This window comes from Salmo trutta, unplaced genomic scaffold (assembly GCF_901001165.1).
Source record: "Salmo trutta unplaced genomic scaffold, fSalTru1.1, whole genome shotgun sequence".
Taxonomy (NCBI): Eukaryota; Metazoa; Chordata; class Actinopteri; order Salmoniformes; family Salmonidae; genus Salmo; species Salmo trutta.
Genome location: NW_021822906.1, coordinates 1,345 through 69,519, shown reverse-complemented (window position 1 = coordinate 69,519; position 68,175 = coordinate 1,345). Strand labels below are relative to the sequence as shown.

Sequence of the window (68,175 nt, the reverse complement as noted above, 5' to 3'; positions counted from 1 at the left end):
TTGTTTTTAACATAGCACTTTCCAGATATTTGACTTGTTTCTGGTCCTACAGAGCCCAGGGATGGTCTCTGGTCCTGTGTTTGGCAACACTGGCCTCTATCCTCTTGTGACCTCAGCACCCCGGACCCTGGCTGAAGCCCTACGGGCCCTGCCCTCTGCTGTGGCCCCTCCCTCCCCAGAGAATGTCCCGAGGCCTCTGACTCCTCTCAGCCCTGTCTTTATTGCTCTACCCACTACAGAGAAGTTCCCATACCGCCGTAGCTCTCGGCTGGCCCCCATAACCAACCTGAGTGAGACCGGCCCCACAGGTGAGAGGAAAAACAAGAAGGGTATATTGGCCATAAGTCCTTCTATAGTATAGCATAGCTCTAGATATAGTAGCTCAAGAGAATATACCCCATAAGCTTACATTACTTTTTCTCCTTGTCCAAAATATTCAGGAAGGGAAGGTCAATAAGAAAAACAAGGGCAAGGCCAAAAAAGTAGTGAAGCAAGAGAAGGCCAGTAAGATGCAACAGATGGGAAATGTTGGAGGAAGTAAGGAGGAGGACAAGAAAGAGGAAAAGAAGAGGTGAGGAAATAGAGGAGGGAGAAGTGGAACATAACCAGGGAATACTAGACTAGAGAATTAGAGAAATAGAATGAGGTAGCAGAGAAAGAGCAGATATCTGATGTGTAAGTGCAAACTTACGCAATAAGGCACGAGGAGGTGTGGTATATGGCCAATATATCATGGCTAAGGGCTGTTCTTATGCACAACGCAACACGGAGTACCTGGATACAGCCCTTAGCCGTGGTATATTGGCCATATACCACAAACCCCCGAGGTGCCTTATTGCTATTATTAGCTGGTTACCAACGTAATTAGAGCAGTAAAAATACATGTTTTTGTCACACCCGTGGTATATGGTCTGTTATAAACTGGGTGGTTCGAGCCCTGAATGCTGATTGGCTGACAGCCGTGGTGTATCAGACCGTATACCACAGGTATGACAAAGCATTTATTTTTACTGCTCTAATTACGTTGGTAACCAGTTCATAATAGCAAAAAGAAACCTTGGGGGTTTGTGGTATATGGCCATTATACCACGGCTAAGGGCTGTATCCAGGCACTCCGTGTCGTGTTGTACCTAAGAACAGCCCTTAGGTGTGGTATATTGACCATATAACACACCCCCTCGTGCCTTATTGCTTAAATATACCACGGCTGTCAGCCAATCAGCATTCAGGGATCGAACCACCCAGTTTATAATACTATTTATTCTCCTGTGGTTTTTGATTGACAGGTTTCTTCAGTGGCTGCTGCCCAAACTGAGATGTTCAAAGAAATAATGGCCAACTATTACTTCTACCACACACACACACACACACACACACACACACACACACACACACACACACACAGATTTTGAGTATTGGTTATTCCTACAACACACACTAACATAATTTCAGAGAGAGGAACTATGATTAGCAAAATACATATATTGGTCTCATTCTTATATTTTGAGACATGCAGCATTATAAAAAAAAAAAACGATATTGGTCTCCATCCAGCCTATGATAATGAGTTGGATTTACATGCTTAGGCTTGGAAATATATCCAGGAGAAGCAGGGTCAACACCTCTACTCATGTCATAAGTGCCATGACATCTTTAGTAACCACAGAGAGATAAGACCTCTGTCTCCACAGTCTCATCCAAAGAACAGCACCAACCTTAGGGCAGTGTCACTGGTATCCTTGGACCAAAGTGAAGAGGTGAGGGCCCCTTACTGGTCTCCTTGCAATATCTGGTCTCCCACACAGAGATGGAAATCTACACCTGTTTAGACCCTGGAGGATATGGCTTCAGATGAAAGACAGCAGAGAGATGCAGAACGTAGAAGCTTCAAACACTGTGATATGCAAATTCAGGACCATTGTACACTGAAGTGGAGCATGCATCTGGTCTGAAGCATGTCAAAAGAGTGCAAATGAACTGGGACTGGAGGACTGCATCACATTTAAACTAAATTAGCATGTATCTGATTTAGCTACACTCATCTGTACTTGAATTGTGCTGTTTGAAACGTGTATTTCCAATAAAGCTTTTTAAATTGCAATTATTTGTGTCAGACAGATTTTTCTCTTAATTAAATACATCAGGGGTTCTTAAACTTTTTACAGCAAGGGAATATTATTGTACTGATATTACCTTACCTGTTATCAGTGGGGGGGTTTATTCTGCTGCTCTGGACTGGATCCCACGGTAGGTGGCGGTAGTGAACCAATAAATAGTTGGATTGCTCGCCAGAAACCCAACCAGGCAGGCAGACTGTTGTTACCATGCAACGAGCAGACGCTTGTGAAAAGTACTAGCTACAAAATTGTCTCAATTGCTTGCTGCGCGTTTGTGTGTATGTTGCTAATCTAGCTAGTTAGCTAGCCATCAATAAAGTTCCTAACGTTACAACATGGCAGATGGCTGGAGCACCGACACCGGAGAGGCTGCCTATCGTTCCCGAGATGCTGTCAAAAACCTTACAATTAAGTAAGTTGCAGTTGGCCTTTGTGTGGCTTTTATTCCTTGCATTGCCATAAAAGCAAGACAATGTCGTTAGCTAACGTTAGCTCTCAAAGCAGATGATGATAAACACCCAGTATATTGCTTGACCTGATCCCTGAGTTTGCCATGAAAACATGTTATTTAGCTAGCTAGAATCCTGTTTACCTTGTTTATATTTACAATGGTGTTACAGGATCCATATTCAGAGATTCACCTCCACAGCAGCCCTCTCCCAACACCTTCAGCAGCAGGTTTTGACTCAACAGGAGAGGAGAGGCATTGAGCTGGACACCCTCAACTCACAGGCTCAATCAGGTATTAACACTGTTTTGAAACAGAAAGATGTTAGATGTTTTGAAACAGAAAGATGTTAGATGTTTTGATACAGAAAGATGTTAGATGCTTCTTAGTTGAGTAGATGTTATTTTCGTGGTGGCTAGATATGGACCAGAACATCTTGGTTTTGTTTTCAGCCGGAGATGATGATGAGGAGGAGTTGGTGGTAGGCTGGCAGGAGAAGCTGTTCAGTCAGGTAGGTCCTCTACCAGTGTCCTTATAACAAATAAGACTTTACTGTTTAGGATAGTTTGATTTTGCATAGTAAGTTGTGTGTGTGTGTGTGTGTGTGTGTGTGTAATATGAAGTGGTTTTGTTCCAGAGTGAGTCAGTATACCAGACTCCACTGGAGAGACAGTACCACACAGAGATCATGGCTCTGGGGCGGACCAGGGGCAGACGGAACCGCAGGATTTTCACCTACACCGATTCTGACTGCTACACCAATTGGGAAGGGGTGGGTTTCTACTGAATCTCCATTTCTGTAACGGTTCCATAACCACAGACGCTGGGAGACAGGAAGCAAGTACAGGGTGAGGATTTATTAATAAATAGACATGAAACTAAAGAAGAACAGAGTCTGGACAAGAGAAATAAAACGACATCAATGTAGACAAGGGAATGAAACTGAGGAAGTGACAGATATAGGGGAGGCAATCAATGACGTGATCCAGGTGAGTCCGATGAAGCGCTGGTGCGCGTAACGATGGTGACAGGTGTGCGTAATGATGAGCAGCCTGGCGACCTCGTGCTCCAGAGAGGGGGAGCGGGAGCAGACGTGACAATTTCATTATTCAAAACAAAGAATTTACCTTGTTTCTGTCCCAAAGAAACGTTAGTGTTTTAAACTTGTTTTTGATATACTCATTACAGGATTCCCAGAGTATGGTGAGGCAGGTCAAGTCCAACCCTACCTTCCTGGCACATAGGATGGCCAATGTCAGACACAGACGACAGGACAGACAGCCAGTGTAGGTCCCTGTTACTCACCAAAGTGAATTATTATTAAAGTGAATGTAATTGAAGCAACATTGATGTGTGATGTGCTGCTTTGAAGACAAACAGTGTACCGGTATGTTCATATTACACCATACCCTTTTATGCAAAACGTGTTTGTGGTATTCTGTTGGTCTGCAGTGACAGCACCTTCCCCAAGTCCAGGCTGATTTCCTGGGAGCCCTCGGAGGACTTTGTGAAGACCAGCCACGTGGTCAACACACCTGTACAGACCATGCACATCATGGGGGACCTGGGACCACCGGGCAAGTGAGTAGCACAAGGGGAAAAAACCACTATGTAGCCTATGCACTTATTACACTGCTTTGTATGTAATAACTTTGAAGTACATTCCAATTCAGGAATTGAAAAGTGGCATTGTATTCTTGTATTCCTCAGACTTGGCCAAAAGGAGAAGGAATGCTTGTTGTGCACGATAAGAGCAGATGGAAATGAAGTGGTTACCATCAAACCAGACTTCAACAAAGGCAAGGAGCCCTGCAGGCCAGTGACCCGCACCCGCTGAAGTCAAAATGCTTTACCCCTAGCTCAAATAAGGGTCACTGACTTGGTAGCAGAATTCATACAGTACAAGCCATTTACTGTGTTATGATGCTGTGTGTTTGCACTCAAGGTTGAGACGGAGGGGGAGGAATAGCAACAGTGCATATATAGACGTGAGTGACTGAGTGTGTAGTGTTATTCACTGTTGGTGCACTGTAATAATACTTGTATTGTAGTTCACCCCAAAATCAAAACTTGGCAGATGTTTTTGTAACCCAAAGTGGCCTAATGTCAGATTTGTCCTTATGCATGTACATACAGTAAACTGATGAAATATTATTATAGCCTTTCAGGCAGGTTAGTCTTTTCTATGATGATGACCTCTCCTCTGTTTTTCTCCTTTCAGCATTATGTACGTCATAAAGACTACCTCAACAGCTTGTTTGGCCAGGACTGAAATGGTATGTATGTAGTTTGTGACAGATCCTTTAACACAAGTTGTTTAATCAGAAAAGGTAATCTCAAATACAATTTTATTTGTCACATGCACCGAATACAACAGGTGTAGTAGACCTTACAGTGAAATGCTTATTTACAAGCCCTTAACCAACAATGCAGTTTAAGAAAAATAAGTGTTAAGTAAAAAATAGATAATTAAAATAAAAGTAACAAATAATTAGAGAGCAGCAGTAAAATAACAATTGCGAGGCTATATACAGGCTTTACCGGTACAGAACCAATGTATGGGGGCACCGTTTTTTTTTTTTTATCTTTATTTTAACAGGGAAAACAGACTGAGACCTGGATCTCTTTTACGGCTGTGCCCTGTGTAAACATGTTGACATGTACAGTTTTAGGCATACAGACAAGAACATTTCAAACATACAAAACAAAGACACAATTCAACAGAAACAATCACAGACAACATCATATTGATCCTCCATAACATTTTTGAAATGGGTAAGGGACACCAGAGTGTCTAACTTAAGTTGGATCTGCAGTTTGTTCCATAAATAAGGTGCAAAGGAACTAAAGGCAGTCCTACCCAACTCTGTGGAGACCGCAGGAGTCTCTAATGTAATCCACATCTGTGATCTGGTTTTAAAATGTGTATATCTAGTGGAAATTAATGATGATATATATGGAGGTAGTTTTAAAAGAAGTGCTTTATAAATAAACAAGAGAGCATGTTGCTCTCGCCTCACAGATAGAGAGGCCCAACCCACATGTGTATATAGGATACAGTGATGAGTTTTGTAACTATCACCTGTGATAAACCTGAGTGCACAATGGTAAATAGCATCCAGTGGTTTTAATGTGTTTGCCGATGCATGCATATAGATAATATCACCATAATCTAAAACGGACATAAAAGTAGCCTGCACAATTTGTTTTCTATTTACGGAGGACAGACAAGCCCTGTTTCTGTAAAGGAACCCTATCTTGAATTTGAGCTTTTTTCCCAATTCAGTAACATGTTTTTTAAAAGAAAGCCTATCATCTAACCATACCCCTAAATATTTATATGCAGAGACCTGTTTTGATTTGAGTACCATCCAAGCTAGTGATTACAAAAGTGTTTCTAACTGAGAGTTTAGACCTAGAAAAAAACATGACATTTGTTTTCTTAGCGTTTAAAACAAGTTTAAGCTGTAAAAGAGATCCCTGTAGTATCCTAAAATCAGACTCCAACTGCATTAAAGCTTGGTCCGCTGTTGGAGCAATAGAGTACATCACTGTGTCATCTGCATATAAATGGAATTTACAATATCTGACATCATCACCAATGTTGTTTATATAAAGTGAGAACAATAGTGGGCCAATTATTGAATCCTGAGGGACCCCTTTAAGTAACTGTAAGGGGTCAGACTTGACCCCGTCGACCATGACGGCCTGAGTTCTATCTTTAAGATAGTCATAAAACCATCGGCAGGCATCAGTGCCCACTCCTATCGATGACAGCTTACTCAAAAGGATAGCATGGTCTACAGTGTCAAAAGCTTTTGACAAATCTACAAACAACGCAGCACAGTGCTTTCTATCATCTAAGGCATTTGCAATATCATTTACAACAAGCATAGTGGCCGATGTGGTACTGTGTTTAGATCTAAAACCAGAATGATTGGTGCTAAGAATACTGTTAGCAGAAAGAAAAGACTGTAACTGTTTGTTGACTATAGATTCTAGGATCTTTGCCAGACAAGGGAGCCTAGAGATGGGTCGATAGTTATCCAAATCACTACCGTCACCTCCCTTATGTAATGGCAGAAGAAAAACTGCTTTCCACACCTTAGGGATATTTCCTGTGCTTAATGTTAGATTAAAAATGTGTGTCACTGAACCAGCAATGATAGGTGCAGCACACTTAAGTAAGAACGGGTCTAAATTGTCAGCGCCTAAGGATTTCTTAGTATCAATGGCACACAGGGCAGCTAGAACCTCTGCTTCGGTTATTTTCTGGAAACTAAAAACAGGGTTACCATTTTTCAGAATAACGGTTGAAAAGCAAGACGAAAAATCAACTAACTGGCCAGTACCACAGTGGCCACTTTTCCTTTCAAATAAAAAACCAGCAGAGATGAAATGCTTATTAAAAGCATCACAAATATAATTTTTTTCACTTAGGATACAGGAATCTGAGGTATTTGCTTAGGAAGAGAAACAGCAGAATTCCCCCGTTTCAGTGAATTAACGGTTTTCCAGAATTTTGCAGGATCTCCTGCAGAATCTGTCATAGCATTAAGGAAGTAATTTGATTTTGCCTTTTTGACAGCTGCAGTACATTTATTTCTCAATTGCCTAAAAAACAGCCAATCAGCTGGAGTACCTGTTTTCCTCGCCAAGGCCCAGGCCCGATTCTTTTGCAGGAAATGACCTGACAATTCAGGAGAGAACCAAGAACTGGTTCGGTTTCTTACTCTGTGATTCTTAAGCGGGGCATGTTTATCAGACATAGAGGTAACAACGGAAGAGAAAAAAGCAAGGGCTAAAACCGGGTCCAGAAAGCAGCAAGTGTTAGTCGAGGTAAAAGAGGTAATATGTACATGTAGGTGGAGGTAAAGTGACTATGCATAGATAATAAACAGAGAGTAGCAGCAGCTTAAAACAGTGGGGGGGGGGGGGTGCAAAAAGTCTGGGTAGCCATTTGATTAGCTGTTAAGGAGTCTTATGGGTTCGGGGTAGAAGCTGTTAAGAAGTCTTTTGGACCTAAACTTGGTGCTCCAGTACCGCTTGCCGTGCAGTAGCAGAGAGGACATTCTATGACAAGGGTGGCTGGAGTCTTTGATCGTTTTTAGGGCCTTCTTCTGACACCGCCTGATATAGAGGTCCTGGATGGCAGGAAGCTTGGCTCCAGTGATGTACTGGGCCGTACGCACTACCCTCTGTAGTGCCTTGCGGTCAAAGTCAGAGCAGTTGCCATACCAGGCAGTGATTCAACCAGTCAGGATGCTCTCGATGGTGCAGCTGTAGAATTCTTTGAGGATCTGAGGACCCATGCCAAATCTTTTCAGTCTCTTGTGGGGGAATAGGCTTTGTTGTGCCCTCTTCACGACTCTTGGTGTGTTTGGACCATGATAGTTTGGTGATGTGGACACCAAGGAACTTGAAGCTCTCAACCTGCTCCACTACAGCCCTGTCGATGAGAATGGGGGCGTGCTTGGTCCTCCATTTCCTGTAGTCCACGATCATCTCCTTTGTCTTGATCACATTAAGGGAGAGGTTGTTGTCCTTGCACCACATGGCCAGGTCTCTGACCTCCCAATAGGCTGTCTTGTCGGTGATCAGGCCTACCACTGTTGTGTCATTGGCATACTTAATGATGGTGTTGGTGTCATGCCTGGCCATGCAGTCATTAGTGAAAAGGGAGTACAGGAGGGGTGGTATGCAAATTGGAGTGGGTCTTGGGTTTCTGGGATAGTGGTATTGATGTGAGCCATGACCAGCCTTGCAAAACACTTCATGGCTACAGACGTAAGTGCTACGGGTCGGTAGTCATTTAGGCAGGTTACCTTAGTGTTCTTGGGCACAGGAACTATGGTGGTCTGCTTGAAACATGTTGGTATTACAAACTCAGTCAGGCACAGGTTGAAAATGTCAATGAAGACACTTGCCAGTTGGTCAGCACATGCTCAGACTACACGTCCTGGTAATCCGTCTGGCTCTGTGGCCTTGTTTAATGGTCTTACTCACATCGGCTACAGAGGGCGTGATCACACAGTCGTCTGGAAGAGCTGATGCTGTCATGCATGTTTCAGTGTTGCTTGCCTCGACGCGAGCATAGAAGTAATTTAGCTTGTCTGGTAAGCTCGTGTCACTGGGCAGCTCGCGGCTGTGCATCTCTTTGTAGTCTGTAATAGTTTGCAAGCCCTGCCGCATCCGACGAGTGTCGGAGCCAGTGTAGTACGATTCAATCTTAGTCCTGTATTGATGCTTTGCCTGTTTGATGGTTCATCATAGGGCATAGCAGGAGTTCTTATAAGCTTCCGGGTTATAGTCTCGCTCCTTGAAAGCGGAAGTTCTACCCTTTCAGCTCAGTGCGGATGTTGCCTGTAATCAATGGCATCTGGAAAGGGTATGTACGCACAGTCACTTTGGGGACGATTGCCTCGATGCACTTATTGATGAAGTCAGTGACTAATGTGGTGTGCTCCTCAATGCCATCGGAAGAATCCTGGAACATATTCCAGTCTGTGGAAGCAGAACAGTCCTGTAGCTTAGCATCAGCTTCATCTGACCACTTTGTTTACTGACCGAGTCACTGGTGCTTCCTGATTTAGTTTTTGCTAGTAAGCAGGAACCAGGAGAATAGAATTATGGTCAAATTTGCCAAATGGAGGGAGAGTTTTGTACGCGTCTCAGTGTGTGGAGTAAAGGTGGTCTAGAGTTTTTTTCCCCTCTGGTTGCACATGTGACATGCTGGTATAAATTAGGTAAGACGGATTTAAGTTTCCCTGCATTAAAATCCCCTGGCCACTAGGAGCACCGCCTCTGGATGAGCGTTTTCCTGTTTGGTTATGGCCGTGTTTAGCTCATTGAGTGCGTTCTTCGTGCCAGCATCGGTTTGTGGTGGTAAATAGACAGCTACGAAGAATATAGATGAAAACTCTCTTGGTAAATAGTGTGGTCTACAGCTTATCATGAGATACTCTACTTCAGGTGAGAAAAACCTTGAGACTTCCTTAGATTTCGTGCACCAGCTGTTGTTTACAAATACACATAGACCGCCACCCCTTGTCTTACCAGAGGCGGCTGTTCTATCCTGCCGAATAAGCGTAAAACCCGCCAGTTGTATGTTATTCATGTCATTGTTCAACCACGTCTCGATGAAACATAAGATATTACAGTTTTTAATGTCCCGTTGGTAGGATATATGTGCTCGTAGTTTGGCTATTTTATTATCCAATGATTGTACGTTGGCTAATAGGACCGATGGTAAAGGCAGATTACCCACTCGCCATCAGATCCTTACAAGGGACCAAGACCTACATCCCTTATATCGCTGTCTCTTTCTCCTGCGAATGATGGGGATGAGGGCCTTGTCGGGTTTCTGGAGTAAATCCTTCGCGTCCAACTCGTTAAAGAAAAAATCTTCTTCCAGTACGGGATGAGTAAACGCTGTCCTGATATCGAGAAGCTCTTTTCGGTCATAAGAGACGGTGGCAGAAACATTATGTACAAAATAAGTTACAAATAACGCGACAAAACACACACAATAGCAGCCATCTCCTCCAGCGCCATTATTGTTGAGTTTGTGGTGGTTCTTTGGTTCTTTGACTTTTCTATAGGCGACTACTTGGACTAGACGCTGTCCTATCTGTTGGACTATGGTACTTATCTGGCCTATTAGCACTGCATCATCATTGGGTTTAGGAGTGGAGGTGCTAACAACCTGGGGCCTAGGTGAGTTGACTGCATGATGACCATGAGAAGCTGCATTGTCCCCACTGACTAAAGGAACTTCCCGTGCAATTTCACTACCATTGACATCACCACACACACTAGGACTACCAGTTGGGAAAGGAATAGGTAACCCCAACACACCCCTTCCCCTACCAACTTTGACAGTTGTAAGCAGATCTGAACAACCAATACGGTCGAAACTCATTGTAGTAGCTCAAAATGAAAGTAAAAAAAAAAATGTATAGTACGACAGAAATAACTGAGACAGAGGACAGTGTTGCATCAACGTTACAGCTTGTTGCGTTTCTTCTCGCCAACTAACAAAATGTGGAACAAGGGAAGCGGTCTGAATACTTTCCGAATGCACTGTACACAATCCATGTCTCAATGCTTAAAAATCCTTCTTTAATCTGTCTCCTCCCCTTCATCTACACTGATTTGAAGTGGATTTAACAAGTGACATCAATAAGGGACCCTAGCTTTCAACTGGATTCACCTGGTCCAGTGTGGCTCAGTTGGTAGTGCATGATGTTTGCAATGCCAGGGTTGTGGGTTCGATTCCCACGGGGGACCAGTACGGAGAAAAAATGTATGCATTCACTACTGTAAGTCGCTCTGGATAAGAGCGTCTGCTAAACGACTAAAATGTAAATGTCATGGAAAGAGCATGTGTTCTTAATGTTTTGTATACTCAGTGTATGTTCAGACTAAACAAGAGATTTACTGCTCACTAAGTTCACTGCTACCTCCAGCAGCATTATTTATTTCCTGACCAGTCATGTGAAAAGTCTGAGTTTTGGAGAAATCTTTTGCAATAGCGCTCAGGTTTACTTAACCATTGGAACGATTCATTTCCATTATCTGATAGAATCAGCCCCATAAGGAATTCATTTGACTGATTTCCTTATATGAACTGTAACTCAGTAAAATCTTTGAAATTATTGCGTGTTGCGTTTATTTTTGTTCAGTATCCATTAATGTAGAAGTGTTCAGAAACATATTCTATTCTCATTTACAATAAAAGTGACTCCAAAATGGCACAATACATTATTTACCATTCATTTCTATTGGGCACAACATCATCTGAAACAACCAAAACAAGCTTGATGTAGTCATTGCATGCTAGGAATATGGGTCCAAATACTAAACTTTTGACTACTTTAATACACATAAGTGAATTTGTCCAAATACTTATGACTCCTTGAAATGGGGGGACTAGATACATAAAGTGCTTTCATTTCTAAACGGTTAAACAGATATGCATGAAAAAGATGACATTTTGTACTTTCAACTCATATGAAACATTTGATCTCAAATCCAAAAAAGCTTGAGTATAGAGCCAAATTAAAAGTTTTAGCTTCACTGTCCAAATAAATACGTAGGGGAGTGTATCTATGACTTTGATAAGGTCCAATATTTGATACTGCCAGTGCCTATAATTCGTATTGCCTTGAGAACCTGCAGACTTGAAGAGAATGTATTTTGTATCAGTTAAATTATTCAAATGAATTTTTTAGTCAGGCTAATAGTTATATTTTTCATGCTCAGGTGTATGTGCAGCATCTCCTGAAGAAGAACAAGGAACATCTGTGGAAGCTGATCCATACTGACAATGCTCACATCTACATTTGTGGGTAAGAACCATTTCAGACCACCTGCATATTGTGGTGACGAGCTTAAAGTTTTCTTTACTGAACATCGTTTTCACTTGTCTGACCGCTTGCATGATGACGAGTTTCTCACACTTCTGGCCTAACTGGGTGATGTTTTTTCTTACCTGAATGATCTGAATCTAAGATTACAGGGACTCTCTGTAACTATTTTCTGGGTGCTGGACAAAATTGAGGCTATGATTGAGAAGTTGGCGCTCTTCTCTGTCTGCATTAACAAGGACAACACACAGGTATTTCCATCATTGTATGATTTTTTTGTGTGCAAATGAACTCAAGCTTACGGACAATGTCAAATGTGATATAGCGAAGCACCTGAGTGAGTTGGGTGCGCAATTATGCAGGTACTTTCCCGAAACGGATGACACAAATAACTGGATTCGTTATCCCTTTCATGCCCTGCCTCCAGTCCACTTACCGATATCTGAACAAGAGAAATTGCAACAACCGGTTCTGTGAAAATTGAATTTAATCGGAAGCCACTGCCAGATTTCTGGATTGGGCAGTGCTCAGTGTATCCTGCCTTGGCAAATCGCACTGTTAAGACACTGATGCACTTTGCAACCACGTACCTATGTGAGATTGGATTCTCGGCCCTCACTAGCATGAATAGTAAATACAGGCACAGACTGTGTGTGGAAAATTAAGACAGATTCTCCAATACAACCCAACATTGTAGAATTATGTGCATCCTTTGAAGCACACCTCATTAACCTGTGGTGAGTTATTCACAATTTTCAATGAACAAATAAAGTTTTATATGTAAGATGGCTAAATAAAGAGCAAAATGATTTATTATTATTATATTATTATTTGTGCCCTGGTTCTATAAGAGCTCTTTGTCACTTCCCACGAGCCAGGTTGTGACAAACTCACACTCATTCTTATGTTTAATAAATATATCGTATAGTGTGTGTGTGGCAGGCTTACAGTGATGGCAAAAAAAACACATTTGAGAGTGCGCTGACCCTGGTGCTAGAGGGGGTACGCAGCTGGAGGTTGAATGTTTGAAGGGGTACGGGACTATAAAAAGTGTGTGTAACACTGCCCTAGATGTTAACCTATTTCATTTGGGTGAGGGGTGGAGGAGGGTGAGATTTGGTCCACATTCTCCTTTAAGGTTATAGGAAAAAAATGTATCTCTATTTTGGAATAAACCAATAGATTTTTTTAATCAAATTAAGAGTGGAGGCAGACCTTTGTTGTTTCCCATCAGATTAGAAAAGTTGGAGATAATATACATTAAATGTTACACATTGCTTTTGTAGACCCACTCCAATTTGCATACCCCCCAAACAGATCCACAGATGATGAAATCTCTATTGCACTCCACACTGCCCTTTCCCACCTGGACAAAAGGAACACCTACGTGAGAATGCTATTCATTGACAACAGCTCAGCGTTCAACACCATAGTACCCTCAAAGCTCATCACTAAGCTAAGGATCTTGGGACTAAACACCTCCCTCTGCAACTGGATCCTGGACTTCCTAACAGGCCGCCCCCAGGTGGTGAGGGTAGGTAGCAACACATCTGCCACGCTGATCCTCAACACTGGAGCCCCTCAGGGGTGCGTGCTCAGTCCCCTCCTGTACTCCCTGTTCAACCACGACTACGTGGCCATGCACGACTCCAACACCATCATTAAGTTTGCAGTGGTAGGCCAAATCACCGACAACGACGAGACAGCCTATAGGGAAGAGGTCAGAGACCTGGCCGGAGTGGTGCCAGAATAACAACCTATCCCTCAACGTAACCAAGACTAAGGAGATGATTGTGGACTAGAGGAAAAGGAGGATCGAGCACGCCCCCATTCTCATCAATAGGGCTGTAGTGGAGCAAGTTGAGAGCTTCAAGTTCCTTGGTGTCCACATCACCAACAAACTAGAATGGTCCAAACACACCAAGACAGTCATGAAGAGGGCACGACAAAGCCTATTCCCCTTCAGGAAACTAAAAAGTTTTGGCATGGGTCCTGAGATCCTCAAAAGGTTCTACAACTGCAACTTCGAGAGCATCCTGACTGGTTGCATCACTGCCTGGTACGGCAATTGCTCGGCCTCCAACCGCAAGGCACTACAGAGGGTAGTGCGCACGGCCCAGTACATCACTGGGGTTAAGCTGCCTGCCATCCAGGACCTCTATACCAGGCGGTGTCAGAGGAAGGCCCTAAAAATTGTCAGAGACCCCAGCCACCCCAGTCATTGACTGTTCTCTCTACTACCGCATGGTAAGCGGTACCGGAGCGCCAAGTCTTGGACCAAAAGGCTTCTCAACAGTTTTTTCCCCCAAGCCATAAGACTCTTGAACAGGTAATCAAATGGCTACCTGGACTATTTGCATTGTGTGCCCCCCCAACCCCTCTTTTACACTGCTGCTACTCTCCGTTTATCATATATGCATACCTTCATATACATACCACCTCAATCAGCCCGACTAACCGGTGCCTGTATATAGCCTCACTACTCTATATAGCCTCGCTACTGTTATTTTTCACTGTTGTTTTATTTCTTTACTAATCTATTGTTCACCTAATACCTTTTTTTTTACTTAAAAATTGCACTGTTGGTTAGAGCCTGTAAGTAAGCATTTCACTGTAAGGTCTACTACACCTGTTGTATTCGGCACACGTGACAAACTTATTTGATTTGTAAGTGGAAGTAGGCAAAAACAGAGGTGATTATGATATGAAATATTGCTTCAGGACATCTTTCATGCTGTGAAGAGCCTTCTTGTACATGAACTAATTTCAAATGTAAGGTATTGAAAGCATTCCATATTTGCTGTCTGTAAATGTATTTACAAAATTCAACGTGGCTGCATATTCAGATGCTCTAGGAAGGATGTGTAAATACAGAGAGCAGAGTAAGATTAGAGTAAAATATACATACTTGTAGCACATTCATATTGTACAATGTATTGTTCAATTTGTACATTTAAATTGCAGTAACTATTCAGTCATTGAGCCTTGTTTTTCATTGGTTCATTAAAGTATAGGTCTTTGATTAAGTGGTGGTAAACTGTAAAAATGGTGTTCCTTTGAACTTTTTCTCTTGCATTACTGATATCGAATGACGTGTTCCATCATGACCTGTTACGTGACTCTTACCACTTGATCCAGTTGTTTATGCAAAATAGCTATTTGTATATAAACAGTATAACTTAAACATGCATTTGTAAAGAAATAATAATCATTGATTTGCTATACTTAGTCTTGGTTGTAATTTATAGCTTCTCTTTACTGTGCACAACGACCAATTATTATTTATATATTTTTTTGTACTTTTATCAATTTTTCTCCCCAATTTTCAATTGGTAGTTACAGTCTTGTCCCATCGCTGCAACTCCCCTATGGACTCGGGAGAGGTGAAGGTCAAGAGCCATGCATCCTCCGAAATAGGACCATGCTAAGCTGCACTGCTTCTTGCTACACTGCTCGCTTAACCCGGAAGCCGCACCAATGTGTTGGAGGAAAAACCGTCCAGCTGGTGACCAAACTCAGCGGGGCCATTTGTGCGCCGCCTCATGGGACTCCCAGTCACGGCCGGCTGTGACACAGCCTGAGATCGAACTTGGGTCTGTAGTGACACCTCAAGCACTGCGATGCAGTGCCTTAGACCGCTGCGCCACTCGGGAGGCCCAGCTACCTAATTTTCTAAAGATTACATCATAATCTGCTCTTGTAGCCCACACTCTTGATAAACTCAACTACTGCTCCCTGCTCCAGAATTGGACTTTACCCAAATCTATGCTTGAGGCCATATCCATGGTTGTGAACATAATGACCTGAGAACTAAACAGGGCTCCGCTGTGTATATGTAACAGTATACCTTCCTCGCCTCTACCTGGGCTCAAACCAGGGACACTCTGCACACATCGACAACAGCCACCCTTGAAGCATCGTTACCCATCACTCCACAAAAGCCGCGGACCCTGCAGAGCAAGGGGAACAACTACTTCAAGGTCTCAGAGCGAGTGACATCACCGATTGAAACGCTATTAGCACGCACCACCACTAACTAGCTAGCCATTTCACATCGGTTACATATAGTAGGAGTGGGCCCAGCCTTCAAATGTCTTTGGTGTGGTATCGGTAGCCTGTAGTTTGGAGGAAACTGGAGCGTAGGCTTGGACTGGGTAGGAATGATTCTGCAACCAAAGAGAATGTGGAGAGATTACAGAGAGCTTATCTAACTAAACAGTGATTCTCTATCTAATCATGGGGACCACTAGGTGCCTATTGTACAGTATTCAATTACAGCTGAGGATCATCTATTGAAACTGTTCCTCATTATACTGTAGATCATCATGTACTCTGGCTTGCACCCAGCAATCATGTTAATTTAATGACCTCTCGTCTTATAGGATAAATGATGCGTCTAGTGCTTTCTCAGTTCTCTTCCTTCTCTATTGATGCAGGGTCATACAGGACATCAATGTTCAGGGGCACAACTTTCACTGGGAACAGGGAGACATGCCCCCCTCCCCCACATTCTGAAATTGCATTTTTGTCCCCCACCCAGATTTATCATTGAAAGGTGATACAAAACGAGGCAAAAGTGTGCTTTAGGGCCATGAGGACGCGGTTGGGAAGGCTGTTTGGAGTATTTGTCGAACCGGATGAAAAAAGAAAAACACTTCTAAAACCAAAGTTGTCCCTCAGCAGCCTGAAAGGCATCTTCTTGTCCAGCACTGAAGCCCTAGCATCAGACATGTCTAGAAGTGTGTGCCAGACCTTTCCATGTTTCCCCAGAGCAAGATAAGGAGAATATGTGACACAGTGATGGTAGATTTTCCTAACCAAACATCCCATTATGTACAGCATGATGATGACTCAACACAAATTTCAAGTATATCATTTATTTTTATTTAAACTTTATTTAACTAGGCAAGTCAGTTAAGAACAAATTCTTATTTACAATGACGGCCTACCCTGGCCAAACCCGGACAGCGCCGGCCCGATTGTGCACCGTCCGATGGGATTCCCAATCACGGCCGGATGTGATACAGCCTGGATTTCAACCAGGGACTGTAGACTGAGATGCAGTGCCTTAGACCACATGGCCGCACATAAACATATTACAACTTAACTACACTACTAAGCACACTAAAAGCTGTGACATACTGCAGTGTATCATGGTTATTTTCAACCACAATAAGGTTGGAGTAAGGACAGAGATCCCCCCTGCGATGATGGGGTTGCAGAGGAAGACAGTGTGTGGGACCAAAAGTGTTACGATGACCAGAAACAGCCAGGGCTAACATGGGTACACTGACCCCAAAAAGAAAGCCCTCAACCATAACCACTGTGGCCATACACATAAGGGAGAGATACAGGAACTAACCCCTCCACTTGATTCTGGGCAGATGCACCAAACAGTACCAGCCCCAGGAGGGTGTACAACACCCCTGTGCTGATAGAGAGCAGCTGAAACATGAGGAGGAACCAAACAGTATCCACACTCTTCTCAATCCCACCAGAGGAGCACCAGAACCCCAATGCTGAAGAGTAGCTGGGTCACTGTCTTGTGGTGGAAGGAGTATGTGATGAGCTTGTGTACCGCAAAGGAAGAGGAGAGCATTAAAACTGAAATGATCGGGTTGACAGACATCAGCGGCATTGATGTGTTGTGCTCTAGCTTGCTGCTGTAGCCTACTGGCACCATATGTTACGTCATTAACGTTAGCTACATGTTGTAGCAAGCTAGATAACGTTACAACAGTCCCATACAAAGTAGCTAGCTAGCTACCGAGCATATGATTCTTAAATCACTCAGTCCCTCCTTGCTAACGTACCATGCCCATTGGCAAAAACTGTAGTTCCAAGACTTTAGACATCCTCTGATAAACCGAAATATGTAGACAGTAAAAACAAATGATACTATAATGACAGCAACAATGCCACTTTTTAGCCTGAACTCAGTAGTAAAACTCTTGAACCTCTGAACCACATCTTTCTAAACTATTCGGGTGATCATGTTGATGCTCAGTGCATACTTGTCAAACTACTAGAGGATATTCAAGCACAATACAACATGTCAGTTACGACACTTTTCCTCCAATATTGCACAACACTTTAGCCAAGACTTGAGTAGCTAGCTTGCTAAACCAAAACAAATGTACTGGACTTCCGCATTTGGATGAATCACTTTCACAACCACAAAGTTACTGTTGCGGAGATCATGAAGTGCGCTAAGGCAGTGCTGCATTTAAAGACACTTCCACCTGCTGGCTTGTGCCTGAAATGTGATGACCAAAGAGTCCTCAACAGCTCATTTGAGTTAGATAGAAAGCTAGATAGATATATTTGATTTGACAGTTTAATAAAATAATAAAACCGTTTAATTAAATAAAACGTGTCAGGCCAGGGACAACACAATAAAGTAAACGGCTTCCATTGTGGTCCCTTAATGTTACTCAAAGTAAAACAATAATAAAAAAATATTTGTCAAGGAATGGTTTCTTCCTATTGATATCATGTTGGCCTATCTATGTAAAACGTCCAACCAACCATCGATACAACCATTACTCAGTCATTAGGATATAATAAGCACATCACGTTCGTTATTGAGCTACAACCAGTGAGAAGATGCGACCACCAGTCCGGCTCCAAACAAGCTTTTTTCTTGTGACGTATTATGCGCGGTCATAAAGCTGTGATATAAAATGACGTAGCCATGCATTAATTCACTACATAAACTGTGTTCAGATTTGATTTAATCTACAATCGTTTTCTTCACTCAGGTTGTTGCAGGTAATCTTTGGCCTTTTGGGGCACCTCCTTCCAAACATATATATATATATATATATAGGGAATAGGGCGCCATTTGGAATGCCATCTTTGTGTGTGTGTGTGAGTCAGGATGTGTTTTGTGTCAATCAATTGATGGAAATGTTTCCCTCAGAAAGAAAGATGGACCGTAATGATGAGAGAATCAAAAGAGCTTTAAGACGCCGCCCTTATGTGGTAAATATCAAATATTTGTTTGTTTTGTCCTGTTTTTGTTATATTATCACATTTTAAATTGAGTGTTGTGTTGACAGTTGAAACCAGTGAGGGTGAACACCCCTGATTCCGTGTTGTGGCCAACCGGCAAGGTGCACAGAAGGCCAAAGCCTGTAAGTCATATCCGACCTGAAACAATAACACATACACATTAGTTATGCATTCTGCATGTACAAACTGCAGTTATCAGAATGAAAGCAAATGCAGAAATCCCTATCTAACCACATTGAATGCTGTCTTGACAGTCTACTTCAGTGCAGACCCCTCAGATCCACAAAAGGCCTGTAAGTCACATTCAAATTCAACCACATAACAGTACTTATATTATTTATTGATACACAAATCAAGGCCAAAATGAGCAAAGCAGTGTTGAATGCATTCTTTACTGTTAACAGCCAATCATTGTGAGCTATGGGCAGGACCAAACATCTGGGGATGGATGGAGCATCAATCCAGAGCCTCTCAGCCAGGTCATCTCTGCTGTTCCCATAGAGACACAACAAATAGATCAATCTGTTGATTCATATGGCCATTTTGGGTGGCTTGGTTGAATTGACAATCATCCATTCGAGATGCTAAAGAATCCTATACTATGGAAGGTCTTTAGCCCCACCCCTAATGTTATGGGAGTTGCATTTATTGCATTTTCAGTTACCCATGTATTACTCACTACTTGTACAACCATGTTGGATAGCCTACATATTCTACATTACCTTGAGGGTCCATGCCAGTGTATTCTATGGCTGCCATGAGTACATGCCTTTCTCTGTCTCCTCAGTCTGGAAGGGTGACTCGGCTGATGGAGAGAAAATATGATGTGACCTCATCCTCCAGTTCTGATGACTTTTCCATCTACTCCTTCACTGACTGTGAATCGGAGGTAAAAGAATTGTACCCTACCGTCCATGTCTTTGTTGAGTGACATCACTGTGAGGAGGATGGTCTCTGACTAGTTGACTCTGATACACAGTGTGATGATGAGGATCATGAAAGGAGGACACCACCGCTGAAAGTTGAGGATGGAAAGGTGACCAAGCTTGACGTGAGGGTTATGGATGATGATCTGTCTCTCCACTCCTTCGATGAGTCAGACTTCCTGGTAAGTTCTGCATATTAAATTTGTTTATATATATATATATATACACATGGGGGATTGGAAATGATGCAGACAATTACTTATTGAGCGTAGTCATGTATCTGCAATATGTATAGAGTAGTTATAAAGTATTTCTACAGATTGTGTTGAACATAGCACTTTCCTGATATGTTACTTTACTTTCTGGTCCTACAGAGCCCAGGGAAGGACTCAGGTCCTGTATCTGTCAAGAATGGTCTCTCTCCTCTTGTGACCTCAGCACACCGGACCCTGGCTGAAGCCCTACGGGCCCTGCCCTCTGCTGTAGGCTCTCCCTACCCAGTAAATGTCCCAAGGCCTCTGACTCCTCTCAGCCCTGTCATTATCGCTCCGCCCCGAACAGAGAACTTCCCATACCGCCACAGCCCTCGCCTGGCTCCCATCACCAACCTGAGCGAGTCCGGCAGGAAGCTGCTCCAGGAAATGGCTGGAGTGGCCCCACAGGTGAGAGGAAATACAAGAAGGGAATATTGGCTGTAAGTCCTTCTATAGTATAGCATAAGTCCTTCTATAGTATAGCATAGCTCTAGGTATCGTAGCTCAAGAGAAGAGAAAACCTATAAGCTTACATTACTTTATCTCCTTGTCCAAAATATTCAGGAAGGGAAGGTCAATAAGAAAAACAAGGGCAAGGCCAAAAAAGTAGTGAAGCAAGAGAAGGCCAGTAAGATGCAACAGATGGGAAATGTTGGAGGAAGTAAGGAGGAGGACAAGAAAGAGGAAAAGAAGAGTCTGGGGAAGAGGTGAGGAAATAGAGGAGGGAGAAGTGGAACATAACCAGGGAATACTAGACTAGAGAATTAGAGAAATAGAATGAGGTAGCAGAGAAAGAGCAGCTATCTGATGTGTAAGTGCAAACTTACGCAATAAGGCACGAGGAGGTGTGGTATATGGCCAATATATCATGGCTAAGGGCTGTTCTTATGCACAACGCAACACGGAGTACCTGGATACAGCCCTTAGCCGTGGAATATTGGCCATATACCACAAACCCCCGAGGTGCCTTATTGCTATTATTAGCTGGTTACCAATGTAATTAGAGCAGTAAAAATACATGTTTTTGTCACACCCGTGGTATATGGTCTGTTATAAACTGGGTGGTTCGAGCCCTGAATGGTGATTGGCTGACAGCCGTGGTGTATCAGACCGTATACCACAGGTATGACAAAGCATTTATTTTTACTGCTCTAATTACGTTGGTAACCAGTTCATAATAGCAAAAAGAAACCTTGGGGGTTTGTGGTATATGGCCATTATACCACGGCTAAGGGCTGTATCCAGGCACTCCGTGTCGTGTTGTACATAAGAACAGCCCATAGGTGTGTTATATTGACCATAGAACACACCCCCTCGTGCCTTATTGCTTAAATATACCACGGCTGTCAGCCAATCAGCATTCAGGGATCGAACCACCCAGTTTATAATACTATTTATTCTCGTGTGGTTTTTGATTGACAGGTTTCTTCAGTGGCTGCTGCCCAAACTGAGATGTTCAAAGAAATAATGGCCAACTATTACTTCTACCACACACACACACACACACACACACACACACACACACACACACACACACACACACACACACACACACACACACACACACACAGATTTTGAGTATTGGTTATTCCTACAACACACACAAACGTAATTTCAGAGACAGGAATTATGATTAGCAAAATACATATATTGGTCTCATTCTTATATTTTGAGACATGCAGCAATATAAAAAAAAACGTAATTGGTCTCCATCCAGCCTATGATAATGAGTTGGATTTACATGCTTAGGCTTGGAAATATATCCAGGACAAGCAGGGTCAACACCTCTACTCATGTCATAAGTGCCATGACATCTTTAGTAACCACAGAGAGATAAGACCTCTGTCTCCACAGTCTCATCCAAAGAACAGCACCAACCTTAGGGCAGTGTCACTGGTATCCTTGGGCCAAAGTGAAGAGGTGAGGGCCCCTTACTGGTCTCCTTGCAATATCTGGTCTCCCACACAGAGATGGAAACCTACACCTGTTTAGACCCTGGAGGATATGGCTTCAGATGAAAGACAGCAGAGAGATGCAGAACGTAGAAGCTTCAAACACTGTGATATGCAAATTCAGGACCATTGTACACTGAAGTGGAGCATGCATCTGGTCTGAAGCATGTCAAAAGAGTGCAAATGAACTGGGACTGGAGGACTGCATCACATTTAAACTAAATTAACATGTATCTGATTTAGCTACACTCATCTGTACTTGAATTGTGTTGTTTGAAACGTGTATTTCCAATAAAGCTTTTTAAATTGCAATTATTTGTGTCAGACAGATTTTTGTCTTAATTAATTACATCAGGGGTTCTTAAACTTTTTACAGCAAGGGAATATTATTGTACTGATATTAGCTTACCTGTTATCAGTGGGGGGGTTTATTCTGCTGCTCTGGACTGGATCCCACGGTAGGTGGCGGTAGTGAACCAATAAATAGTTGGATTGCTCGCCAGAAACCCAACCTGGCAGGCAGACTGTTGTTACCATGCAACGAGCAGACGCTTGTGAAAAGTACTAGCTACAAAATTGTCTAAATTGCTTGCTGCGCGTTTGTGTGTATGTTGCTAATCTAGCTAGTTAGCTAGCCATCAATAAAGTTCCTAACGTCACAACATGGCAGATGGCTGGAGCACCGACACCGGAGAGGCTTCCTATCGTTCCCGAGATGCTGTCAAAAACCTTACAATTAAGTAAGTTGCAGTTGGCCTTTGTGTGGCTTTTATTCCTTGCATTGCCATAAAAGCAAGACACTGTCTTTAGCTAACGTTAGCTCTCAAAGCAGATGATGATAAACACCCAGTATATTGCTTGACCTGATCCCTGAGTTTGCCATGAAAACATGTTATTTAGCTAGCTAGAATCCTGTTTACCTTGTTTATATTTACAATGGTGTTACAGGATCCATATTCAGAGATTCACCTCCACAGCAGCCCTCTCCCAACACCATCAGCAGCAGGTTTTGACTCAACAGGAGAGGGGAGGCATTGAGCTGGACACCCTCAACTCACAGGCTCAATCAGGTATTAACACTGTTTTGAAACAGAAAGATGTTAGATGTTTTGAAACAGAAAGATGTTAGATGTTTCTTAGTTGAGTAGATGTTATTTTCGTGGTGGCTAGATATGGACCAGAACATCTTGGTTTTGTTTTCAGCCGGAGATGATGAGGAGGAGTTGGTGGTAGGCTGGCAGGAGAAGCTGTTCAGTCAGGTAGGTCCTCTACCAGTGTCCTTATAACAAATAAGACTTTACTGTTTAGGATAGTTTGATTTTGCATAGTAAGTTGTGTGTGTGTGTGTGTGTGTGTGTGTGTGTGTGTGTGTGTGTGTGTGTGTGTGTGTGTGTTTTTGTGTGTGTCTGTGTGTGTGTAATATGAAGTGGTTTTGTTCCAGAGTGAGTCAGTATACCAGACTCCACTGGAGAGACAGTACCACACAGAGATCGTGGCTCTGGAGCGGACCAGGGGCAGACGGAACCGCAGGATTTTCACCTACACCGATTCTGACTGCTACACCAATTGGGAAGGGGTGGGTTTCTACAGAATCTCCATTTCTGTAACGGTTCCATAACCACAGACGCTAGGAGACAGGAAGCAAGTACAGGGTGAGGATTTATTAATAAATAGACATGAAACTAAAAAAGAACAGAGTCTGGACAAGAGAAACAAAACGACATCAATGTAGACAAGGGAATGAAACTGAGGAAGTGACAGATATAGGGGAGGCAATCAATGACGTGATCCAGGTGAGTCCGTTGAAGCGCTGGTGCGCGTAACGATGGTGACAGGTGTGCGTAATGATGAGCAGCCTGGCGACCTCGTGCTCCAGAGAGGGGGAGCGGGAGCAGACGTGACAATTTCATTATTCAAAACAAAGAATTTACCTTGTTTCTGTCCCAAAGGAACGTTAGTGTTTTAAAGCTGTTTTTGATATAATCATTACAGGATTCCCAGAGTATGGTGACGCAGGTCAAGTCCAACCCTACCTTCCTGGCACATAGGATGGCCAATGTCAGACACAGACGACAGGACAGACAGCCAGTGTAGTTCCCTGTTACTCACCAAAGTGAATTATTATTAAAGTGAATGTAATTGAAGCAACATTGATGTGTGATGTGCTGCTTTGAAGACAAACAGTGTACCGGTATGTTCACATTACCCTTATATGCAAAATGTGGTTGTGGTATTCTGTTGGTCTGCAGTGACAGCACCTTCCCCAAGTCCAGGCTGATTACCTGGGAGCCCTCGGAGGACTTTGTGAAGACCAGCCACGTGGTCAACACACCTGTACAGACCATGCACATCATGGGGGACCTGGGACCACCGGGCAAGTGAGTAGCACAAGGGGAAAAACCACTATGTAGCCTATGCACTTATTACGCTGCTTTGTATGTGATAACTTTGAAGTAGATTCCAATTCAGGAATTGAAAAGTGGCATTGTATTCTTGTATTCCTCAGACTTGGCCAAAAGGAGAAGGAATGCTTGTTGTGCACGATAAGAGCAGATGGATATGGAGTGATTACCATCAAACCAGACTTCAACAAAGTTGTTTCATTAGCAAAGGTAATGTTAAATCTGATTTTATTTGTCACAGAATACAACAAGTGTAGACCTTATAGTGAAATGCTTATTTCCGAGCCCTTATCCAACAATGCAGTTTAAGAAAAATAAGTGTTAAGTAAACAATTTGTATTTTGGACCTTGACTTGGCGCTCCGGTACCGCTTGCCGTGCGGTCGCAGAGAGAACATTCTATGACTAGGGTGGCTTGAGTCTTTGACAATTTTTAGGGCCTTATTCTGACAACGCCTGGTATAGAGGTCCTGGATGGCAGGAGGCTTGGCCCCAGTGTTGTACTGGGACATACTCACTACCCTCTGTAGTGCCTTGCAGTCAAAGTCTGAGCAGATGCCATACCAGGCAGTGATTTAACCAGTCAGGGTGCTCTCGATGGTGCAGCTGTAGAATTTTTTTGAGGATCTGAGAATCCATGAGAAATCTTTTCAATCTCTTGTGGGGGAATAGGCTTTGTCTTGCCCCCTTCACGACTGTCTTGGTGTGTTTTGACCATGATACTTTGGTGATGTGGACACCAAGGAACTTGAAGCTCTGAACCTGCTCCACTACAGCCCCGTCGATAAGAATGGGTGCGTGCTCAGTCCTCCTTGTCCTGTAGTCCACAATCATCTCCTTTGTCTTGATCACATTGAGGAAGAGGTTGTTGTCCTTGCACCACATTGTCAGGACTCTGACCTCCTCCTTATAGGCTTTCTCGTTTTTGTCGGTGAATCAGGCCTACCACTGTTGTCATCGGCAAACTTAATGATGGTGTTGCAGTCGTGCCTGGCCGTGCAGTCATGAGTGAACAGGGAGTACAGGAGGGGACTGAGCATGCATCCTAGAAGTGCCCCCTTGTTGAGGATCAGTGTGGCGGATATGTTGTTTCCTACCCTTACCACCTGGGGGCGGCCCGTCAGGAAGTCCAGGATCCAGTTGCAGAGGGCGGTGTTTAGTCCCAGGGTCCTTAGCTTAGTGATGAGCTTTGAGGGCACTGTGGTGTTAAATGCTGAGATGTAGTCAATGAATAGCATTCTCACATAGGTGCTCCTTTTGTCCATGTGTGAAAGGGCAGTGTGGAGTGCAATAGAGATTGCATCATCTGTTGGGGCGGTATGCAACTTGGAGTGGGTCTAGGGTTTCTGGGATAATGGTGTTGATGTGAGCCATGGCCAGCCTTTCAAAGCACTTCATGGCTACAGATGTGAGTGCTACGGGTCGGTTGTCATTTAGGCAGGTTACTTTAGTGTCCTTAGGCACAGGGACTATGGTGGTCTGCTTGAAACATGTTGGTATTACAGACTCTGACAAGGAGAGGTTGAAAATGTCAGTGAAGACACTTGCCAGTTGGTCAGAGCATGCTCGGAGTACACGGCCTGGTAATCTATCTGGCTCTGCGGCCTTATGAATGTTGACCTGTTTAAAGGTCTTACATCGGCTGCGGAGAGCATGATCACACAGTCGTCCGGAACAGCTGATGCTCTCATGCATGTTTCAGTGTTACTTGCCTTGAAGCGAGCGTAGAAGTTATTTAGCTCGTCTGGTAGGCTCGTATCACTGGGCTGCTCTCGGCTGTGCTTCCCTTTGTAGTCTGTAATAGTTGGCAAGCCCTGCCACATCCGATGAGCGTCGGAGCCGGTGTAGTACGATTCGATCTTAGTCCTGTATTGACACTTTTCCTGTTTGATGGTTCGTCGGAGGGCATAGCGGGATTTCTTATAAGCTTCCGGGTTAGTCCCGCTCCTTGAAGCGGAAGCTCTACCCTTTAGATCTGTGCGGATGTTGCCTGTAATCCATGGCTTCTGGTATGGGTATGTGCGAGCAAAACAGTCCTGTAGTTTAGCATCTGCTTCATCTGACCACTTTTGCTTCCTGCTTAAAACATTTTTGTAAGCAGGAATGAGGAGGATAGAATTATGGTCAGATTTGCCAAATGGAGGGCGAGGGAGAGCTTTGTACGCATCTCTGTGTGTGGAGTATAGGTGGTCTAGAGTTAGTTTTTTTCCCTCCCTCTGGTTGCACATTTAACATGCTGGTTGAAATTAGGTCAAACTGATTTAAGTTTCCCTCCATTAATGTCCCCGGCCACTAGGAGCGCCGCCGCTGGATGAGCGTTTTCCTGTTTGCTTATGGTGGTATACAGCTCATTGAGTGCGGTCTTAGTGCCAGCATCGGTCTGTGGTGGTGGCTATGAAAAATATAGATGAAAACTTTCTAGGTAGATAGTGTGGTCTGCAGCTTATCATGAGATACTCTAGCTCAGGCGAGCAAAACCTTGAGACTTCCTTAGATATCGTGCACCAGCTGTTATTTACAATATACATAGACCCCTACCCCTTGTCTTACCAGAGGCTGCTGTTCTATCCTCCCGATTAGTGTATAACCCGCCAGCTGTATGTTATTAATGACGTCGTTCAGCCACGACTCTGTGAAACATAAGATATTACAGTTTTTAAGGTCCCGTTGGTAGGATATACGTGCTTTTAGTTCGTCCCATTTATTTTCCACCTATTGTACGTTGGCTAACAGTACGGATGGCAAAGGCAGATTAGCCACTCTTTGCCTGATCCTCACATGGCACCCCGATCTCCTTCTGCGATTCTGTCTTTTTTTCCTACGAATGACAGGGATGAGGGCCTGTTCAGGTGTCTGGAGTAAATCCCTCTCATCTGACTCATTAAAGAAAAATTATTCATCCAATTCAAGGTGGGTAATCGCTGTTCTGATGTCCAGAAGCTCTTTTCGGTCATAAGAGACGGTAGCAGCAACATTATGTACAAAATAAGTTTCAAACAATGTGAAAAAACAAACAAAATAGCACGGTTGGTTAAGAGCCAATAAAACGGCAGCCATCCTCTCCGTCGCCAGTACAATTTATTAGTCCAAATTACGGGGAACAAAGGGAATTTGTTTTTCTGAAGGGTTTGGTCACAGATCTGCCAGTTCAGATCAAATCCCACGTTTTGTTGCCTGACTCAGGACTCAAACCAGTGACCTTTCAGTTACTGGACTAATTATCTATCTTCCACCTTCTAACACTTAAAAAATATATATTTATTTCACCTTTATTTAACCAAGTAGGCTAGTTGAGAACAAGTTCTCATTTACAACTGCGACCTGGCATGGGCTTCCTAGGCAAAGTTCCCTTTACACTATCCCATGTGCGTGTCTCATGATCTGGTAATGAGGTAGTCCTGCTTGCAAGTTTAAAATCAGTGTCACCCTCAGCTCAAGAGGGCATTACATCTTGGTTTAATGGTCAAGACACTGGTTTTTCCCATGGGAGGCCCGGGTACAGATCCTGCCCATGAAATGTGCACACCTCTCCCAAAGGACAATTCCACTGCTTCCACCAATGTTGTGTTTTTTTTTGCAAACAGCAATGGCGTAATGCCCCTTCTGTCTCAAAACCGGGTCTCCTTGCCCGTAGGCAAACAAATATATTTTAGTGAATTAATGCGGTCGCCCCAAACAGGTTTTGAACATGGGTCCATCAACTGTCAAGCCAAAACCTTAAGTGCTACGCCAAGATGTCCAAACCTCAAGATGAGTTTGCTCGGTGTTGGATTAAGGTTGCTACATTACCTCCTTCCTTTGGGAGAGCATGCCCCCACACTTCTTTATAGCAAGTCTCTCACGTGTACACACATCTTAGATGGCTTCACAGTCACTATCCCACTTCTGATACCAATGTAACAAATTTGGGGGTAGCTCCAACTGGGACTCGAACCCCGGTCCAGCGACTAGCAAGCCAACACCTTATCCATTACACCAAGAGATCAGAAGGTGGTAAGTGTTGGGTTAAGCTTGCTACAATATATACTTATATAGGGCAATGTGTGATCTGGGTGAGGCAGCATTGCCACTAGAGCTCCCGACACAGCCTAACACAATCTTTACCTTCTTAACCTTAACTAACCTAAAGTCAAATAGATTTAGACAAACCACCATGTGAGCAGCAAGTTTAGGGTTAATGGAGTGAAGTGGGTGATGGGTAGGACCACCAGTATGAACTATATGTCTATGAATGCATTACAAACACAGATGGATGCTCTTTATCAACACCATCTTTTCTGTGAAACTAGATATCGGCAATCAATCAACAAGACTAATGAAATGGAGCAAATGAAGACATTAGAACTGCTAAAGGTAATATATTATATTCTGAAACCAATTTCTTACTGGTAGATTTTGTACGTGTCCTGTCATTCCTGAGAGCGACGCTCTCTCTCCTCCCCCCTTCTCTCTTTTATGTGCTGGGGCTAAGTTTCCCCTAGATACAGATCTAGGATCAGCTTCCCCTCCCCAAACCTAACAAGGATCATTAGCGGGGGGGAATTCAAACCTGATCCAAAGCCAGGGTCTATTTGGGGATCTTGTCCCATCCCCCAGAACTCTACATGTGGATGCGGCCTTCTCCAGCTCACCATGCTCACAAAGAAAACAGCAGTGTATTTCAGCTGTAAGTATTTTGAAATGACTGGCGATATTATTTTAAATGAATTTACCTAGCTTTGTTATTATTCAACAATAACTAGGCCAATGTAGCTGTAGCGACCTACATTTCGTCGATGCATGGAAAAGTATTAGCTATGTTGAAGCATTGTGTTAGCTAGCTAGCAGCTAGCTAGCGAGCCATTTTTCCTGGCTATACTGATAGGTTAATTAGCCAGCTAGCTGCTAAATGTTGCTGGAGTAGACATTAATACATTTCGGAATGGATTATTATTGCATTGCTTATCTTTGTTATGATGTCTTAGATGTTCTCATATGAAATAATTTAGTGTTGTGCATAATGTTAAAAAACTCCATAGGAGTAATGTTAAACTAGCTACTGGTAGCTAGCTACATTCTGATGCAAATGTGGTCCTAGCTCGGTAGCTTTGCTGTGGCAGGCCGAGTTATTTGCACTAGTCACAATGTGAGACATTTTGTTTAGCAGTGATTTTATTTTGAAATGGCAGCTAGGGATAGGCATTTGAAATATTGCACTATTCAAATATGGATATCCGGATGGTCCAAATACATTTCTTTTTTTTTTTGTGAAAACATGTTTTGTTTGCCTCAGGACTGGCAGAGACAGTGCGGTGCTAGAAGGGAAGGCTTGATTGGGAGAGACAGTTGTTGCTGCCATAGGTAATCTGTCATACTATACATTATTAATGACATGTCTATTTTAAAATGGTTCTCGTCAGAACACGGATAAATGCAGGAATCTCTCGTGCCAAGGTATGTAGCCAACCGTCAACCACCCCTTCATTTCCTGCATTTTGAAGTGGCAATCGGCAGTTGCAAAATCCATTTTTGGACCTGCAATTTAGTGATATTGATTCTTGAAGAATATAACTTATAAATGCCTCATTAGCTTAGTTCAACTGTTGTACCCCATCAGAACTCAACATATAAGCTTGTTTTACTCCAATGTGGGTAAACAAAGTAAATGTAAACAAACACTATATAGCCTGAAAACATGGATCAATCCACTAATGGGAGGGAAATGTAGCTTCAAAACTAGCTGTTATTGGCAGAGAGATTTCAAACTTTTTGTTATTGGTCTATTAACTTAGACCACCTGGTGATGTCACCAAGCAAGCCAAAACTCCACCAATGCAAAACCTGCTGATTTAGAATGTCTTATGTAGATTGTATTTTCAATCAGCAACTATCAGGAAGTTACACTGATACATTTTTTTTATAGTTTCATCAGCTGTTGTACAAATATGATACAAACACCAGCTGAGTGACACCGGCTGCATCAGTGAGTATGAACCTGACAGCTAAAGCTTGAGTGACAGGTGTTCAGAACTCAGCCTGGTAAATTTGTGACGGTAGACACCGGCTGCTTTCGTAAAGCAACGGAACAGCCGCAGTTCACCATCAAACTTACCAGGCTGAGTGAGTTCTGAAGAAAATTGTAATGTCGTTGCTTGCTAATATGTGGATTTTTTGTTACTCTTATGTATGTTCCATCTTTTTGTGTTTTTCAGGAAAGCCTGGGAAAGAACTGAAAAAACGCACTAAAGAGTCAAGACAGACACCAGAAAGAGGCCCAAGAAGACTTGGACGCAGGATCAGACGACAGCGAGGGATGTTCAGAACTCACTCAGTCCGGTAAGTTGGTGAGGGTACACTTTGAGACTGCTTACCTGACACGGAGGAAGTCTTTTCTTTTTATCTCCTCTCCCTTACCTTCCCTATGCCCCTCTCCCCTATTGTGTTGGACCATCATGTGTTTTAATCTTTTCTTTGTTTGCGATTAGGTTTGGAGAATGACTTCTCAACCCAAGAGGCCCAAGAGCAGCTGTGAGAAAGCATCAGTTTGGAAGCATTTGGGAAAATGTAAAGTGATAAAGAAGGTTCCCGGCAAAGAGGATTGCCTGTTATGGGTCAGAGCCAGCTCTCAAAAACAGAACATGGAAAGACATAAAAACCTGGTGCACAATGCAAACAGAAAAGGCTCTCCGCAGCCAGTAAAAGGCTAGCATGCCACGAAGCTGAAGTTCACACAGGTGAATGGGAGAGTTGTAAAAGACATAGCTCCAAAATGCAGGTCCTAGTTGAGCTCATGAGCTAGTTCTGCTCTTTTTTGCATTTTTTGTTTTGTGGTGCAAAACTTAGTGTGTCGAGCATAACACGTCAACCCCCGTTAGGCTAGACATTTTTTAGCAATTTCATTTGTCGTCTGAAACTTCCTATTAAAAAAGCTTCCATTCCACTTGTCACAAGGGATTTATGCATGATTTAATATGAAACCCAGCCTCCCAAGTAGCGCAGTGGCACAGTTGCTAGCTGTGCAGCTATAGATCCTGGTTCGATTACAGGTTCTGACGCAGCCGGCTGCAACCCGGAGACCCATAGGTTGGCGCACAATTCTCTAAGCATCGTCCTGGTTAGGGGAGGGTTTGTCCGGCAGGGATGTCCTTGTCCCATTGCGCTCTAGTAACTCCTGTGGCAGGGAACAGCGAGAGACAGAATAACAACAAAAAAATCCAGAAAAACACGTCAAAAATGTTATGCATTGATTTGCATTTTAATGAGGGAAATAAGTATTTGACCCCTCTGCAAATCATGACTTAGTACTTGGTGGCAAAACCCTTGTTGGCAATCACAGAGGTCAGACGTTTCTTGTAGTTGGCCGCCAGGTTTGCACACATCTCAGGAGGGATTTTGTCCCACTCTTTACAGATCTTCTCCAAGTCATTAAGGTTTCGAGGCTGACGTTTGGCAACTCAAACCTTCAGCTCCCTCCACAGATTTTCTATGGGATTAAGGTCTGGAGACTGGCTAGGCCACTCCAGGATCTTAATGTGCTTCTTCTTGAGCCACTCCTTTGTTGCCTTGGCTGTGTGTTTTGGGTCATTGTCATGCTGGAATACCCATCCACGACCCATTTTCAATGCCCTGGCTGAGGGAAGGAGGTTCTCACCCAAGATTTGACGGTACATGGCCCCATCCATCGTCCCTTTGATGCGGTGAAGTTGTCCTGTCCCCTTAGCAGAAAAACACCCCCAAAGCATAACGTTTCCACCTCCATGTTTGACGGTGGGGATGGTGTTCTTGTTGTCATAGGCAGCATTCCTCCTCTTCCAAACACGGCGAGTTGAGTTGATGCCAAAGAGCTCCATTTTGGTCTGCTGCTTGGCGATGGTCTTGTAGCCCATTCCAGCCTTGTGTAGGTCTACAATCTTTTCCCTGACATCCTTGGATAGCTCTTTGGTCTTGGCCATGGTGGAGAGTTTGGAATCTGATTGATTGATTGATTCTGTGGACAGTTGTCTTTTATACAGGTAACAAACTGAGATTAGGAGCACTCCCTTTAAGAGTGTGCTCCTAATCTCAGCTCCTTACCTGTATAAAATACCTGGGAGCCAGAAATCTTTCTGATTGAGAGGTGGTCAAATACTTATTTCCCTCATTAAAATGCAAATCAATTTATAACATTTTTGACATGCATTTTTCTGGATTTGTTTGTTGTTATTCTGTCTCTTACTGTTCAAATAAACCTACCATTAAAATGATAGACTGATCATTTTTGTCAGTGGGCAAAAGTATAAAATCAGCAGGGGATCAAATACTTTTTTCTCTCACTGTAATATATAATTTGAAACCCTGTTATACTTTATTTGGCACTTAATAGGCATTTATTGTAGTCATTTTTTAAATGTAATGTCATTCAAAGAGTTTTCTATGTCATCAATCTGTCAATGAAGACACAGGTGCCCCTGGGTGAACCATCACAGATCTTGGCAGTGAATTGGGCATGTTTGCTGTGAAACTCTGGGGGGCACTGACAGACACAGACTGGAGAGAATGTTGAGAATGTAGATGTAGATGTTGAGCCACTGGGCCCCAGTGACTGCTGGATTGAGAGGCAGATGTCTGCCAATGACTGTGTCCATGATTATGACCTTGACTGTGGCTGCAGCTGTGTTCATGTTCGTGACTTTACCCAAAGCTATGCTTGAGGCCATTTCCATGGTTGTGAACATAATAACCTGAGAACTAAACAGGGCTCCCCTGTGTATAGTAGGAGTGGGCCCTGCCTTCAAATGTCTTTGGTGTGGTATCGGTAGCCTGTAGGTTGGAGGAAACTGGAGCGTTGGCTTGGACTGGGTAGAAATGATTCTGCAACCAATGAGAATGTGGAGAGATTACAGAGAGCTTATCTAACTAAACAGTGATGCTCTATCTAATCATGGGGACCACTAGGTGCCTATTGTACAGTATTCAATTACAGCTGAGGATCATCTATTGAAACTGCTCCTCATTATACTGTAGTACATCATGTACTCTGGCTTGCACCCAGCAATCATGTTAATTTAATGACCTCTCATCTTATAGGATAAATGATGCGTCTAGTGCTTTCTCAGTACTCAGGGTGGGTGGACCGTCTTCCTTCTCTATTGATGCAGGGTCATACAGGACATCAATGTTCAGGGGCACAACTTTCACTGGGGACAGTGAGACATGCCCCCCTGTTTGGACTATTTGTCCAACCGGATGAAAAAAGAAAAACACTTCTAAAACCAAAGTTGTCCCTCAGCAGCCTGAAAGGCATCTTCTTGTCCAGCACTGATGCCCTAGCATCAGACATGTCTAGAAGTGGGTGCCAGCCCTTTCCATGTTTCCCCAGAGCAAGATAAGGAGAATGTGTGACACAGTGATTTTCCTAACCAAACATCCCATTATGTACAGCATGATGATGACTCAACACAAATTTCAAGTATATCATTTATTTTTATTTAACCTTTATTTAACTAGGCAAGTCAGTTAAGAACAAATTCTTATTTACAATGACGGCCTACCCTGGCCAAACCCAGACAGCGCTGGGCCGATTGTGCACCGTCCTATGGGATTCCCAATCACGGCCGGATGTGATACAGCCTGGATTTGAACCAGGGACTGTAGACTGAGATGCAGTGCCTTAGACCACATGGCCGCACATAAACATATTACAACTTAACTACACTACTAAGCACACTTAAAGCTGTGACATACTGCAGTGTATCATGGTTATTTTCAACCAAAATAAGGTTGGAGTAAGGATAGAGATCCCCCTGCGATGATGGGGTTGCAGAGGAAGACAGTGTGTGGGACCAAAAGTGTTACGATGACCAGAAACAGCCAGGGCTAACATGGCCCCAAAAAGAAAGCCCTCAACCATAACCACTGTGGCCATACACATAAGGGAGAGAGATACAGGAACTAACCCCTCCCCTTGATTTTTGGCAGATGCACCAAACAGTACCAGCCCCAGGAGGGTGTACAACACCCCTGTGCTGATAGAGAGCAGCTGAAACATGAGGAGGAATCAAATAGTGTCCACACTCTTCTCAATCCCACCACAGAGGTGCACCAGAACCCCAATGCTGAAGAGTAGCTGGGTCACTGTCTTGTGGTGGAAGGAGTATGTGATGAGCTTGTGTACCACAAAGGAAGAGGAGAGGATTAAAACTGAAATTAACGGGTTGACAGACATCAGCGGCATTGATGTGTTGTGCTCTAGCTTGCTGCTGTAGCCTACTGGCACCATATGTTACGTCATTAACGTTAGCTACAAGTTGTAGCAAGCTAGATAACGTTACAACAGTCCCATACAAAGTAGCTAGCTAGCTACCGAGCATATGATTCTTAAATCACCCAATCCCTCCTTGCTAACGTACCATGCCCATTGGCAAAAACTGTAGTTCCAAGACTTTAGACATCCTCTGATAAACCGAAATATGTAGTGACAGTAAACAAAACAAATGATACTATAATGACAGCAACAATGCCACTTTTTAGCCTGAACTCAGTAGTAAAACTCTTGAACCTCTGAACCACATCTTTCTAAACTATTCGGGTGATCATGTTGATGCTCAGTGCATACTTGTCAAATTACTAGAGGATATTCAAGCACAATACAACATGTCAGTTACGACACTTTTCCTCCAATATTGCACAACACTTTAGCCAAGACTTGAGTAGCTAGCTTGATAAACCAAAACAAATGTACTGGACTTCCACATTTGGATTAATCACTTTCACAACCACAAAGTTACTGTTGCGCAGATCATGAAGTGCGCTAAGGCAGTGCTGCATTTAAAGACACTTCCACCTGCTGGCTTGTGCCTGAAATGTGATGACCAAAGAGTCCTCAACAGCTCATTTGAGTTAGATAGAAAGCTAGATAGATATATTTGATTTGACAGTTTAATAAAATAATAAAACCGTTTAATTAAATAAAACGTGTCAGGCCAGGGACAACACAATAAAGTAAACGGCTTCCATTGTGGTCCCTTAATGTTACTCAAAGTAAAACAATAATAAAAAAATATTTGGCAAGGAATGGTTTCTTCCTATTGATATCATGTTGGCCTATCTATGTAAAACGTCCAACCAACCATCGATACAACCATTACTCAGTCATTAGGATATAATAAGCACATCACGTTCGTTATTGAGCTACAACCAGTGAGAAGATGCGACCACCAGTCCGGCTCCAAACAAGCTTTTTTCTGGTGACGTATTATGCGCGGTCATAAAGCTGTGATATAAAATGACGTAGCCATGCATTAATTCACTACATAAACTGTGTTCAGATTTGATTTAATCTACAATCGTTTTCTTCACTCAGGTTGTTGCAGGTAATCTTTGGCCTTTTGGGGCACCTCCTTCCAAACATATATATATATATATATATATAGGGAATAGGGCGCCATTTGGAATGCCATCTTTGTGTGTGTGTGTCAGGATGTGTTTTGTGTCAATCAATTGATGGAAATGTTTCCCTCAGAAAGAAAGATGGACCGTAATGATGAGAGAATCAAAAGAGCTTTAAGACGCCGCCCTTATGTGGTAAATATCAAATATTTGTTTGTTTTGTCCTGTTTTTGTTATATTATCACATTTTAAATTGAGTGTTGTGTTGACAGTTGAAACCAGTGAGGGTGAACACCCCTGATTCCGTGTTATGGCCAACCGGCAAGGTGCACAGAAGGCCAAAGCCTGTAAGTCATATCCGACCTGAAACAATAACACATACACATTAGTTATGCATTCTGCATGTACAAACTGCAGTTATCAGAATGAAAGCAAATGCAGAAATCCCTATCTAACCACATTGAATGCTGTCTTGACAGTCTACTTCAGTGCAGACCCCTCAGATCCACAAAAGGCCTGTAAGTCACATTCAAATTCAACCACATAACAGTACTTACATTATTTATTGATACACAATTCAAGGCCAAAATGAGCAAAGCAGTGTTGAATTCATTCTTTACTGTTAACAGCCAATCATTGTGAGCTATGGGCAGGACCAAACATCTGGGGATGGATGGAGCATCAATCCAGAGCCTCTCAGCCAGGTCATCTCTGCTGTTCCCATAGAGACACAACAGATAGATCAATCTGTTGATTCATATGGCCATTTTGGGTGGCTTGGTTGAATTGACAATCATCCATTCGAGATGCTAAATAATCCTATTCTATGGAAGGTCTTTAGACCCCCCCCTAATGTTATGGGAGTTGCATTTATTGCATTTTCAGTTACCCATGTATTACTCACTACTTGTACAACCATGTTGGATTGCCTACATATTCTACATTTCCTTGAGGGTCAATGCCAGTGTATTCTATGGCTGCCATGAGTACATGCCTTTCTCTGTCTCCTCAGTCTGGAAGGGTGACTCGGCTGATGGAGAGAAAATATGATGTGACCTCATCCTCCAGTTCTGATGACTTTTCCATCTACTCCTTCACTGACTGTGAATCGGAGGTAAAAGAGTTGTACCCTACCGTCCATGTCTTTGTTGAGTGACATCACTGTGAGGAGGATGGTCTCTGACTAGTTGACTCTGATACACAGTGTGATGATGAGGATCATGAAAGGAGGACACCACCGCTGAAAGTTGAGGATGGAAAGGTGACCAAGCTTGAAGTGAGGGTTATGGATGATGATCTGTCTCTCCACTCCTTCGATGAGTCAGACTTCCTGGTAAGTTCTGCATATTACATTTGTTTATATATATATATATATATTATACACATGGGGGATTGGAAATGATGCAGACAATTACTTATTGAGTATAGTCATGTATCTGCAATATGTATAGAGTAGTTATAAAGTATTTCTACAGATTGTGTTGAACATAGCACTTTCCTGATATGTTACTTTACTTTCTGGTCCTACAGAGCCCAGGGAAGGACTCAGGTCCTGTATCTGTCAAGAATGGTCTCTCTCCTCTTGTGACCTCAGCACACCGGACCCTGGCTGAAGCCCTACGGGCCCTGCCCTCTGCTGTAGGCTCTCCCTACCCAGTAAATGTCCCAAGGCCTCTGACTCCTCTCAGCCCTGTCATTATCGCTCCGCCCCGAACAGAGAACTTCCCATACCGCCACAGCCCTCGCCTGGCTCCCATCACCAACCTGAGCGAGTCCGGCAGGAAGCTGCTCCAGGAAATGGCTGGAGTGGCCCCACAGGTGAGAGGAAATACAAGAAGGGAATATTGGCTGTAAGTCCTTCTATAGTATAGCATAAGTCCTTCTATAGTATAGCATAGCTCTAGGTATCGTAGCTCAAGAGAAGAGAAAACCTATAAGCTTACATTACTTTATCTCCTTGTCCAAAATATTCAGGAAGGGAAGGTCAATAAGAAAAACAAGGGCAAGGCCAAAAAAGTAGTGAAGCAAGAGAAGGCCAGTAAGATGCAACAGATGGGAAATGTTGGAGAAAGTAAGGAGGAGGACAAGAAAGAGGAAAAGAAGAGTCTGGGGAAGAGGTGAGGAAATAGAGGAGGGAGAAGTGGAACATAACCAGGGAATACTAGACTAGAGAATTAGAGAAATAGAATGAGGTAGCAGAGAAAGAGCAGCTATCTGATGTGTAAGTGCAAACTTACGCAATAAGGCACGAGGAGGTGTGGTATATGGCCAATATATCATGGCTAAGGGCTGTTCTTATGCACAACGCAACACAGAGTACCTGGATACAGCCCTTAGCCGTGGTATATTGGCCATATACCACAAACCCCCGAGGTGCCTTATTGCTATTATTAGCTGGTTACCAACGTAATTAGAGCAGTAAAAATACATGTTTTTGTCACACCCGTGGTATATGGTCTGTTATAAACTGGGTGGTTCGAGCCCTGAATGCTGATTGGCTGACAGCCGTGGTGTATCAGACCGTATACCACAGGTATGACAAAGCATTTATTTTTACTGCTCTAATTACGTTGGTAACCAGTTCATAATAGCAAAAAGAAACCTTGGGGGTTTGTGGTATATGGCCATTATACCACGGCTAAGGGCTGTATCCAGGCACTCCGTGTCGTGTTGTACCTAAGAACAGCCCTTAGGTGTGGTATATTGACCATATAACACACCCCCTCGTGCCTTATTGCTTAAATATACCACGGCTGTCAGCCAATCAGCATTCAGGGATCCAACCACCCAGTTTATAATACTATTTATTCTCCTGTGGTTTTTGATTGACAGGTTTCTTCAGTGGCTGCTGCCCAAACTGAGATGTTCAAAGAAATAATGGCCAACTATTACTTCTAACACACACACACACACACACACACACACACACACACACACACACACACACACACACACACACACACACACAGATTTTGAGTATTGGTTATTCCTACAACACACACAAACGTAATTTCAGAGACAGGAATTATGATTAGCAAAATACATATATTGGTCTCATTCTTATATTTTGAGACAAGCAGCAATATAAAAAAAAAAAACGATATTGGTCTCCATCCAGCCTATGATAATGAGTTGGATTTACATGCTTAGGCTTGGAAATATATCCAGGAGAAGCAGGGTCAACACCTCTACTCATGTCATAAGTGCCATGACATCTTTAGTAACCACAGAGAGATAAGACCTCTGTCTCCACAGTCTCATCCAAAGAACAGCACCAACCTTAGGGCAGTGTCACTGGTATCCTTGGGCCAAAGTGAAGAGGTGAGGGCCCCTTACTGGTCTCCTTGCAATATCTGGTCTCCCACACAGAGATGGAAATCTACACCTGTTTAGACCCTGGAGGATATGGCTTCAGATGAAAGACAGCAGAGAGATGCAGAATGTAGAAGCTTCAAACACTGTGATATGCAAATTCAGGACCATTGTACACTGAAGTGGAGCATGCATCTGGTCTGAAGCATGTCAAAAGAGTGCAAATGAACTGGGACTGGAGGACTGCATCACATTTAAACTAAATTAGCATGTATCTGATTTAGCTACACTCATCTGTACTTGAATTGTGCTGTTTGAAACGTGTATTTCCAATAAAGCTTTTTAAATTGCAATTATTTGTGTCAGACAGATTTTTCTCTTAATTAATTACATCAGGGGTTCTTAAACTTTTTACAGCAAGGGAATATTATTGTACTGATATTACCTTACCTGTTATCAGTGGGGGGGTTTATTCTGCTGCTCTGGACTGGATCCCACGGTAGGTGGCGGTAGTGAACCAATAAATAGTTGGATTGCTCGCCAGAAACCCAACCAGGCAGGCAGACTGTTGTTACCATGCAACGAGCAGACGCTTGTGAAAAGTACTAGCTACAAAATTGTCTCAATTGCTTGCTGCGCGTTTGTGTGTATGTTGCTAATCTAGCTAGTTAGCTAGCCATCAATAAAGTTCCTAACGTTACAACATGGCAGACGGCTGCAGCACCGACACCGGAGAGGCTACCTATTGTTCCCGAGATGCTGTCAAAAACCTTACAATTAAGTAAGTTGCAGTTGGCCTTTGTGTGGCTTTTATTCCTTGCATTGCCATAAAAGCAAGACAATGTCGTTAGCTAACGTTAGCTCTCAAAGCAGATGATGATAAACACCCAGTATATTGCTTGACCTGATCCCTGAGTTTGCCATGAAAACATGTTATTTAGCTAGCTAGAATCCTGTTTACCTTGTTTATATTTACAATGGTGTTACAGGATCCATATTCAGAGATTCACCTCCACAGCAGCCCTCTCCTAACACCTTCAGCAGCAGGTTTTGACTCAACAGGAGAGGGGAGTCATTGAGCTGGACACCCTCAACTCACAGGCTCAATCAGGTATTAACACTGTTTTGAAACAGAAAGATGTTAGATGTTTTGAAACAGAAAGATGTTAGATGTTTTGATACAGAAAGATGTTATATGCTTCTTAGTTGAGTAGATGTTATTTTCGTGGTGGCTAGATATGGACCAGAACATCTTGGTTTTGTTTTCAGCCGGAGATGATGATGAGGAGGAGTTGGTGGTAGGCTGGCAGGAGAAGCTGTTCAGTCAGGTAGGTCCTCTACCAGTGTCCTTATAACAAATAAGACTTTACTGTTTAGGATAGTTTGATTTTGCATAGTAAGTTGTGTGTGTGTGTGTGTGTGTCTGTGTGTGTCTGTGTGTGTGTAATATGAAGTGGTTTTGTTCCAGAGTGAGTCAGTATACCAGACTCCACTGGAGAGACAGTACCACACAGAGATCATGGCTCTGGAGCGGACCAGGGGCAGACGGAACCGCAGGATTTTCACCTACACCGATTCTGACTGCTACACCAATTGGGAAGGGGTGGGTTTCTACTGAATCTCCATTTCTGTAACGGTTCCATAACCACAGACGCTGGGAGACAGGAAGCAAGTACAGGGTGAGGATTTATTAATAAATAGACATGAAACTAAAGAAGAACAGAGTCTGGACAAGAGAAACAAAACGACATCAATGTAGACAAGGGAATGAAACTGAGGAAGTGACAGATATAGGGGAGGCAATCAATGACGTGATCCAGGTGAGTCCGATGAAGCGCTGGTGCGCGTAACGATGGTGACAGGTGTGCGTAATGATGAGCAGCCTGGCGACCTCGTGCTCCAGAGAGGGGGAGCGGGAGCAGACGTGACAATTTCATTATTCAAAACAAAGAATTTACCTTGTTTCTGTCCCAAAGAAACGTTAGTGTTTTAAAGTTGTTTTTGATATACTCATTACAGGATTCCCAGAGTATGGTGAGGCAGGTCAAGTCCAACCCTACCTTCCTGGCACATAGGATGGCCAATGTCAGACACAGACGACAGGACAGACAGCCAGTGTAGGTCCCTGTTACTCACCAAAGTGAATTATTATTAAAGTGAATGTAATTGAAGCAACATTGATGTGTGATGTGCTGCTTTGAAGACAAACAGTGTACCGGTATGTTCATATTACACCATACCCTTTTATGCAAAACGTGTTTGTGGTATTCTGTTGGTCTGCAGTGACAGCACCTTCCCCAAGTCCAGGCTGATTTCCTGGGAGCCCTCGGAGGACTTTGTGAAGACCAGCCACGTGGTCAACACACCTGTACAGACCATGCACATCATGGGGGACCTGGGACCACCGGGCAAGTGAGTAGCACAAGGGGAAAAACCACTATGTAGCCTATGCACTTATTACACTGCTTTGTATGTAATAACTTTGAAGTACATTCCAATTCAGGAATTGAAAAGTGGCATTGTATTCTTGTATTCCTCAGACTTGGCCAAAAGGAGAAGGAATGCTTGTTGTGCACGATAAGAGCAGATGGAAATGAAGTGGTTACCATCAAACCAGACTTCAACAAAGGCAAGGAGCCCTGCAGGCCAGTGACCCGCACCCGCTGAAGTCAAAATGCTTTACCCCTAGCTCAAATAAGGGTCACTGACTTGGTAGCAGAATTCATACAGTACAAGCCATTTACTGTGTTATGATGCTGTGTGTTTGCACTCAAGGTTGAGACGGAGGGGGAGGAATAGCAACAGTGCATATATAGACGTGAGTGACTGAGTGTGTAGTGTTATTCACTGTTGGTGCACTGTAATAATACTTGTATTGTAGTTCACCCCAAAATCAAAACTTGGCAGATGTTTTTGTAACCCAAAGTGGCCTAATGTCAGATTTGTCCTTATGCATGTACATACAGTACACTGATGAAATATTATTATAGCCTTTCAGGCAGGTTAGAGTCTTTTCTATGATGATGACCTCTCCTCTGTTTTTCTCCTTTCAGCATTATGTACGTCATAAAGACTACCTCAACAGCTTGTTTGGCCAGGACTGAAATGGTATGTATGTAGTTTGTGACAGATCCTTAACACAAGTTGTTTAATCAGAAAAGGTCATCTCAAATACAATTTTATTTGTCACATGCACCGAATACAACAGGTGTAGTAGACCTTACAGTGAAATGCTTATTTACAAGCCCTTAACCAACAATGCAGTTTAAGAAAAATAAGTGTTAAGTAAAAAATAGATAATTAAAATAAAAGTAACAAATAATTAGAGAGCAGCAGTAAAATAACAATTGCGAGGCTATATACAGGCTTTACCGGTACAGAACCAATGTATGGGGGCACCGTTTTTTAAAAAAAATCTTTATTTTAACAGGGAAAACAGACTGAGACCTGGATCTCTTTTACGGCTGTGCCCTGTGTAAACATGTTGACATGTACAGTTTTAGGCATACAGACAAGAACATTTCAAACATACAAAACAAAGACACAATTCAACAGAAACAATCACAGACAACATCATATTGATCCTCCATAACATTTTTGAAATGGGTAAGGGACACCAGAGTGTCTAACTTAAGTTGGATCTGCAGTTTGTTCCATAAATAAGGTGCAAAGGAACTAAAGGCAGTCCTACCCAACTCTGTGGAGACCGCAGGAGTCTCTAATGTAATCCACATCTGTGATCTGGTTTTAAAATGTGTATATCTAGTGGAAATTAATGATGATATATATGGAGGTAGTTTTAAAAGAAGTGCTTTATAAATAAACAAGAGAGCATGTTGCTCTCGCCTCACAGATAGAGAGGCCCAACCCACATGTGTATATAGGATACAGTGATGAGTTTTGTAACTATCACCTGTGATAAACCTGAGTGCACAATGGTAAATAGCATCCAGTGGTTTTAATGTGTTTGCCGATGCATGCATATAGATAATATCACCATAATCTAAAACGGACATAAAAGTAGCCTGCACAATTTGTTTTCTATTTACGGAGGACAGACAAGCCCTGTTTCTGTAAAGGAACCCTATCTTGAATTTGAGCTTTTTTCCCAATTCAGTAACATGTTTTTTAAAAGAAAGCCTATCATCTAACCATACCCCTAAATATTTATATGCAGAGACCTGTTTTGATTTGAGTACCATCCAAGCTAGTGATTACAAAAGTGTTTCTAACTGAGAGTTTAGACCTAGAAAAAAACATGACATTTGTTTTCTTAGCGTTTAAAACAAGTTTAAGCTGTAAAAGAGACCCCTGTAGTATCCTAAAATCAGACTCCAACTGCATTAAAGCTTGGTCCGCTGTTGGAGCAATAGAGTACATCACTGTGTCATCTGCATATAAATGGAATTTACAATATCTGACATCATCACCAATGTTGTTTATAAAGTGAGAACAATAGTGGGCCAATTATTGAATCCTGAGGGACCCCTTTAAGTAACTGTAAGGGGTCAGACTTGACCCCGTCGACCATGACGGCCTGAGTTCTATCTTTAAGATAGTCATAAAACCATCGGCAGGCATCAGTGCCCACTCCTATAGATGACAGCTTACTCAAAAGGATAGCATGGTCTACAGTGTCAAAAGCTTTTGACAAATCTACAAACAACGCAGCACAGTGCTTTCTATCATCTAAGGCATTTGCAATATCATTTACAACAAGCATAGTGGCCGATGTGGTACTGTGTTTAGATCTAAAACCAGAATGATTGGTGCTAAGAATACTGTTAGCAGAAAGAAAAGACTGTAACTGTTTGTTGACTATAGATTCTAGGATCTTTGCCAGACAAGGGAGCCTAGAGATGGGTCGATAGTTATCCAAATCACTACCGTCACCTCCCTTATGTAATGGCAGAAGAAAAACTGCTTTCCACACCTTAGGGATATTTCCTGTGCTTAATGTTAGATTACAAATGTGTGTCACTGAACCAGCAATGATAGGTGCAGCACACTTAAGTAAGAACGGGTCTAAATTGTCAGCGCCTAAGGATTTCTTAGTATCAATGGCACACAGGGCAGCTAGAACCTCTGCTTCGGTTATTTTCTGGAAACTAAAAACAGGGTTACCATGCAAAAAGTCTGGGTAGCCATTTGATTAGCTGTTAAGGAGTCTTATGGGTTCGGGGTAGAAGCTGTTAAGAAGTCTTTTGGACCTAAACTTGGTGCTCCAGTACCGCTTGCCGTGCAGTAGCAGAGAGGACATTCTATGACAAGGGTGGCTGGAGTCTTTGATCGTTTTTAGGGCCTTCTTCTGACACCGCCTGATATAGAGGTCCTGGATGGCAGGAAGCTTGGCTCCAGTGATGTACTGGGCCGTACGCACTACCCTCTGTAGTGCCTTGCGGTCAAAGTCCGAGCAGTTGCCATACCAGGCAGTGATTCAACCAGTCAGGATGCTCTCGATGGTGCAGCTGTAGAATTCTTTGAGGATCTGAGGACCCATGCCAAATCTTTTCAGTCTCTTGTGGGGGAATAGGCTTTGTTGTGCCCTCTTCACGACTCTTGGTGTGTTTGGACCATGATAGTTTGGTGATGTGGACACCAAGGAACTTGAAGCTCTCAACCTGCTCCACTACAGCCCTGTCGATGAGAATGGGGGCGTGCTTGGTCCTCCATTTCCTGTAGTCCACAATCATCTCCTTTGTCTTGATCACATTAAGGGAGAGGTTGTTGTCCTTGCACCACATGGCCAGGTCTCTGACCTCCCAATAGGCTGTCTTGTCGGTGATCAGGCCTACCACTGTTGTGTCATTGGCATACTTAATGATGGTGTTGGTGTCATGCCTGGCCATGCAGTCATTAGTGAAAAGGGAGTACAGGAGGGGTGGTATGCAAATTGGAGTGGGTCTTGGGTTTCTGGGATAGTGGTATTGATGTGAGCCATGACCAGCCTTGCAAAACACTTCATGGCTACAGACGTAAGTGCTACGGGTCGGTAGTCATTTAGGCAGGTTACCTTAGTGTTCTTGGGCACAGGAACTATGGTGGTCTGCTTGAAACATGTTGGTATTACAAACTCAGTCAGGCACAGGTTGAAAATGTCAATGAAGACACTTGCCAGTTGGTCAGCACATGCTCAGACTACACGTCCTGGTAATCCGTCTGGCTCTGTGGCCTTGTTTAATGGTCTTACTCACATCGGCTACAGAGGGCGTGATCACACAGTCGTCTGGAAGAGCTGATGCTGTCATGCATGTTTCAGTGTTGCTTGCCTCGACGCGAGCATAGAAGTAATTTAGCTTGTCTGGTAAGCTCGTGTCACTGGGCAGCTCGCGGCTGTGCATCTCTTTGTAGTCTGTAATAGTTTGCAAGCCCTGCCGCATCCGACGAGTGTCGGAGCCAGTGTAGTACGATTCAATCTTAGTCCTGTATTGATGCTTTGCCTGTTTGATGGTTCATCATAGGGCATAGCAGGAGTTCTTATAAGCTTCCGGGTTATAGTCTCGCTCCTTGAAAGCGGAAGTTCTACCCTTTCAGCTCAGTGCGGATGTTGCCTGTAATCAATGGCATCTGGAAGGGGTATGTACGCACGGTCACTTTGGGGACGATTGCCTCGATGCACTTATTGATGAAGTCAGTGACTAATGTGGTGTGCTCCTCAATGCCATCGGAAGAATCCTGGAACATATTCCAGTCTGTGGAAGCAGAACAGTCCTGTAGCTTAGCATCAGCTTCATCTGACCACTTTGTTTACTGACCGAGTCACTGGTGCTTCCTGATTTAGTTTTTGCTTGTAAGCAGGAACCAGGAGAATAGAATTATGGTCAAATTTGCCAAATGGAGGGAGAGTTTTGTACGCGTCTCTGTGTGTGGAGTAAAGGTGGTCTAGAGTTTTTTTCCCCTCTGGTTGCACATGTGACATGCTGGTATAAATTAGGTAAGACGGATTTAAGTTTCCCTGCATTAAAATCCCCTGGCCACTAGGAGCACCGCCTCTGGATGAGCGTTTTCCTGTTTGGTTATGGCCGTGTTTAGCTCATTGAGTGCGTTCTTCGTGCCAGCATCGGTTTGTGGTGGTAAATAGACAGCTACGAAGAATATAGATGAAAACTCTCTTGGTAAATAGTGTGGTCTACAGCTTATCATGAGATACTCTACTTCAGGTGAGAAAAACCTTGAGACTTCCTTAGATTTCGTGCACCAGCTGTTGTTTACAAATACACATAGACCGCCACCCCTTGTCTTACCAGAGGCGGCTGTTCTATCCTGCCGAATAAGCGTAAAACCCGCCAGTTGTATGTTATTCATGTCGTTGTTCAACCACGTCTCGATGAAACATAAGATATTACAGTTTTTAATGCCGTTGGTAGGATATATGTGCTCGTAGTTTGGCTATTTTATTATCCAATGATTGTACGTTGGCTAATAGGACCGATGGTAAAGGCAGATTACCCACTCGCCATCAGATCCTTACAAGGGACCAAGACCTACATCCCTTATATCGCTGTCTCTTTCTCCTGCGAATGATGGGGATGAGGGCCTTGTCGGGTTTCTGGAGTAAATCCTTCGCGTCCAACTCGTTAAAGAAAAAATCTTCTTCCAGTACGGGATGAGTAAACGCTGTCCTGATATCGAGAAGCTCTTTTCGGTCATAAGAGACGGTGGCAGAAACATTATGTACAAAATAAGTTACAAATAACGCGACAAAACACACACAATAGCAGCCATCTCCTCCAGCGCCATTATTGTTGAGTTTGTGGTGGTTCTTTGGTTCTTTGACTTTTCTATAGGCGACTACTTGGACTAGACGCTGTCCTATCTGTTGGACTATGGTACTTATCTGGCCTATTAGCACTGCATCATCATTGGGTTTAGGAGTGGAGGTGCTAACAACCTGGGGCCTAGGTGAGTTGACTGCATGATGACCATGAGAAGCTGCATTGTCCCCACTGACTAAAGGAACTTCCCGTGCAATTTCACTACCATTGACATCACCACACACACTAGGACTACCAGTTGGGAAAGGAATAGGTAACCCCAACACACCCCTTCCCCTACCAACTTTGACAGTTGTAAGCAGATCTGAACAACCAATACGGTCGAAACTCATTGTAGTAGCTCAAAATGAAAGTAAAAAAAAAAGTATAGTACGACAGAAATAACTGAGACAGAGGACAGTGTTGCATCAACGTTACAGCTTGTTGCGTTTCTTCTCGCCAACTAACAAAATGTGGAACAAGGGAAATGGTCTGAATACTTTCCGAATGCACTGTACACAATCCATGTCTCAATGCTTAAAAATCCTTCTTTAACCTGTCTCCTCCCCTTCATCTACACTGATTTGAAGTGGATTTAACAAGTGACATCAATAAGGGACCCTAGCTTTCAACTGGATTCACCTGGTCCCGTGTGGCTCAGTTGGTAGAGCATGGTGTTTGCAATGCCAGGGTTGTGGGTTCGATTCCCACGGGGGACCAGTACGGAGAAAAAATGTATGCATTCACTACTGTAAGTCGCTCTGGATAAGAGCGTCTGCTAAACGACTAAAATGTAAATGTCATGGAAAGAGCATGTGTTCTTAATGTTTTGTATACTCAGTGTATGTTCAGACTAAACAAGAGATTTACTGCTCACTAAGTTCACTGCTACCTCCAGCAGCATTATTTATTTCCTGACCAGTCATGTGAAAAGTCTGGGTTTTGGAGAAATCTTTTGCAATAGCGCTCAGGTTTACTAAACCATTGGAACTATTAATTTCCATTATCTGATAGAATCAGCCCCATAATGAATTTATTTGACTGATTTCCTTATATGAACTGTAACTCAGTAAAATCTTTGAAATTATTGCGTGTTGCGTTTATTTTTGTTCAGTATCCATTAATGTAGAAGTGTTCAGAAACATATTCTATTCGCATTTACATTAAAAGTGACTCCAAAATGGCACAATACATTATTGGGCACAACATCATCTGAAACAACCAAAACAAGCTTGATGTAGTCATTGCATGCTAGGAATATGTAAGTCACATTCAAATTCAACCACATAACAGTACTTATATTATTTATTGATACACAATTCAAGGCCAAAATGAGCAAAGCAGTGTTGAATGCATTCTTTACTGTTAACAGCCAATCATTGTGAGCTATGGGCAGGACCAAACATCTGGGGATGGATGGAGCATCAATCCAGAGCCTCTCAGCCAGGTCATCTCTGCTGTTCCCATAGAGACACAACAGATAGATCAATCTGTTGATTCATATGGCCATTTTGGGTGGCTTGGTTGAATTGACAATCATCCATTCTAGATGCTAAAGAATCCTATACTATGGAAGGTCTTTAGACCCACCCCTAATGTTATGGGAGTTGCATTTATTGCATTTTCAGTTACCCATGTATTACTCACTACTTGTACAACCATGTTGGATTGCCTACATATTCTACATTTCCTTGAGGGTCAATGCCAGTGTATTCTATGGCTGCCATGAGTACATGCCTTTCTCTGTCTCCTCAGTCTGGAAGGGTGACTCGGCTGATGGAGAGAAAATATGATGTGACCTCATCCTCCAGTTCTGATGGCTTTTCCATCTACTCCTTCACTGACTGTGAATCGGAGGTAAAAGAGTTGTACCCTACCGTCCATGTCTTTGTTGAGTGACATCACTGTGAGGAGGATGGTCTCTGACTAGTTGACTCTGATACACAGTGTGATGATGAGGATCATGAAAGGAGGACACCACCGCTGAAAGTTGAGGATGGAAAGGTGACCAAGCTTGACGTGAAGGTTATGGACGAGGATGATGATCTGTCTCTCCACTCCTTCGATGAGTCAGACTTCCTGGTAAGTTCTGCATATTACATTTATATATATATATATATATATATATATATATATATATATATATATATATATATATATACATGGGGGATTGGAAATGATGCAGACAATTACTTATTGAGTGTAGTCATGTATCTGCAATATGTATAGAGTAGTTATAAAGTATTTCTACAGATTGTGTTGAACATAGCACTTTCCTGATATGTTACTTTACTTTCTGGTCCTACAGAGCCCAGGGAAGGACTCAGGTCCTGTATCTGTCAAGAATGGTCTCTCTCCTCTTGTGACCTCAGCACACCGGACCCTGGCTGAAGCCCTACGGGCCCTGCCCTCTGCTGTAGGCTCTCCCTACCCAGTAAATGTCCCAAGGCCTCTGACTCCTCTCAGCCCTGTCATTATCGCTCCGCCCCGAACAGAAAACTTCCCATACCGCCACAGCCCTCGCCTGGCTCCCATCACCAACCTGAGCGAGTCCGGCAGGAAGCTGCTCCAGGAAATGGCTGGAGTGGCCCCACAGGTGAGAGGAAATACAAGAAGGGAATATTGGCTGTAAGTCCTTCTATAGTATAGCATAAGTCCTTCTATAGTATAGCATAGCTCTAGGTATCGTAGCTCAAGAGAAGAGAAAACCTATAAGCTTACATTACTTTATCTCCTTGTCCAAAATATTCAGGAAGGGAAGGTCAATAAGAAAAACAAGGGCAAGGCCAAAAAAGTAGTGAAGCAAGAGAAGGCCAGTAAGATGCAACAGATGGGAAATGTTGGAGAAAGTAAGGAGGAGGACAAGAAAGAGGAAAAGAAGAGTCTGGGGAAGAGGTGAGGAAATAGAGGAGGGAGAAGTGGAACATAACCAGGGAATACTAGACTAGAGAATTAGAGAAATAGAATGAGGTAGCAGAGAAAGAGCAGCTATCTGATGTGTAAGTGCAAACTTACGCAATAAGGCACGAGGAGGTGTGGTATATGGCCAATATATCATGGCTAAGGGCTGTTCTTATGCACAACGCAACACGGAGTACCTGGATACAGCCCTTAGCCGTGGTATATTGGCCATATACCACAAACCCCCGAGGTGCCTTATTGCTATTATTAGCTGGTTACCAACGTAATTAGAGCAGTAAAAATACATGTTTTTGTCACACCCGTGGTATATGGTCTGTTATAAACTGGGTGGTTCGAGCCCTGAATGCTGATTGGCTGACAGCCGTGGTGTATCAGACCGTATACCACAGGTATGACAAAGCATTTATTTTTACTGCTCTAATTACGTTGGTAACCAGTTCATAATAGCAAAAAGAAACCTTGGGGGTTTGTGGTATATGGCCATTATACCACGGCTAAGGGCTGTATCCAGGCACTCCGTGTCGTGTTGTACCTAAGAACAGCCCTTAGGTGTGGTATATTGACCATATAACACACCCCCTCGTGCCTTATTGCTTAAATATACCACGGCTGTCAGCCAATCAGCATTCAGGGATCGAACCACCCAGTTTATAATACTATTTATTCTCCTGTGGTTTTTGATTGACAGGTTTCTTCAGTGGCTGATGCCCAAACTGAGATGTTCAAAGAAATAATGGCCAACTATTACTTCTACCACACACACACACACACACACACACACACACACACACACACACACACACACACACAGAGATTTTGAGTATTGGTTATTCCTACAACACACACAAACGTAATTTCAGAGACAGGAATTATGATTAGCAAAATACATATATTGGTCTCATTCTTATATTTTGAGACATGCAGCAATATAAAAAAAAAAAACGATATTGGTCTCCATCCAGCCTATGATAATGAGTTGGATTTACATGCTTAGGCTTGGAAATATATCCAGGAGAAGCAGGGTCAACACCTCTACTCATGTCATAAGTGCCATGACATCTTTAGTAACCACAGAGAGATAAGACCTCTGTCTCCACAGTCTCATCCAAAGAACAGCACCAACCTTAGGGCAGTGTCACTGGTATCCTTGGACCAAAGTGAAGAGGTGAGGGCCCCTTACTGGTCTCCTTGCAATATCTGGTCTCCCACACAGAGATGGAAATCTACACCTGTTTAGACCCTGGAGGATATGGCTTCAGGTGAAAGACAGCAGAGAGATGCAGAATGTAGAAGCTTCAAACACTGTGATATGCAAATTCAGGACCATTGTACACTGAAGTGGAGCATGCATCTGGTCTGAAGCATGTCAAAAGAGTGCAAATGAACTGGGACTGGAGCACTGCATCACATTTAAACTAAATTAGCATGTATCTGATTTAGCTACACTCATCTGTACTTGAATTGTGCTGTTTGAAACGTGTATTTCCAATAAAGCTTTTTAAATTGCAATTATTTGTGTCAGACAGATTTTTGTCTTAATTAATTACATCAGGGGTTCTTAAACTTTTTACAGCAAGGGAATATTATTGTACTGATATTACCTTACCTGTTATCAGTGGGGGGTTTATTCTGCTGCTCTGGACTGGATCCCACGGTAGGTGGCGGTAGTGAACCAATAAATAGTTGGATTGCTCCCCAGAAACCCAACCAGGCAGGCAGACTGTTGTTACCATGCAACGAGCAGACGCTTGTGAAAAGTACTAGCTACAAAATTGTCTCAATTGCTTGCTGCGCGTTTGTGTGTATGTTGCTAATCTAGCTAGTTAGCTAGCCATCAATAAAGTTCCTAACGTTACAACATGGCAGACGGCTGCAGCACCGACACCGGAGAGGCTACCTATTGTTCCCGAGATGCTGTCAAAAACCTTACAATTAAGTAAGTTGCAGTTGGCCTTTGTGTGGCTTTTATTCCTTGCATTGCCATAAAAGCAAGACAATGTCGTTAGCTAACGTTAGCTCTCAAAGCAGATGATGATAAACACCCAGTATATTGCTTGACCTGATCCCTGAGTTTGCCATGAAAACATGTTATTTAGCTAGCTAGAATCCTGTTTACCTTGTTTATATTTACAATGGTGTTACAGGATCCATATTCAGAGATTCACCTCCACAGCAGCCCTCTCCCAACACCTTCAGCAGCAGGTTTTGACTCAACAGGAGAGGGGAGGCATTGAGCTGGACACCCTCAACTCACAGGCTCAATCAGGTATTAACACTGTTTTGAAACAGAAAGATGTTAGATGTTTTGAAACAGAAAGATGTTAGATGCTTCTTAGTTGAGTAGATGTTATTTTCGTGGTGGCTAGATATGGACCAGAACATCTTGGTTTTGTTTTCAGCCGGAGATGATGATGAGGAGGAGTTGGTGGTAGGCTGGCAGGAGAAGCTGTTCAGTCAGGTAGGTCCTCTACCAGTGTCCTTATAACAAATAAGACTTTACTGTTTAGGATAGTTTGATTTTGCATAGTAAGTTGTGTGTGTGTGTGTGTGTGTGTGTGTGTGTGTGTGTGTGTGTGTGTGTGTGTGTGTGTGTGTGTGGTGTGTGTGTCTGTGTGTGTCTGTGTGTGTGTAATATGAAGTGGTTTTGTTCCAGAGTGAGTCAGTATACCAGACTCCACTGGAGAGACAGTACCACACAGAGATCATGGCTCTGGAGCGGACCAGGGGCAGACGGAACCGCAGGATTTTCACCTACACCGATTCTGACTGCTACACCAATTGGGAAGGGGTGGGTTTCTACTGAATCTCAATTTCTGTAACGGTTCCATAACCACAGATGCTAGGAGACAGGAAGCAAGTACAGGGTGAGGATTTATTAATAAATAGACATGAAACTAAAAAAGAACAGAGTCTGGACAAGAGAAACAAAACGACATCAATGTAGACAAGGGAATGAAACTGAGGAAGTGACAGATATAGGGGAGGCAATCAATGATGTGATCCAGGTGATTCCGTTGAAGCGCTGGTGCGCGTAACGATGGTGACAGGTGTGTGTATTGATGAGCAGCATGGCGACCTCGTGCTCCAGAGAGGGGGAACGGGAGCAGACGTGACAATTTCATTATTCAAAACAAAGAATTTACCTCGTTTCTGTCCCAAAGAAACGTTAGTGTTTTAAAGCTGTTTTTGAAATAATCATTACAGGATTCCCAGAGTATGGTGAGGCAGGTCAAGTCCAACCCTACCTTCCTGGCACATAGGATGGCCAATGTCAGACACAGACGACAGGACAGACAGCCAGTGTAGGTCCCTGTTACTCACCAAAGTGAATTATTATTAAAGTGAATGTAATTGAAGCAACATTGATGTGTGATGTGCTGCTTTGAAGACAAACAGTGTACCAGTATGTTCACATTACCCTTGTATGCTAAATGTGTTTGTGGTATTCTGTTGGTCTGCAGTGACAGCACCTTCCCCAAGTCCAGGCTGATTACCTGGGAGCCCTCGGAGGACTTTGTGAAGACCAGCCACGTGGTCAACACACCCGTACAGACCATGCACATCATGGGGGACCTGGGACCACCGGGCAAGTGAGTAGCACAAGGGGAAAAACCACTATGTAGCCTATGCACTTATTACGCTGCTTTGTATGTAATAACTTTGAAGTAGATTCCAATTCAGGAATTGAAAAGTGGCATTGTATTCTTGTATTCCTCAGACTTGGCCAAAAGGAGAAGGAATGCTTGTTGTGCACGATAAGAGCAGATGGATATGGAGTGATTACCACCAAACCAGACTTCAACAAAGTTGTTTCATTAGCAAAGGTAATGTTAAATCTGATTTTATTTGTCACAGAATACAACAAGTGTAGACCTTATATTGAAATGCTTATTTCCGAGCCCTTATCCAACAATGCAGTTTAAGAAAAATAAGTGTTAAGTAAAAAATTTGTATTTTGGACCTAGACTTGGCGCTCCGGTACCGCTTGCCGTGCGGTAGCAGAGAGAACATTCTATGACTAGGGTGTCTTGAGTCTTTGACAATTTTTAGGGCCTTATTCTGACAACGCCTGGTATAGAGGTCCTGGATGGCAGGAAGCTTGGCCCCGGTGATGTACTGGGACATACTCACTACCCTCTGTAGTGCCTTGCAGTCAAAGTCTGAGCAGATGCCATACCAGGCAGTGATTTAACCAGTCAGGGTGCTCTCGATGGTGCAGCTGTAGAATTTTTTTGAGGATCTGAGAACCCATGAGAAATCTTTTCAATCTCTTTTGGGGGAATAGGCTTTGTCTTGCCCCCTTCACGACTGTCTTGGTGTGTTTGGACCATGATACTTTGGTGATGTGGACACCAAGGAACTTGAAGCTCTGAACCGGCTCCACTACAGCCCCGTCGATAAGAATGGGGGCGTGCTCAGTCCTCCTTGTCCTGTAGTCCACAATCATCTCCTTTGTTTTGATCACATTGAGGAAGAGGTTGTTGTCCTTGCACCACATTGTCAGGACTCTGACCTCCTCCTTATAGGCTTTCTCGTTTTTGTCGGTGAATCAGGCCTACCACTGTTGTCATCGGCAAATGTAATGATGGTGTTGGAGTCGCGCCTGGCCGTCCAGTCATGAGTGAACAGGGAGTACAGGAGGGGACTGAGCATGCATCCTAGAAGTGCCCCCGTGTTGAGGATCAGTGTGGCGGATATGTTGTTTCCTACCCTTACCACCTGGGGGCGGCCCGTCAGGATTTCCAGGATCCAGTTGCAGAGTGCGGTGTTTAGTCCCAGGGTCCTTAGCTTAGTGATGAGCTTTAAGGGCACTGTGGTGTTAAATGCTGAGATGTAGTCAATGAATAGCATTCTCACATAGGTGCTCCTTTTGTCCATGTGTGAAAGGGCAGTGTGGAGTGCAATAGAGATTGCATCATCTGTTGGGGCGGTATGCATATTGGAGTGGTTCTAGGGTTTCTGGGATAATGGTGGTGATGTGAGCCATGGCCAGCCTTTCAAAGCACTTCATGGCTACAGATGTGAGTGCTACTGGTCGGTTGTCATTTAGGCAGGTTATTTTAGTGTTCTTAGGCACAGGGACTATGCTGGTCTGCTTGGAACATGTTGTTATTACAGACTCTGACAAGGAGAGGTTGAAAATGTCAGTGAAGACACTTGCCAGTTGGTCAGAGCATGCTCGGAGTACACAGCCTGGTAATCTATCTGGCCCTGCGGCCTTATGAATGTTGACCTGTTTAAAGGTCTTACATCGGCTGCGGAGAGCATGATCACACAGTCGTCCGGAACAGCTGATGCTCTCATGCATGTTTCAGTGTTACTTGCCTTGAAGCGAGCATAGAAGTTATTTAGCTCGTCTGGTAGGCTCGTGTCACTGGGCTGCTCTCGGCTGTGCTTCCCTTTGTAGTCTGTAATAGTTGGCAAGCCCTGCCACATCCGATGAGCGTCGGAGCCGGTGTAGTACGATTCAATCTTAGTCCTGTATTGACACTTTGCCTGTTTGATGGTTCGTCGGAGGGCATAGCGGGATTTCTTATAAGCTTCCGGGTTAGTCCCGCTCCTTGAAAGCGGAAGCTCTACCCTTTAGCTCTGTGCGGATGTTGCCTGTAATCCATGGCTTCTGGTATGGGTATGTACGTATAGTCATTGTGGGGACGACGTCATCGATGCACATATTGATGAAGCCAGTGATTGATGTGGTGTACTCCTCAATGCCATCGGATTAATCCCAGGAACATATTCCAGTCTGTGCAAGCAAAACAGTCCTGTAGTTTAGCATCTGCTTCATCTGACCACTTTTTTTTATAGACTGAGTCACTGATGCTTCCTGCTTAAAACATTTTTGTAAGCAGGAATCAGGAGGATAGAATTATGGTCAGATTTGCCAAATGGAGGGCGAGGGAGAGCTTTGTACGCATCTCTGTGTGTGGAGTATAGGTGGTCTAGAGTTAGTTCTTCCCCCCCCCTCTGGTTGCACATTTAACATGCTGGTTGAAATTAGGTCAAACTGATTTAAGTTTCCCTCCATTAATGTCCCCGGCCACTAGGAGCGCCGCCGCTGGATGAGCGTTTTCCTGTTTGCTTATGATGGTATACAGCTCATTGAGTGCGGTCTTAGTGCCAGCATCGGTCTGTGGTGGTGGCTATGAAAAATATAGATGAAAACTTTCTAGGTAGATAGTGATGTCTGCAGCTTATCATGAAATACTCTAGCTCAGGCGAGCAAAACCTTGAGACTTCCTTAGATATCGTGCACCAGCTGTTATTTACAATATACATAGACCGCCACCCCTTGTCTTACCAGAGGCTGCTGTTCTATCCTCCCGATAGTGTATAACCCGCCAGCTGTATGTTATTAATGACGTCGTTCAGCCATGACTCTGTGAAACATAAGATATTACAGTTTTTAAGGTCCCGTTGGTAGGATATACGTGCTTTTAGTTCGTCCCATTTATTTTCCAGCTATTGTACGTTGGCTAACAGTACGGATGGCAAAGGCAGATTAGCCACTCTTTGCCTGATCCTCACATGGCACCCCGATCTCCTTCTGCGAATCTGTCTTTTTTTCCTACGAATGACAGGGATGAGGGCCTGTTCAGGTGTCTGGAGTAAATCCCTCTCGTCTGACTCATTAAAGAAAAATTATTCATCCAATTCAAGGTGGGTAATCGCTGTTCTGATGTCCAGAAGCTCTTTTCGGTCATAAGAGACGGTAGCAGCAACATTATGTACAAAATAAGTTTAAAACAACGTGAAAAAACAAACAAAATAGCACGGTTGGTTAAGAGCCAATAAAACGGCAGCCATCCTCTCCGGCGCCAGTACAATTTATTAGTCCAAATTACGGGGAACAAAGGGAATTTGTTTTTCTGAAGGGTTTGGTCACAGATCTGCCAGTTCAGATCAAATCCCACGTTTTGTTGCCTGACTCAGGACTCAAACCAGTGACCATTAAGTTACTGGACTAATTCTCTATCTTCCACCTTCTAACACTTTTTTTTATTTCACCTTTATTTAACCAAGTAGGCTCGTTGAGAACAAGTTCTCATTTACAACTGCGACCTGGCATGGGCTTCCTAGGCAAAGTTCCCTTTACACTATCCCATGTGCGTGTCTCATGATCTGGTAATGAGGTAGTCCTGCCTGCAAGTTTAAAATCAGTGTCACCCTCAGCTCAAGAGGGCATTACATCTTGGTCTAATGGTCAAGACACTGGTTTTTCCCATGGGAGGCCCGGGTACAGATCCTGCCCATGAAATGTGCACACCCCTCCCAAAGCACAATTCCACTGCTTCCACCAATGTAGTGTTTTTTTTGTTGCAAACAGCAATGTCTAAAAACAGCAATGTCTAAAAACCAGGTCTCCCTGCCCGTAGGCAAACAAATATATTTTTTGTAAATTCAGGCGGTCGCCCCAAACAGGTTTTGAACCTGGGTCCATCAACTGTCAAGTCAACAGCTATGCCAAGATGTCCAAACCTCAAGATGAGGTTGCTCGGTGTTGAATTAAGATTGCTACATTATCTCCTTCCTTGGGAGAGCATTCTTTACAGCAAGTTTCTCACGTGTACACACATCTTTGATGGCTTCACAGTCACTATCCCACTACTGATTCAGATGTAACAAATTTGGGCGTAGCTCCAACTGGGACTTGAACCCCGGTCCAGCGACTAGCAAGCCAACACTTTATCCATTACACCAAGAGATCAGAAGGTGCTAAGTGTTGGGTTAAGCTTGCTACAATATATTCTTATATAGGGCAATGTGTGATCTAGGTGAGGCAGCATTGCCACTAGTGCTCCTGACACAGCCAAACACAATTTTTACCTTCTTAACCTTAACTAACCTAAAGTCAAATACATTTATACAAACCACCATGTGAGCAGCAAATTTAGGGTTAATGGAGTGAAGTGGTTGATGGTAGGACCACCAGTATGAACTATGTCTATGAATGCATTACAAACACGGACAAATGCTCTTTATCAACACCATCTTTTCTGTGAAACTAGATATCAGCAATCAATCAACGAGACTAATGAAATGGAGCAAATGAAGACATTAGAACTGCTAAAGGTAATATATTATATTCTGAAACCAATTCTTACTGGTAGATTTTGTACATGATCTGTCATTCCTGAGAGCGACGCTCTCTCTCCTCCCCTTCCCCCCCCCCCCATCTCTCTTTTATGTGCTGGGGCGAAGTTTCCCCTAGATACAGATCTAGGATCAGCTTCCCCTTCCCAAACCTAACAAGGACCATTAGTGGGGGGAATTCAAACCTGATCCAAAGCCAGGGTCTATTTGGGATCTTGTCCCATCCCCCAGAACTCTACATGTTGATGCGGCTTTCTCCAGCTCACCATGCTCACAAAGAAAACAGCAGTGTATTTCAGCTGTAAGTATTTTGAAATTACTAGCGATATTATTTTAAATGAATTTACCTAGCTTTGTTATTATTCAACAATAACTAGGCCAATGTAGCTGTAGCGGGTTACATTTCGTCGATGCATGGAAAAGTATTAGCTATGTTGAAGCATTATGTTAGCTAGCTAGCAGCTAGCTAGCGAGCCATTTTTCCTGGCTATACTGATAGGTTAATTAGCCAGCTAGCTGCTAAATGTTGCTGGAGTAGACATTAATACATTTCGGAATGGATTATTATTGCATTGCTTATCTTTGTTATGATGTCTTAGATGTTCTCATATGAAATAATTTTGTGTTGTGCATAATGTTAAAAAACTCCATAGGAGTAATGTTAAACTAGCTACTGGTAGCTAGCTACATTCTGATGCAAATGTGGTCCTAGCTCGGTAGCTTTCCTGTGGCAGGCCGAGTTATTTGCACTAGTCACAATGTGAGACATTTTGTTTAGCAGTGATTTTATTTTGAAATGGCAGCTAGGGATAGGCATTTGGAATATTTCACTATTCAAATATGGATATCCGGATGGTCCAAATACATTTCTTTTTTTTTTTTGTGAAAACATGTTTTGTTTGCCTCAGGACTGGCAGAGACAGTGCGGTGCTAGAAGGGAAGGCTTGATTGGGAGAGACAGTTGTTGCTGCCATAGGTAATCTGTCATACTATACATTATTAATGACATGTCTATTTTAAAAACGTTCTCGTCAGAACATGGATAAAAGCAGGAATCTCTCGTGCCAAGGTATGTAGCCAACCGTCAACCACCCCTTCATTTCCTGCATTTTAAAGTGGCAATCGGCAGTTGCAAAATCCATTTTTGGACCTGCAATTTAATGATATTGATTCTTGAAGAATATAACTTATAAATGCCTCATTAGCTTAGTTCAACTGTTGTACCCCATCAGAACTCAACATATAAGCTTGTTTTACTCCAATGTGGGTAAACAAAGTAAATGTAAACAAACACTATATAGCATCAAAACATGGATCAATCCACTAATGGGGGGGAAATGTAGCCTCAAAACTAGCTGTTATTGGCAGAGAGATTTCAAACTTTTTGTTATTGGTCTATTAACTTAGACCACCTGGTGATGTCACCAAGGAAGCCAAAACTCCACCAATGCAAAACCTGCTGATTTAGAATGTCTTATGTAGATTGAAAATACAATCAGCAACTATCAGGAAGTTACACTGATAAATTTTTTTATAGTTTCATCAGCTGTTGTACAAATATGATACAAAACACCAGCTGAGTGACACCGGCTGCATCAGTGAGTATGAACCTGACAGCTAAAGCTCGAGTGACAGCTGTTCAGAACTGACTTAGCCTGGTAAATTTGTGACGGTAGACACCGGCTGATTTCGTAAAGCAAGGGAACAGCCGCAGTCCACCGTCAAACTTACCAGGCTGAGTGATTACTGAACAAAAATGTAATGTCGTTGCTTGCTAATATGTGGATTTGTTGTTACTCTTATGTATGTTCCATCTTTTTGTGTTTTTCAGGAAAGCCTGGGAAAGAACTGAAAAAACACACTAAAGAGTCAAGACAGACACCAGAAAGAGGCCCAAGAAGACTTGGACGCAGGATCAGAGGACAGCGAGGATGTTCAGAACTCACTCTTTAAGTTGGTGAGGGTACACTTTGAGACTGCTTACCTGACACGGAGGAAGTCTTTTCTTTTTATCTCCTCTCCCTTACCTTCCCTATGCCCCTCTCCCCTATTGTGTTGGACCATCATGTGTTTTAATCTTTTCTTTGTTTGCGATTAGGTTTGGAGAATGACTTCTCAACCCAAGAGGCCCAAGAGCAGCTGTGAGAAAGCATCAGTTTGGAAGCATTTGGGAAAATGTAAAGTGCTGAAGAAGGTTCCCGGCAAAGAGGATTGCCTGTTATGGGTCAGAGCCAGCTCTCAAAAACAGAACATGGAAAGACATAAAAACCTGGTGCACAACACAATGCAAACAGAAAAGGCTCTCCGCAGCCAGTAAAAGGCTAGCATGCCACGAAGCTGAAGTTCACACAGGTGAATGGGAGAGTTGTAAAAGACATAGCTCCAAAATACAGGTCCTAGTTGAGCTCGTGAGCTAGTCCTGCTCTTTTTTGCAATTTTTTGTTTTGTGGTGCAAAACTTAGTGTGTCGAGCTTAACACGTCAACCCCGTTACCAATAGATAAAAAGGCTAGACATTTTTTAGCAATTTCATTTTTTGTCTGAAACGTCCAATTCAAAAGCTTGTCACAAGGGATTTATGCATGATTTAATATGAAACCCAGCCTCCCGAGTGGCACAGTGGACTTAGGCGCTGCATCGCAGTTGCTAGCTGTGCCGCTATAGATCCTGGTTCGGCTGCGACCCGGAGACCCATGGGTTGGCGCACAATTGTCCCAGCGTCGTCCTGGTTAGGGGAGGGTTTGTCCGGCAGGGATGTCCTTGTCCCATTGCGCTCTAGCAACTCCTGTGGCGGGCCGGGCGCATGCATGCTGACACGGTCGCCAGGTGTATGGTGTTTCCTCCGACACATTGGTGTGGCTGGCTTCCGGGTTAAGCGGGCATTGTGTCAGGAAGCAGTCTAGCTTGGCAGGGTCGTGTTTCAGAGGACCCATGGCTCTCTACCTTCGCCTTTCCCGACTCTGTAGGGAGTTGCAGCGATGAGACAAGACTAACTACCAATTGGATACCACGAAAATTGGGATGATAAAGGGGTTAAAATATATAATATGAAACCCTGTTATACTTTATTTGGCACTTAATAGGCACTTATTGTAGTCATTTTTTAAATTAATCTCTTCAGATGGGAAACCGTTTTTTATTTTCATTTTTATACATTTGAATATGGTCTTTATAACAGAAGGTAAAATTAGGTTAACTTTTATTTATGAATATAAACTGGCAATATTCTAGTGGCCAATCTTCGTTGCAATAGGCCCATGAAATAATATCAGCTTTTATGATGCTGGTAAAGATAGTACCTTTACAGACGGCCCCTAACTGTGCAGTATAGCCTATAGGTTATACACTGAGTGTATAAAATAATAAGGACACCTTCCTAATATTTAGTTAGCCCCCCACCCCCTTTTGTCCTCAGAACAGCTTCAATTTATCGGGGCATGGATTCTACAAGGTGTTGAAAGCGTTCCACAGGGATGCAGGCCCAGGTTGAAGCCAATGCTTCCCACAGTTGTCAAGTTGGCTGGATGTCCTTTGGTTGGTGGAACATGAGCGTGAAAAACCCATCAGTGTTGCAGTTCTTGACACAAACCGGTGTGCCTGGCACCTACTACCATACTCCGTTCAAAGGTACTTAAATCTTTTGTCTTCACCCTCTGAATGGCAGACATACACTATCCATGTCTCAATTGTCTCCAGGCTTAAAAATCATTCTTTAACCTGTCCTGTCCCCTTCATCTACAAGTGAAATCAATAAGGGATCATAGCTTTCACTTGGATTCACCTGGTCAGTCTGTCATGGAAATAGCAGGTGTCTTTAATGCTTTGTACGCTTAGTGTAAATTTCACAATAATTATACATTTTTGGATTTTGTTATGTAGCCTATTGTTGTCACTTTATTGAACCTGCCTGCAACCCACCCGCCTGGGGACTGCGGGTTATGAGACAATCCCGGCATCACTAGTTTGCATGTTCTGCAGCCTTGTAAAGATAGGGAGAGGATGACTGGGATGCAGTTTGGCATTTATTGTCATGAATCTTGCCCTGGCGGCAGTTCTGCAAAGTGGTCACAAGCTGGCACAGGCATAAAGCAATAATATCTGATTTTTAACCTAACCCTAACCACACTGCTAATCCTTACCTTAAATTAAGTCCATAAAACACAATTATTTTCCACAAATATTTAAGATATAGCCAATTTTGGCTTTGCAGCTGCCATATCTAGAGGAAATTGCGCAGTTCTGCCTCCAGAGCAGTATTCATGACAAACGTCAAGCTGCGACTGGGAGAGGAATGTAAAATCGGTAACGAAATTGTTTTGACATTAACATACTTTTTATTATGAAAAGTACAATATATCCATGTACACATCAGATAGCTGCTCTTTCTCTGCTACCTCATTCTATTTCTCTAGTCTAGTATTCCCTGGTTATGTTCCTCGTCTTCCTCCTCTATTTCCCACCCTTCCCAGACTCTTCTTTTTCTTGTCCTCCTCCTTACTTTCTCCAACATTTTCCATCTGTTGCATCTTACTGGCCTTTCTTGCTTCCTTTTGCTTTTTTGGACAAGGAGATAAAGTAATGTAAGCTTATGGGTTCTCTTCTCTTGAGCTACTATATCTAGAGCTATACTATACTAGAGGATATGGCCAATATACCCTTCTTGTATTTCCTCCCACCTGTGGGGCCACTCCTGCCATTTCCTGGAGCCGCTTCCTGCCGGTCTGGCCCAGGTTGGTGATGGGGGCCAGGCGAGGCATGTGGCGGTATGGGAAGTTCTCTGTAGCGGACGGAGTGATAATGACAGGGCTGAGAGGAGTCCGAGGCCTTGGGACATTCTCTGGGGAGGGAGGTGCCACAGCAGAGGGCAGGGCCACAGCAGAGGGCAGGGCCACAGCAGAGGGCAGGGCCACAGCAGAGGGCAGGGCCACAGCAGAGGGCAGGGCCCGTAGGGCTTCAGCCAGGGTCCGGGGTGCTGAGGTCACAAGAGGAGAGAGGCCAGTGTTGCCAGACACAGGACCAGAGACCTTCCCTGGGCTTTGTAGGACCAGAAAGTAAAGTAAAATATCAGGACAATGCTACGTTAAAAACAATCTGTACATATACTTTATAACTAAACTATACACATTGCAGATACATGACTACACTCAATAAGTAGGAGTAACTTACAAAGCTCTGGACATTGTTATTTTTTTATGACTTGAGGAGACTGTTCTCGGCTATACTGGTTTGCATTTCTGCCATGCTGTCTATATTTTCGGCCATCTCTCCAGTGCATTTCTTGAATGCCACTTTCAACGCCCAGTATTCAGCCAACTGTCCAGGTCTACTGCCTTCAGATCACCTTCGCTGCAGTTTCTCTTCATCTCTTGGATCAGTGCCCTCACCTCCTCGCCCATCCTCTTGAGCTGCCTAGCCACGTCTTCATCCCTCAGTCTCTCCTTCCTCCTCCCCATCCACTTCGCAATCCATCCTCTACAGCATCCCTCATTCTTCTTCTGCCTCTCTTGGTTGATGTCCTGACCGTCATTGAGCGTCTCCAGGTTTGAGTTCTATTGAGGTCAGGTTTTCTTTGATCCTCCTCAGGCTCTCCTCTTTGATGTTGGTCCACTCTGTTGCTTGTCCAGCTGATGCCTGCAGGGCCGGACAGTGGGACCACCTCCATCTGGCATGACACCTTCTTCAGGGCACTCACAGAGGCAGGGAGGAGGATGTTGAACTTGCCACAATAATCTCTACAGACATGGGGTCAAACCGTTGAGATGTGACACACAAATTTAAAAGATGCCTACCAGTCGATGGTCCTTCAGTGGTCCTTGTGGTTCTTTGGAGGCTCTGGACTGTCCTCAGAAGAGGCATCATTGCCATCATCAAGCTGTGTGTCAGAGAGCTAGCTGGTCATAGTCCATTCTCCACATTCACTGAGAGGTGCTCAAAATGTGTGGGGGAGGAGATAGACAGATCATCATCGTCCATATCCCTCACTTCAAGCTTTGTCACCTTTCCATTCTCAACTTTCAGTGGTGGTGTCCTCCTTTCATGATCCTCATCATCACACTGTGTATCAGAGTCAACTAGTCAGAGACCATCCTCCTCACAGTGATGTCACTCAACAAAGACATGGACGGTAGGGTACAACTCTTACCTCCGATTCACAGTCAGTGAAGGAGTAGATGGAAAAGTCATCAGAACTGGAGGATGAGATCACATCATATTTTCTCTCATCAGCCGAGTCACCCTTCCAGACTGAGGAGACAGAGAAAGGCATGTACTCATGGCAGCCATAGAATACACTGGCATTGACCCTCAAGGAAATGTAGAATATGTAGGCAATCCAACATGGTTGTACAAGTAGTGAGTAATACATGGGTAACTGAAAATGCAATAAATGCAACTCCCATAACATTAGGGGTGGGGCTAAAGACCTTCCATAGTATAGGATTCTTTAGCATCTCGAATGGATGATTGTCAATTCAACCAAGCCAACCAAAATGGCCATATGAATCTTGATTCATATCTGTTGTGTCTCTATGGGAACAGCAGAGATGACCTGGCTGAGAGGCTCTGGATTGATGTTCCATCATCCCCAGATGTGGTCCTGCCCATAGCTCACAATGATTGGCTGTAAACAGTAAAGAAGGAATTAAACACTGCTTTGCTATTGCAGAATGCATAACTAATGTGTGTGTTATTGATTTCAGTTCGGATATGACTTAAAGGCTTTGTTCTTCTGTGCATCTTGCCGGTTGGCCACATCACAGAATCAGGGTGCACCCTCACTGGATTCAACCGTCAACACATCACTCAATTTAAAAGGTAATATAACAAAGACAGGACAGATAGTATTGTATATTTACACATAAGGGCGGCGTCTTAAAGCTCTTTTGATTCTCTCATTATTACAATCCATTGCTTTCTGAGGGAAACATTTCATCATATTGTGTGTGTGTGTGTGTGTGTGTGTGTGTGTGTGTGTGTGTGTGTGTGTGTGTGTGTGTATACACAGCTTTGGATAACATTAAGAGACCCTTGCAAAATGTCAGTTTCTCTGGTTTTACTATTTATAGGTATGTGTTTGGGTAAAATGAAATTTTTGTTTTCTTCTATAAACTGCTGACATTTCTCCCAAATTCCAAATAAAAATATTGTCATTTAGAGCATTTATTTGCAGAAAATGACAAGTGATCAAAATAACAAAAAAGATGCAGTTGTCAGACCTCGAATAATACTAATATTTTAACTTAGGAAGAGTTCTGAAATCAATATTTGGTGGATTAACCCTGATTTTCAATCACAGCTTTCATGCGTCTTGGCATGCTCTCCACCAGTCTTTTACGTTGGTGTTGGGTGACTTGATGCCATCCTGGCGCAAAAATTCTTTGTTTGATAGCTTGTGACCATCCATCTTCCTCTTGATCACATTCCAGAGGTTTTCAATGGGGTTCAGGTCTGGAGATTGGGCTGGCCATGACAGGGTCTTGATCTGGTGGTCCTCCATCCACACCTTGATTGACTTAGCTGTGTGGCATGGAGCATTGTCCTACTTGAAAAAGCAATCCTCAGAGTTGGGGAACATTGTCTGAGCAGAAGGAAGACCTCTTTTTGCAGGTCATTTGATATCATCCTACAGTTGTTGAGTGACATTCGAATGAGTTGGCAGTCATCCCAGTCAGTGGAGAGTGTTTTCACCTCTGCCAGTCTGTAGCTTTGTTGTCCCCAATGTCTGCTGCTTGGCCTTGTTCTTTTACCTTTATTTAACTTGGCAAGTCAGTTAAGAACAAATTCTTATTTTCAATGACAGCCTAGGAACAGATTTTTACCTTGTCAGCTCAGTAATTCAATCTTGTAACCTTCCGGTTACTAGTCCAACGCTCTAACCACTAGGCTACCTGCCACCCCTATGAACCACTGTCTTTGAAATTTTAAGGATAGAAGTAATCTGACGCTTACTGTATCCCTCTGCCAGTAAAGCCAGAATTGAACCCTTTTTTTCCTTAATCAAAACTTCCTTTTCAACTTTTGACATGGTCAATAGTTATTTTTAGCTTCCAATTACTTTTGAGGTACTACTAGCACTGTGTTTGCCATCCAGCTGTTCCTATTGCAAGAGGATAATGATGACCACAGCAGTGGTTTTTATACTTTTCCTCGTTAAATAAGGTTTGGTTCAGGTGATCACCTGATCAGTACCTCATTCAGCAGAATGAGGTGTGCCTGTGTTGGAAATCAACAGACACTGGAATGGAATGGCTGCCATACATGTAGAGATGCTGATTTAAGAAACATTTGCAGTGGTCTCTTTAGTTTTTTTACAGAGTTGTGTGTATATGTGGTACCCTGTATATATTATACCGGTTGGGAAGGCTGTGCACCAAAAGGCCAAAGGTTACCTGCAACAACCTGAGTGAAGAAAGAGATTGTACAGATGAAATCAAATCGGAACACAGTTTATGTAGTGAATTAATGCTTGGTTACATCATAATACGTCACAGCTTCATGACTGCATAATACATCGTAAGAAAAAGGCTTGTTTGGAGCCTAACTGGTGGTATTGTCTTCTCACTGGTTGTAGCTAGATGAATAACGAAATGATGTGCATATTTCCTACTGACTGAGTAATGGTTGTATCGATGGTTGGTTGGACGTTTTACATAGATGGCCAAGAGGATATCAATAGGAAGAAACCATTCCTTGACATTTTTGTTTTCATTTTGCACATTGAGTAACAAGCATTAAGGGACCACAATGGAAGTCGTTGACTTTATTGTGTTGTCCCTGACACGTTTTATTTTATTAAACTGTTTTAATTTTACTAAACTGTCATATATCTATCTCGCTTTCTATCAAACTCAAATGGGCTGTTGAGGACTCTGATCATCACATTTCAGGCACAAGCCAGCAGGTGGCAGTGTCTTTAAATGCAGCACTGCCTTAGTGCACTTCATGATCTGCGCATTAAATAACTTTGGTTGTGAAGGTGATTAATAGAAATAAATAAAAAGAATGTGATTAATCCAAATGCGGAAGTCCATTACATTTGCTTTGGTTTAGCAATCTATCAACTCCCTCCCTGTCTTAGCTAAAGTGCTGTGCAATATTGGAGGACAGGTTTCGTAACTGAAATGTTTGTATTGTGCTTGATTATCCACTGGTATCAGTTTGACAAATGTACTGAGCATCAAATCAGTTTTGAAAGATGTTGTGGTGGAAGAATTTGGGGTGAGCTGTTGTAACTTCTCAAGGGATATGTTCTGTGTTGGACTGTGATGTTATGCGTTTCATAGACTACTTGTATGTCTGCACCCTAACACAAGGCCATTGTGTTCCAGAACTATTGATGTATAGAAGAACTGTTGTGTAAACAATATGATTGTATTATCACCTCCCACTATATAAGGGACATGTAACCATTTCTTCCTTGCTGTGAAATTAGAGGTGGATCTCCTCTGCTGCTGCTTGTATTAAATATGTTTATTATATTGTTAAATAGTCTCTGCCTTAATCTTTGGATCAAATTTTCCACAACTGTGGTTCAGAGGTTCAAGAGTTTTACTCCTGAGTTGAGGTTAACGAGTGTCATTGTTGCTGTTATTATAGTGTAATTTGTTTTCTTTATTGTCATTACATATTTCAGGTTATCAGAGGATGCCTTCAGTCTTGGAACTAAAGTTTTTGGCAATGGGCATGGTAAATTAGCAAGGAGGGACTGGGTGATTTAAGAATCATATGCTCGGTAGCTAGCTAGCTACTTTGTATGGGACTGTTGTAACGTTATCTAGCTTGCTACAACTTGTAGTTAAAGTTAATGACGTAACATATGGTGCCAGTAGGCTACAGCAGCAAGCTAGAGCACAACACATCAATGCCGCTGATGTCTGTCAAGCCGTTAATTTCAGTTTTAATCCTCTCCTTCTTTGTGGTACACAAGCTCATCACATACTCCTTCCACCACAAGACAGTGACCCAGCTACTCTCAGCATTGGGGTTCTGGTGCTCCTCTGGTGGGATTGAGAAGAGTGTGGACACTGTTTGGTTCCTCCTCATGTTTCAGCTGCTCTCTATCAGCACAGGGGTGTTGTACACCATCCTGGGGCTGGTAGTGTTAGGTGCATCTGCCCAGAATCAAGTGGAGGGGTTAGTTCCTGTATCCCTCTCCCGTATGGTTAAGAGCTTTGTTTTTGGGGTCAGCGTACCCATGTTAGCCCTGCCCTGGCTGTTTCTGCTCATCATAATATTGTTGGTCCCACACACTGTCTTCTCTGCAATGTCAT

General features: G+C 43.2%; 8 protein-coding genes and 1 long non-coding RNA gene across 24 annotated transcripts in view; all 9 read left to right on the top strand.

Annotated features, from left to right (window-relative positions):
• LOC115186306 (uncharacterized) overlaps positions 1–623 on the top strand; it is a 5,293-nt gene extending 4,670 nt beyond the window's left edge. For all 4 annotated transcript variants that reach the window (XM_029745982.1, XM_029745984.1, XM_029745981.1 and 1 more), the window contains 2 exons: positions 53–308; positions 441–623. In XM_029745982.1, the coding sequence (XP_029601842.1) occupies positions 53–308; positions 441–457 (273 nt within the window). In that variant the 3' untranslated portion in view covers positions 458–623. The remainder of the gene's footprint in view (positions 1–52; positions 309–440) is intronic.
• Positions 624–2,388: 1,765 nt separating this feature from the next.
• On the top strand, positions 2,389–4,433 carry LOC115186309 (Meckel syndrome type 1 protein-like). The gene is made up of 7 exons (XM_029745986.1): positions 2,389–2,529; positions 2,738–2,859; positions 3,018–3,076; positions 3,203–3,337; positions 3,754–3,851; positions 4,018–4,146; positions 4,276–4,433. The coding sequence occupies exons 1-7, from the start codon at positions 2,453–2,455 to the stop codon at positions 4,400–4,402; spliced, it is 747 nt and encodes a 248-aa protein (XP_029601846.1). The 5' UTR covers positions 2,389–2,452; the 3' UTR covers positions 4,403–4,433.
• On the top strand, positions 4,434–21,812 carry LOC115186303 (uncharacterized). 5 transcript variants are annotated; one of them, XM_029745973.1, is made up of 12 exons: positions 4,434–4,553; positions 4,787–4,841; positions 11,830–11,915; positions 18,856–18,917; positions 18,995–19,069; positions 19,202–19,240; positions 19,352–19,426; positions 19,735–19,836; positions 19,927–20,055; positions 20,248–20,535; positions 20,692–20,834; positions 21,550–21,812. In XM_029745973.1, the coding sequence occupies exons 3-12, from the start codon at positions 11,894–11,896 to the stop codon at positions 21,593–21,595; spliced, it is 981 nt and encodes a 326-aa protein (XP_029601833.1). In that variant the 5' UTR covers positions 4,434–4,553; positions 4,787–4,841; positions 11,830–11,893; the 3' UTR covers positions 21,596–21,812. The 5 variants fall into 5 exon arrangements, with proteins under 5 accessions (XP_029601833.1, XP_029601835.1, XP_029601831.1 ...); XM_029745975.1 differs by lacking the exons at positions 4,434–4,553; positions 4,787–4,841; positions 11,830–11,915 and adding an exon at positions 12,151–12,184; XM_029745971.1 differs by lacking the exons at positions 4,434–4,553; positions 4,787–4,841; positions 11,830–11,915 and having other exon boundaries at positions 18,113–18,917.
• A 930-nt stretch (positions 21,813–22,742) lies between these two features.
• Positions 22,743–24,862, top strand: LOC115186302 (Meckel syndrome type 1 protein-like). The gene is made up of 7 exons (XM_029745970.1): positions 22,743–22,819; positions 23,028–23,149; positions 23,283–23,338; positions 23,521–23,655; positions 24,072–24,169; positions 24,329–24,457; positions 24,586–24,862. The coding sequence occupies exons 1-7, from the start codon at positions 22,743–22,745 to the stop codon at positions 24,788–24,790; spliced, it is 822 nt and encodes a 273-aa protein (XP_029601830.1). The 3' UTR covers positions 24,791–24,862.
• Positions 24,863–27,779: 2,917 nt separating this feature from the next.
• On the top strand, positions 27,780–31,406 carry LOC115186311 (uncharacterized). The gene is made up of 4 exons (XR_003875679.1): positions 27,780–29,146; positions 29,753–29,820; positions 30,672–30,795; positions 30,945–31,406. It is a non-coding gene; the product is annotated as an uncharacterized LOC115186311 (long non-coding RNA).
• Positions 31,407–34,840: 3,434 nt separating this feature from the next.
• On the top strand, positions 34,841–38,866 carry LOC115186301 (uncharacterized). Its single transcript, XM_029745969.1, has 9 exons — positions 34,841–36,021; positions 36,099–36,173; positions 36,306–36,344; positions 36,456–36,530; positions 36,839–36,940; positions 37,031–37,159; positions 37,357–37,644; positions 37,801–37,943; positions 38,659–38,866. The coding sequence occupies exons 1-9, from the start codon at positions 35,941–35,943 to the stop codon at positions 38,702–38,704; spliced, it is 978 nt and encodes a 325-aa protein (XP_029601829.1). The 5' UTR covers positions 34,841–35,940; the 3' UTR covers positions 38,705–38,866.
• Positions 38,867–39,614: 748 nt separating this feature from the next.
• LOC115186310 (Meckel syndrome type 1 protein-like) lies at positions 39,615–42,345 on the top strand. 2 transcript variants are annotated; one of them, XR_003875678.1, is made up of 8 exons: positions 39,615–39,919; positions 40,128–40,249; positions 40,408–40,466; positions 40,607–40,741; positions 41,158–41,255; positions 41,422–41,550; positions 41,679–41,956; positions 42,192–42,345. XR_003875678.1 is itself a non-coding variant. In XM_029745987.1 (7 exons), the coding sequence occupies exons 4-7, from the start codon at positions 40,658–40,660 to the stop codon at positions 41,803–41,805; spliced, it is 438 nt and encodes a 145-aa protein (XP_029601847.1). In that variant the 5' UTR covers positions 39,615–39,919; positions 40,128–40,249; positions 40,408–40,466; positions 40,607–40,657; the 3' UTR covers positions 41,806–42,345. The 2 variants fall into 2 exon arrangements, 1 of the variants encoding a protein (XP_029601847.1); XM_029745987.1 differs by having other exon boundaries at positions 41,679–42,345.
• Positions 42,346–48,254: 5,909 nt separating this feature from the next.
• On the top strand, positions 48,255–51,323 carry LOC115186305 (uncharacterized). Of its 4 annotated transcripts, XM_029745980.1 has the most exons (6): positions 48,255–48,339; positions 48,648–48,749; positions 48,840–48,974; positions 49,201–49,488; positions 49,645–49,787; positions 50,503–51,323. In XM_029745980.1, exons 2-6 carry the CDS (start codon positions 48,669–48,671, stop codon positions 50,546–50,548), a joined length of 693 nt encoding a protein of 230 aa, XP_029601840.1. In that variant the 5' UTR covers positions 48,255–48,339; positions 48,648–48,668; the 3' UTR covers positions 50,549–51,323. The 4 variants fall into 4 exon arrangements, with proteins under 4 accessions (XP_029601840.1, XP_029601837.1, XP_029601839.1 ...); XM_029745977.1 differs by lacking the exon at positions 48,255–48,339 and having other exon boundaries at positions 48,573–48,749; XM_029745979.1 differs by lacking the exons at positions 48,255–48,339; positions 49,645–49,787 and having other exon boundaries at positions 48,573–48,749.
• On the top strand, positions 51,317–59,833 carry LOC115186307 (Meckel syndrome type 1 protein-like). 5 transcript variants are annotated; one of them, XR_003875676.1, is made up of 12 exons: positions 51,317–51,750; positions 51,959–52,080; positions 52,214–52,272; positions 52,468–52,602; positions 53,019–53,116; positions 53,276–53,404; positions 53,533–53,638; positions 57,824–57,887; positions 58,027–58,209; positions 58,817–58,884; positions 59,446–59,506; positions 59,740–59,829. XR_003875676.1 is itself a non-coding variant. In XM_029745985.1 (8 exons), the coding sequence occupies exons 1-8, from the start codon at positions 51,674–51,676 to the stop codon at positions 59,758–59,760; spliced, it is 747 nt and encodes a 248-aa protein (XP_029601845.1). In that variant the 5' UTR covers positions 51,317–51,673; the 3' UTR covers positions 59,761–59,833. The 5 variants fall into 5 exon arrangements, 1 of the variants encoding a protein (XP_029601845.1); XR_003875674.1 differs by lacking the exon at positions 59,446–59,506 and having other exon boundaries at positions 59,740–59,765; XR_003875675.1 differs by lacking the exon at positions 59,446–59,506 and having other exon boundaries at positions 58,017–58,209; positions 59,740–59,765.
• The last annotated feature ends 8,342 nt before the right edge of the window (positions 59,834–68,175 follow it).

Coding starts and splice junctions, on each gene's coding strand:
- LOC115186309 (XM_029745986.1), top strand. CDS start 2,453: ATGGCAGATGGCTGGAGCACCGACACCGGAGAGGCTGCCTATCGTTCC. Junction 3,338..3,753: donor GCTACACCAATTGGGAAGGG/GTGGGTTTCTAC, acceptor TACTCATTACAG/GATTCCCAGAGTATGGTGAG. Junction 3,852..4,017: donor CGACAGGACAGACAGCCAGT/GTAGGTCCCTGT, acceptor GTTGGTCTGCAG/TGACAGCACCTTCCCCAAGT.
- LOC115186303 (XM_029745971.1), top strand. CDS start 18,783: ATGCCATCTTTGTGTGTGTGTGTGAGTCAGGATGTGTTTTGTGTCAAT. Junction 19,070..19,201: donor TGCACAGAAGGCCAAAGCCT/GTAAGTCATATC, acceptor CTGTCTTGACAG/TCTACTTCAGTGCAGACCCC. Junction 19,241..19,351: donor CTCAGATCCACAAAAGGCCT/GTAAGTCACATT, acceptor TACTGTTAACAG/CCAATCATTGTGAGCTATGG.
- LOC115186302 (XM_029745970.1), top strand. CDS start 22,743: ATGGCAGATGGCTGGAGCACCGACACCGGAGAGGCTTCCTATCGTTCC. Junction 24,170..24,328: donor CGACAGGACAGACAGCCAGT/GTAGTTCCCTGT, acceptor GTTGGTCTGCAG/TGACAGCACCTTCCCCAAGT. Junction 24,458..24,585: donor GACCTGGGACCACCGGGCAA/GTGAGTAGCACA, acceptor TGTATTCCTCAG/ACTTGGCCAAAAGGAGAAGG.
- LOC115186301 (XM_029745969.1), top strand. CDS start 35,941: ATGGAAATGTTTCCCTCAGAAAGAAAGATGGACCGTAATGATGAGAGA. Junction 37,645..37,800: donor TGGCTGGAGTGGCCCCACAG/GTGAGAGGAAAT, acceptor CAAAATATTCAG/GAAGGGAAGGTCAATAAGAA. Junction 37,944..38,658: donor AAGAAGAGTCTGGGGAAGAG/GTGAGGAAATAG, acceptor TTTGATTGACAG/GTTTCTTCAGTGGCTGCTGC.
- LOC115186310 (XM_029745987.1), top strand. CDS start 40,658: ATGGCTCTGGAGCGGACCAGGGGCAGACGGAACCGCAGGATTTTCACC. Junction 41,256..41,421: donor CGACAGGACAGACAGCCAGT/GTAGGTCCCTGT, acceptor GTTGGTCTGCAG/TGACAGCACCTTCCCCAAGT. Junction 41,551..41,678: donor GACCTGGGACCACCGGGCAA/GTGAGTAGCACA, acceptor TGTATTCCTCAG/ACTTGGCCAAAAGGAGAAGG.
- LOC115186305 (XM_029745977.1), top strand. CDS start 48,594: ATGCCAGTGTATTCTATGGCTGCCATGAGTACATGCCTTTCTCTGTCT. Junction 48,750..48,839: donor TCACTGACTGTGAATCGGAG/GTAAAAGAGTTG, acceptor TCTGATACACAG/TGTGATGATGAGGATCATGA. Junction 49,489..49,644: donor TGGCTGGAGTGGCCCCACAG/GTGAGAGGAAAT, acceptor CAAAATATTCAG/GAAGGGAAGGTCAATAAGAA.
- LOC115186307 (XM_029745985.1), top strand. CDS start 51,674: ATGGCAGACGGCTGCAGCACCGACACCGGAGAGGCTACCTATTGTTCC. Junction 52,273..52,467: donor AGGAGAAGCTGTTCAGTCAG/GTAGGTCCTCTA, acceptor GTTTTGTTCCAG/AGTGAGTCAGTATACCAGAC. Junction 52,603..53,018: donor GCTACACCAATTGGGAAGGG/GTGGGTTTCTAC, acceptor TAATCATTACAG/GATTCCCAGAGTATGGTGAG.